The following is a 72,089-nucleotide window of genomic DNA, read 5'->3' as shown; positions in this document are numbered from 1 at the left end:
TTATTCCTATCCCTTCTCCTCTCTGCTTACTGTCAATTTATTCTTTATTTCAGTGTCTCTGGTAATACTCTACTTACTTCTTTGTTTTGTTGATTAGGTTCCACTTAAAAGTGAGATCATGTGGCATTTGTCTTTCACTACCTGGCTTAATTCACTTAGCATAATGCTCTCCAGTTCCATCCTTGCTGCTGGGAAGGGTAGGAGTTCCTTCTTTCTTTCTGCTGCATAAAATTCCATTGTGTAAATGTGCCATATTTTCTTGATCCACTCATTTACTAATGTGCACTTTGGTTGCTTCTAGCACTTGGCTATTATAAATTGTGCTGCTATATTTCTATTGTACTTTCAGATTTGATGAGAATAATTATTTTTAGCTTTATGATATTTTTTCATTTTCATTTTATTCCCTTATACTCCTCTCCCCCAAGCTATCACCACATTGTTGTCCATACCCAAGGGTCCTTTTTCCTTTTAGCTCAATCTGTGCGCCTCCTAACCTTCCCCCAGCTGTCATCATCCTCTCCATCTATGGGTATCTTCCTATTTCCTTGTTAGTTCAGTTTGTTCATTAGACTCCACATCTAAGTGAAATAATTTGATATTTGTCTTCTCTGACTGGCTTATCTCACTTAGCATAATCATTTCCATGTCTGTCCATACTTTTACAAAGGGTAAAATTTTATTCTTTTTTCGTGGCTGAATAGTATTTCATTGTGTAAATGTCACATAGTTGCTTTATCCACTCAATTACTGATGGACACTTGGGCCACTTCCATATCTTGGTGATTGTAAATAATGCTGTAATAAACATAGGGGTGCTTATGTTCTTTTGAATTAGTGTTTGGCGTTCTTTCTGTTATATTCCCAGAAGTGGGATCACTGGGTCAAAACACAGATCCATTTTTCAATTTTTTGAGATATCTCCAACTGCTTTCCACAGTGGCTACATCAATCTATATTTCCATGAACAGTGCAAAAATGTTCCCATTCCTCTATATCCTCTCAAGCATTTGTTTATTGATTTATTGATGATAGCCATTCTGACAGGTGTGAGATGATATCTCATTGTGATTTTTATTTGCATTTCTCTAACGACTGGTGACATTGAGCATCTTTTCATATTTCTATCAGCTACCTATATGTCTTCTTTAGTATATACCTCTTTTGGGGTATCTATTCAGGTCCATTGCCCTTTTTTAATTTGATTGTTTGATTTTTGGCTACCTGTTTTGTAAGCTTTATAAGTTTTGGATACAAACCCCTCATCTGAAGTATCCGAGATTATGTCCTCTCATTCTATGGGTCATCTTTATTTTGCTGAAAAAATTCCTTTTCTGTGAAAAACTTTTTAGTTTGATATAGTCCCATTTATTTAATATTATTACTTTTTGTTCTCCTTGCCCGGGGTAATATATGCAATAAAATCTTGCTATGACAATGTCCAAGATTTTCCTGCCTATAATCTCTTATGGTTTTAGGTGTAACATTTAAGTCTATGACCCATTTTAAATGTATTAATGTCTGTGGTATAATAAGTTGATCTCCTTTGTTTTTCTGTATGTATCTATTCCATTTTCCCAACACCATTTATTTAATAAACTATCTTTAGCCCATTGTATTTGCTTGCTTCCACTGTCAAATATTAACTGACTATAAAGCTATGGGTTTATTTTTGGCTCTATATAGTGTTCCATTGACCCATGTATATGTTTTTATGCCATTACTATGCTGTTTTGATTACTATGGCCTTATAGTATAGTTTGATATTAGCTACTGTGATTTCTCTTAGTCTTCTTTGTCAGGATCATTACTGGTTGGCATGCAGGGCTTTTTGAGGGTCAATAGAAATTTTCGAAATGTTTACTCTAGTTCTGCAATTTATGTCATTGGAATCTGGATAGGAATTGCCTTGACTCTGTAGATTGCTCTGGAAAGTATGGACACTTAGTGATGTTAATTTTTACCTGTCATGAACATAGTGTCTGCTTGTACTTTTTTGTATCTTCTTAAATTTCTTCCTTTGGTGTCTTGTAATTTTACAAGGTCTTTTACATCATTGGTTAGGTGTATTACTAGGTATTTTACTCTATTTGTAGCAATTTTTAATGTGACTGTTTTATTGATTTTTCCTTTTGCGGGGGCAACTTTGTCAGCAATTTCCCCCATCTGCCATGGGTGAAAGTGAAACTACCAAGACATAATCTGCTTGTGGAGGAGAGGTGGCCAGTCTCCCAGAGGAGAAGAGCCAGGAGCTCCTTCCTCAACAGTTTTTATTGGGTTGTAATACACAGGAATACAGGCGGCAAGGATCAAACAGTAGATAACATTTCAAAGAAATCTGAGGGCTTAGTCTGAGTCAGTGTCTGTCAGTAAGGGGGTTGAAGAAACTTTGGAAGACATACTCATTTCTTGCTTGGACCCTTATCATATTAATGAAAGCACTCGTAGCAAAGCAGGATTCACAGGAATTTTAAGAACTCTTTCGACTTCCACAAAGATGGAGACATAGGTGGAGATGCTGTGCTTTCTCACACAACCAAGTTTAGAGACAACTAAATATTAGAAACAGAAAACACAGCCAGAACATAGAAAATTGAACTTTTTGGAAGTCTGATAACAACAAATTCTTCAGCCTGACTGGTAAGAGGGGCGAAACCAGCAGCTGGTGGAGCTGGGTTGCACAGGAAAACTCGATCAGATGGACTCAGGCGCACGGAATCTAGGCGCAGGGTTGGACCTGGTGGGCAACTCAGCAAGCGACCGTGGGGAAACAGTGAGGGAGCAGGGCTGCGGGTTGACTGTGGTCGCGCATTCGTGCGTGGATAGACAAGTGAGGGAGTGGGCGATTGGATGGGAGCCAGCAGGCCCCAGTGGCGAGCAGCAGCAGAGGGCACCGCCATTTCCCTGCTCTGACCCTACCTCCACATACAGTGTCATAACCCAGCGACCTAAGTAGCCCTGCCCTGGTGAACCACCTAAGCCTCTGCTCCTCACCCAGCAGCTCGAAAAAGCAGAGGGGGCCACCGTTTCCCTGCACTAACCACGCCGCCACATATAGCGTCACAACCCAGCAACTTGGGAGTCCAAGGCTCCGCTCCTCACACTTAACAGGTACGAATAGACCAAAAATGACTCAAGAAGATCTCAAAGCCCCAGAGCCTATAAATCTAAGTGATGAAGAAATAGCAAAACTCTCAGACGCACAGTTTAAAACACTGGTGATCAGGATCCTCACAGAACTGGTTGATTATAGCCACAAATTAGAGAAACATACGAAGGCGAAACTAATTGAAATGAATGGAGAAAGGCACAGCCACCAGTGGAAAACTTATTTGAACAAATAATAAAGGAGAATTTCCCCAATCTGGCAAAGGAAATAGACTTCCAGGAAATCCAGGAAGCTCAGAGAGTCCCAAAGAAGTTGGACCCAAGAAGGAATACACCAAGGCACATCATAATTACATTAGCCAGGATTCGAATGAAAGAGAGAATCCTAGAAGCAGCAAGAGCTAAGGGGATAGTCACCTACAAAGGAGTCCCCATCAGACTGTCAGCATATTTCTCAAAAGAGACCTTACAGGCAAGAAGGGGCTGGAAAGAGGTATTCCAAGTCATGAAATCCAAAGACCTACAACCAAGATTGCTCTATCCAGCAAAACTTTCATTTAGAATGGAAGGACAGATAAAGTGCTTCTCAGATAAGATCAAATTCAAGGAGTTCATCATCACCAAGCCCTTATTATATGAAATGCTAAAGGGACTTATCTAAGAAAAAGAAGTTAAAAAAACCTGAATGGTGAAAGGACAGCAAACTCACAGTTATTAACAACCACACCTAAAACAAAAGCAAACTAAAAGGACAGCTAGATCAGGAGTGGAAACATAGAAATGAATATCTCAAGGAGGGTTAGCAACAGGGGAGTGGGAGGAGGAGAAGGGGGGAGAAGGTACAGAAAATAAGTAGCATAGACAGTAGATAAAAAATAGATGGGCGGCAAGAATAGTATGGGGAATAAAGAATCTAAAGGACTTGAGACACATGGTCATAAACTAAAGGGGGGGTAACGATGAGGACGGGGGGTAGGGTGGATGGGAATGAAGGGGGGGAAATAGAACAACTGTAATGGCATAATCAATAAAAGATAAATTTAAAAAAAAACCTCTTTCTTATGCTCAATCACCCCGGATCCTGCTCTAGCTGGCAATGGGCTGCACCACCTCCCCCATCACAGGTTTTCAGGCTTAAGTGGATTAGAGCCAGAAAGTGCTTCTCCAAGATGGAAATGGGGACTTGGGCTATGTCAGAATAGCCAGGGGGTGAGGTTTCACCACTCCCTCTTTGTTGCAGCCCCCTGAGTCCTTCCATGATGGCCTCTCAAGTGATAGTGTCTGAGGGGTTTTACTCATCTCTGACTATCTGAATATGCCCTGGGGGCAGGAGGATGAAGCAGAAGCAGTGTTTGCTACCAGAGACAAGCTTTGTCTCCTAAGTGGCTAGCATTCCGAAGGTCGCTCACTCAGTCTTAGCCAAGGGAGGTGGGGAGAGGGCAGTTACAACTCCTGAAACCAGGCAGAGTGGCTCCCTACACCCTTCAAGGGGAATACTTGTAATTTTGCCCACTGAGCATGATGCTGGCAGTGGTTTTGTCATATATGGCCTTTATTATGTTTAGGTAATGTCCTTCTTTTCCAACTTTGCTGAATTTGTTTTATCATAAATTGAGGCTGTATTGTTTCAAGAGCTTTTTCTGAATTTTTCAATATGATCATGTGTTTTTTATCTTTAATTTTCTTTATGTGGTGAATCACATTTATTGATTTTTGAATGTTGTAGCCCACTTGCATACCTGGAATAAATCCCATTTGGTCATGTTATATGATCTTTTTGATGCATTGCAGTGTTTGGTTTACTAATATTTTGTTGAGTATTTTAGCATCTATGTTATTCAGGCATATTGGATTATAATTATATTTCTTTTTAGTATCTTCATCTGTTTTGGAATTAGGATAATATTGGTCTTGTAAAGTGAGGTTGGGAGTCTTCCTTCCTCTTGGATTTTATGAAATAGTTTGAGAAGGAGAAGTGTTAGTTGTTCTCAAAATGTTTGGTAAAATTTACCTGTGAAACACTGTGGTCCAGGGCTTTTGTTTGTTGGGAGGTTTTTTTTTTAATTAATTAATTTTTTTCATTACTGTTTCAATTTCACTAGGTGTAACCTGTCTATTCAGATTCTCTGATTCTTTATGATTTAGTTTTGGAAGATTGTATGTTTCTAGAAATTTACTCCATTTATCCAAGATGTTCATTTTGTTGTATATGGCTTTCTGAAATATTTCCTTACAATCTTTTGTATTTCTTTTGTGTCAATTGTCTTTCCCCTCTTTCTTGTCTGATTTTATTTATTTGGGTCCTCTCTCTTTTTTTCTTGATGAATCTTGTTAAGTTTTTGTCAATCTTATTTATCTTTTCAAAGAAGCAGCTCTTGGGTTCATTGATTTTTGGTATCTTTAGACTTTGTTTATTTCTGCTCTGATCATCATTATTTCCTTCCTTCTACTCACTATGGCTTTTTTTGTTTTGTTTTTCTTCTTCAAGTTCCTTTAAATGTGAATTTAGTTTGTTTATTTGAAGTTATTCTTGTTTTGTTTTGTTTTGATATAGGCCTGCAATACTACAAATGTCGTTCTTGAGACTAATTTCTCTGTGCCCTGTAGGTTTTGGATTGTTTTGTACTCATTTTTATTTCTTTCAAAATATATTTTGACTTATTTCCTGATTTCATTGTTGACCTATTGATTGTTTAATAACATGTTATTAGCTTCCATGTGTTTGTGTGTTTTTCAGTGTCCCACTTGTGATGGATTTCTAGTTTCATAGCATTGTGGTCAGGGAAAATGCTTGATATTATTTCAATTTTCTTAAATTTATGGAGACTTGTTTTGTGTCCTCACGTGTGGTCTATCCTAGAAAACGTTCCTTGTACACTTGAAAAGTTTTCATATTCTGGTGCTTTGTGGTAAAATACTCTGAAGACATCGATTAAATTCATTTAATCTAGTGTGTCATTTCATGACACTGGCTCCCTGTAGATTTTCTGTCTGGGAGATCTATCTATTGAAGTCAATGGGTCATTAAAACCTGACTATTACTGTATTTCTGTCAGTCTCTCCCTTTATTTCCACCAAGATTTGTTCCACATGTTTAGGTGCTCCTGTGTTCGGTGCATAAGTGTTTACTAGGTTTATATTTTGTTATATTGTTCTCTTTATCATTATGTTTTGTCCTTTGTCTCTTACTTTGTCCCTTTGTCTTTTGGCTTTGGTTTTTAAGTCTATTTTGTGGAATATAAATACTTCTATCCAAGTTTTTTTTTTCTTTCCATTAGCATGAAACATTTTTTTCATCCCTTTACTTTTAGTATGTACCTTTCAATCTATGAGATACACACACACACACACATCTCAGTAGTTAAACTAATCAATGATATGGCCTCAAGCTGTAAATAGCTTTCCAGCTTCCACAGGACGGTGGATACAGTAACTCTTGGAACAGGGATATTGCTTCCTCTCAGGCTAATGCCATTCAGAGAGGAGTGCTTTGCCTGAGAAAGATGACTTCTGGAGTATGGGAACTGATTCAGCATGGAGATCATGGCAGTGCTCCTTCAATTTTTTTTCCCCAGAGCCACCAACCTCAGACTCTCCTCAAGCATCTCTAGTTTACTCTGCCCTCCTGCCAGAGCCCAGGGTAAGTGGATGCAAATGAAATTTTGTGCATTGAGCTTTTAAGAGCCTCTCTGAGTCTCCAGCTGTCTCTCCCTAGCAGAAAGAAAACATGCTGCTTTTCACAGCTGGGTATTCTCTGAGCTCTTTCCAGCTCTCGTGCTACAGGCTGGGAACCTTAGCTTACGGTTTAGAATTCTTCTCAGGAGGAAGCCACAGCCACTGAAATATCCCTCCAGAATTTCTGCTGCTACCCATGGGACCCAAACTCTCTCATGCCTTCTTTGCACTCCCTTCTAGTCTCATTGTGGTGAAGTGATTTCTTCCTATCTCTCTGTGGTTATAAGGCTTCTCTCCACCTAGCATTCAATTGGTTGTTTAGCATGCTTTCTCTACAATTTAGTTGTAATTTCAGCCTGTAAGGAGGTTAGTGTAGCTTCCACTTACACCTTCACCATCTTGGATCATCTACCAAAAAGCAAATTTTTTAAGAAAGAAGAGGGTAAGCATGGGAAGACAGAGAGAGAGAGATAAAAAAATTCATGGAAAAAAGACCTTATTTATTTCATAAAAGTAAAATAACTTGTAAATAAGTATTTGAAATGCTAGGTTAAGGTAAATAATTATAATGTAAACTAATTATTTTTTTACCCTGTAAAGTTAAAAAAAACTTTAGCCAGACTTCTTATAGGTACATCCCTCTCTTTGTGAGGTAATCGTGTTCAAATTCAAGTGAAAGCAATCTCTTAGAGGTGAACTTCCATTTTTGACTGCAAGCATATAATGAGTAACTTGACCAAGCACCTAGACAACAAATTCATGAGACTATCTTTCTCTCCTTTTTTACTCAATAGATCTTCTACTTTCTTGTCTCAGATGGCAAATTTCAAATTTATATAGCTTTCACCTATATAAAGACATAGCATTTACCAATATGTCAGCACTGATTCTATTCCTTTAAGTTTGTCTTCAGTCCCTTGGTCAACTAACAGACTCAATCAATTTCTGTTCAAATTTTTTTTTCCAATTACAGTAATGTTGGTGCTTATTCTAAGGAAGATTAGAATAAGTATCAGAAATGAAAGAGAAGCCATAAAAATGAGCATTCTGCTTTGATCTGTTCATTTCAAATATTTTGTGATGCAAACATTAAAAACAAGAAAAAGAAGTGAGTTTTCTTCAAAGCAGCATTTGAATATTGTATGGCAATCAATTACTGAATGGAGCTTTGAATTCTACACTTTGATGAGAATACTTAAATATTAGAAATGGAAGTGTAAAATTGTAAGAATTACACAATTCTCTACCACTGCTTTTACTGAAGACATTTGATCTAGAGGTTATTAAATATTCAGACTGTGCAATGTATTAAATCACAACTTTAAAAAGTAAAATATAAAAATTATCTATTACATATATTAAATATTTGAAAAGTACCTAAGTGAGTGTCAACACGGGATCATTTACATTGAAGTAGAGATAACATAATGAAATAAAAACTTCACAAAAATCTCTTTATAGTAATTTATAATCACTTTCAGTAGAAGTTAAAACCCTAAAAACAACAACCAAGAGAACACAAAAGATGGATAAGTAGTACCATGTGGGAAAATAAGAATAAAGAGAAAGAATAAGGAGGGATGAGGGAAAGCAAAAGGGAGAGAACCAAGCTGGGACATGTTCAGAAACTGTGGATGTGATGGCATGGGAAAGGCACTTGTAATGGAATGGCCAGTAAACTTTAAAGAACATGTTCTACCAATCATGTTGTAGAATTTTGATTAACCTTTTTTTAATCCCACCTCTTTCCCTCACTCTTCTTTTACTATATCCCTACTCAAAATGGCAAAACATAAATGCCTATGAGTGAAGATGTTTTTTAATATTTTAAAAATATTTTGTTAATATTTTAAAATTCATATCTTATAGAAGATATGAATTTTCTATAAGATATGAATTTCTATAAGATATGAATTTTTATATCTTCTTAGCATTAAACTCAAGCATCACAAGAAAAAGAAAAATAGTGAATTAATTAATTAAAGTTTCCATAAGCCAAATTCTGATCCAAAGCTCACCATAGAGATACAATTCTTCCTTAACTCTACCCCCTATACATACTTCTGTTGTTATTAAAAACCATCAAAAAAAATAAAAGAAAACATAGGAAAATATTATTAAACATTAAACATTAAAATATTTTAATATTGTTCTTAAGGACTGAGAAGCTCCAGAAGTAGTTTGGTTTATGCTGTCTTAGACCTGACCGAAGCAAGTTTAATTTAAAACCTTGCTAAAGGAATTGGATCCAGGCACTTAATGCCCCATATGGACACCTCCCAAAACTTTATAAACTATGATGGGAAAAAACATGCCTTATCTAAAAAGAGTATTAGCCCTTTACATATGCCTGAAATGATTAAATAAATGAGATAACACATACAATCTTGACCTAACTTTGAGAGAATCATTGATAAAGATACAGATTCATATACCTTTAAATACAGACATAGATATAAAATGAACTTTCTCTGGTAGTCACTTATTCTTTAGTTATTGAATTTTATGCACCAAACACTGAGATAGTTAAATGAAGTTACATGTTGAAAATATATATTTTAAATACATGACAGTATACAGAAAAAGTTGCTGTATTTTACAAAATCTTCATTTTGTAAAAAAAGGTCAGATGCCACTTAATGATGGAAATATTTATTCTTATATAAAAATTATAGCATGAAATTACAAAAAAACTTAGGTGGTATAGCCTATTACAGGGCAGTATGTTTGTTTACACCAACATCACCACAGACACGTGAGTAATGTGCTATAACGTTATGATAGCTACAAGGTCACAGGCAATAAAAGTTTTTTTAGCTACATTAAAATCTTAACCACTGTCAAATATGGGAGTTGTCATTGACCAAAATGTTGTAAATGTTTATCTGCCCAAAATTGGAATGGTAAAACTGAAATTTAAAGCTATATTTTCTTTATTTATTGTTGTTCAAATACAGTTATCACTATTCCCCCCACATCTCCCCCACCCTGGCCATTCCCACGTCCCTCCCCTGATCCCATCCTCCCTTGGTTTTGTCCATGTGTCCTTTATAGTTGTTTCTGACAACCCTTCCCCTTTTTCCCCCATTATCCCCTCCCACCTCCCCTCTGGTTACTGTCAGTTTGTTCTTAATTTCAATGTGATCTCACCTATAAGTGAAACCGAATCAACAAAACAAACAAACAAGCAAAATATAACCAGAGACATTGAAATTAAATCTATATTTTAATTCAGCCTAAATAAATAAGTTCAATAAAAAAAAAAATCTAAAGTAGAGCATAGGGAATATTTGCCTTTGAGGAGTATTTGCTTCTGTCTGCTAAAATGACTTGGTGACCTCTTAACTTCCCTTGGCTGCCTCAAGTGTAAATGTTAGTTCCTGCTCCGCCCACCAAAAATGTATAGTCCTCCCTTCTCTGTGTCCCCTCTCCTGCTTGGCTTATCTCTTTGTCTGCAATATCAGCGCAATGCCTTCTGCTATCCTTGATGGTCTGGGTCTCTCTCTATTTTCCCATAGGATATAATTCGTAAGCCAGCCATGGTTTTGTCATCTGGTACTCTTCAAGCTGAACTTTAGCTGCAAATTATACTTACTTGCACTTTATTCCTTACAAATAAAACATTGCCAAAGGATTGGGATTCATGAGTTTGTCTCAGGTCTGTAATGAATTTCCATGAATAAACTTCCTTGTTCTTTAATAAATAGTCAACAACTTTAGCTCATTGATACTTCTATGTATAAAAACTAAAAAAAACAAAACAGTTTGTGATAAAATAAACTTGTTTTTCCACCAGTATGGAAAAATATCCTCCAATAAATTCCTATATTCTTGTGTTTTACTAGTTACTACTAGTCAGATAATAAAAACTTTTAACTAACAGCAAATTCTTTGTGTAGTCTCTAATCACTGGTTAATGTGTCTCTCCAATGAAGTATATTGAAAATGTTATTTCATATATAGTAGCATTTATATATTTATGATTATTTTAATGTTAGACATAAAGATATGTTGGTCTAATAAAGTCTCAAACATCTGGATGAAATTTTAACATTTAAGTAATTTAGCTCTAGATTTTCAATTATCCTCACCTTAGACATCTTATGGAATAAACACCCAAATGTAAAACTGAAAATTTCATTTTTAACAGGATGTTCTATCTACTAAACATATTTCAAATAAAAATATACGTGTATATATTTTTTAACTTTTCTTAATAAACTTCTTCCAACCTTTATAAGTTTCAATTGCTTAATTTTGTTTTCAACAGAAATTCCAATTTCCTTGATGCTATTTTGTTTATATATTTATTTATCTATCTATTTATATAATCCCTTATTCTACTCTCACTGGATCTTTTCCAATTATGATAATGATTCCTGCCAATAGATGTTTGAAAAATTTTCTCTGTTCTGTATTGCAAAGAAATTGACTCAGAAAGGTGGCTGCTACATAAAAGTTAAGCATATATTATTTCAGAACACATTTCTTCTCAGTGTTGAGGGTTCAAATCAAATATTTGCCATCAATATACTTGGTTCAACTTTCTGTGACAAAAATAAAGGAACTTCTGGAATTACATGCCATTTTACCTTGCATCACTGAATTTAAAGACAGCCATATGTTTGACAATAAAAATTGTTTTAGAATTATTAGCCTTGGTAGCGAAGACTAAAACCAATTCAGATTGATTAGAATATTAGGGCTTTATGGGGAGATTTAATAAAATTTAAAAAAACAGACTAAAAAATTCAACTGTGTCTAGTGAGGACTGAAATCTCTCTGTCTCCCCCTCCTTCCAAATCTCTCTTTCTCCTCTAGAAGCCCAAAATTTCTGTTGACTTGTATATTTCTTGTCGAATCTGCTCAAATCTCAGATCTTCAAAATGATTCTTTCCAAGTCTCTAAATTATTTTTCCTATATTGACAGCTTCCATTCATGTTTCTGTCAAATATATTAAATTATTTCTATATAATATTATAATTCAATTAATAGATAAGAATCTATTTCTTTTTATTTTATTTTTTAATTGGTGTTCAACTACAGTTTTCTGTCTTTTATTCCCATCCCAGCCCACCCACTCAGCCCTCCACCCACCCTTCCAGTTCCAGCCCCCCTAGATTTTGTCCATATGTCTTTTATATTTGTTCCTATAAACCCTTCCCCATTTCCCATGAAATTCCACCAACCCTCCAGGACACTGTCAGCCTGTTCTCTATTTCAGTGTCTTGGTTATATTTTGCTTGTTTCTTTGTCTTATTGTTTAGGTTCCTGGTAAAGGTGAGATCATGTGCTATTTGTCTTTCACCACCTGGTTTATTTCACTTAGCATAATGCTTTCCAGTTCCATCCATGCTGCTGCAAAGGGTAGAAGCATTGCTCCTTCTTTCTTTCTGGTGCATAGAATTCCAGAATGTGGTACATTTTGTAAATGTACCACAGTTTTTGATCCACTCATTTACTGGTGGGCACCTAGGTTGCTTCAAGCACTTGGCTATTGTAAGTTGTGCTGCTATGAACATTGGGATGCATAGGTTCTTTTGGATTCATGTTTCAGGGTTCTTAGGATATAATCCTAGCAGTGGAATTGCCAGTTCAAAGGCAGCTCCATTCTTAATTTTATGGGGATATTCCATATTGTTTTCCATAGCGGTTGCACCAGTCTGCAATCCCACCAACAGCGCACTAGAGTTCCCTTTTCTCCACAACGTCTCCAGCACTTGTTGGTTGTTGCTTTGTTTATGATGGCCATTCTGACTGGTGTGAAGTGCTATCCCATTGTGGTTTTAATTTGTATCTCTCTGATAGCTAGTGATATTGAGCATCTTTTCATGTGTCTCTGGATTTTCTCTATATTCTCTTTTGGAGAAGTGTCTGTTCAAGTCCTTTGCCCATTTTTTAATTGGGTTGCTTGTCTTAGATTGGAGTCCTGTAAGTTCTTTATACATTTTGGAGATTAAATCCTTGTCTGGGGTATCATTGACAAATATGTTTTCCAATACAGTTGGTCCTCTTTTTATTTTAATACTGTTTTCTTTAGTCATATAGAAGCTTTTTATTTTGATGAGATCCATTTGTTTATTCTTTCCTTTATGTCCCTTGCTCTAGGGGACATATCAGTAAAAATGTTTCTGCTTGAAATATCTGTGATTTTCCTGCCAATGTTCTCCTCTAGAACTTTAATGGTGTTATGGCTTATATTTAAGTCTTTTATCCACCTTGAATTTATTTTGGTGTATGGTGTAAGTAAGAGGCAGTGATGGAGTGATGGACCCTCACCCCCTGGCTATTCTGACATAGCCCAAGTCCCCATGTTCTCTGGAAGTGCTTCTTGGCTCTAGTCCACTTAAGCTTGAAAACCCATGATGGGGGAGGTGGTGCAGCTCCTTGCCAGCTAAAATGGGATCCAGGGTGATCCGGCATAAGAATTCCTACAAGTCCTGTGAATCCTGCTTTGCTAAGAGTGCTTTCATTCATATAACAAGGGTCCAAGCAGGAAATGAGTATGTCTCCCAAAGTTTCTGCAACCCCCTAACTGACAGACACTGACTCAGACTAAGCCCTCAGATTTCTTTGAAATGTTATCTACTCTTTGATCCTTGCCACTTGTATTCCTGTGTATTACAACCCAATAAAAGCCATTGAGGAAAGGGTTCTTGGCCCTTCTCCTCTGAGAGATTGTCCACCTCTCCTCCCCAAGCACATCATGTCTTGGTAGCATTGTTTTCATCCATGGTGGATGGGGGACTTGGGGGCAGAGTCGCCCCCACATAAGCTGGTGCTCGAGTTTCATTTTACTGCATGTAGCTGTCCAATTCTCCCAATACCATTTGTTGATGAGGCTATCTTTACTCCATTTTAGGTTGCTGCCCCCTTTGCCAAATATTAATTAACTTTAGAGACTTTGATTTATTTGGGGGCTTTCTGTTTTTATTTCACTGATTCATGTGTTTGTTTTTATGCCAGTACTAGGCTGTTTTGATTACATGGTCTTGCAATATGGTTTGGTATCAGGTATTCTGATCCCTCCTACTGTGCTCTTCTTTCTCAAAATTTCAGCAGGTTTTTGGGTCATTTATGGTTCCATGTAAATTTTTAGAGTGTTCTATGTCTGTGAAATATGCCATTGGTACTTTAATAGGTTTTGCATAGAATCTGTAAATTGCTTTGGGTAGCATAAACATTTTGATGATGTTACTTCTTCTGATCCATAAACATGGTATATGTTTCCATTTGTTTTTGTCTTCCTTGATTTCTTTCTTCAGTGTTGTGTAGTTTTCTGCATACAGGTCTTTTACCTCTTTGGTTAGGTATTTTATTTTCTTGTTGCTATAGCAAAAAGGTATTTTATTCTTGATTTCTGCTTCTGCTGATTCATTGTTGGTATACAAAAATGCATTTGATTTCTGGATATTGACCTTATATCCTGCTGTTTTGCTGAATTCATTATTAGGTTGAGCAGTTATTGGGTAGAGTGTATAGAATTTTCTATGTACATTATCATGTCATCTGCAAACAATGACACTTTTGTTTCCTCCTTTCCAATTTGGATGCCTTTTATTTCCTTTTCTTTTCTGATTGCTGTGGCTAGGACTTCCAATACTATATTGAACAGAAGTGGTGAAAGCGGACAACCTTGTCTTGTTCCTAGCTCCCATCTTAGTGGAATATCTTAGTGCTTTGTTCCCATCTTAGTGCAAAAGCTTTTAGTTTTTGCCCATTGAGTATGATTTTGGCTGTAGGTCTTTTGTATATGGCCTTTATTATATTGAGGAATGTTCCCTCTATTCCCACTTTGCTGAGTGTTTTTATCATAAATGGGTGCTGTGTCTTACATAATGCTTTTTCCACATCTCTTGATATCATGTGTTTTTTGTCTTTGCTTTTGTTTGTGTGGTGTATGACATTTACTGATTTGAGAATGTCGACTCATCCTCGCATCCCTGAGATGAATCCCACTTGGTCATGGTGTATGATCTTTTTAATATATTGTTGGATGTGGTTTGCCAATATTTTGTTGAGGATTTTAGTGTCTATGTTCATGAGTGATATTGGCCTGAACTTTTCTTTCTTTGTTGTGTGTTTATCTGTTTTGGGGATTAGGATGATGTTGACTTCATAAAAAAAGAGTTTGGGAGTCTTCCATCATTTTGAATTTTTTCAAATAATCTGTGAAGGATAGGGATTAGCTCTTCTTTAAATGTTTTGTAGAATTCTCCTGCAAAACATCTGGTCCAGGACTTTTGTGTGTGGGAAGTTTTTTGATTACTGCTTCAATTTCTTCTGCTGTTATTGGTCTGTTCAGGCTTTCTGCTTCTTCATTCAGTTTTGGAAGATTATATTTTTCTAGAAATTTGTCCATCTCACCTAGGTTTTAAAATTTCTTGGCATACAGTTCTTCATAGTAACCTCTTACAATCCTTTATATTTCTGTGGTGTCAGTTGTAATTTCTCCTCTTTCATTTCTGATTTTGTTTGTTTGGGTCCTCTCAGATTCTATTTCACAAAAGGATTATTTAAAAGGTTCAGTGCATTTTGTGGGTTAATTCTAGTCTCTGTTAAGTTTCTATTTTGAGTCAATCAGTCATGACCAAAGGATTCTTATTATATAGTATAAATATAATGGGCCTCCAAGCATATGTGTGATGAAAGACATTTCTAAGAAAGGAGCATGATTAGATAATCAATAATAGATTGGGTTCCTCACTCATAGATATAGACACCCCAAATATTTTATTCAAGAGCAACAAACTTAAAAGCAATTTTAGAGACCAAATAGCCCAAATTTCCAATGTACATATAGGAAAAGGATCTGCAGGAGAAAATAGTAACTACAAATCAACTTTATTACTAATTTTGCTTAATATTATGCTACTTAAAGATTAAACAAAATTAACATGATTATTGAACGTCACTAATCACATACTTAGTTTTATTATTCTGTTTTGACTATTTTATTCTGAATATATAGTTGCTGATTTTTACAATGTACAGAGCTAGCTCATACAATTTATCAACATCTAACTATGACAAAGTTTTAATATTTTTAAATTCTCTACTATTTTAACATATAACCTGCATTGATCATGCTTTAGGTCAGGATTTTGAAAAGGCTTATATTTGTTCTATGACGTGAAGAGTCAGGCTTTACCTCTGACCTGTGAGTATATGATTGAACAATACTCTTACTTCTCTAAGTTTTAACTGCATCACACATAAAGGTTAATATTTAATGACTTGCTTATACTAGCTATATTAGCTATACTATATTATACTAGCTATATTAAAATGTTTTTCCTTCAAAATGGCGATGACAAAATATGACATACCCTTTGTGTGTATATAACAATATATTGAAAGTGTGACTCAAGTGATCAATACCATATAAGTTGTTCTAGGGTAACAACTTAGTAGACAACATCTACTGAAGAATAGAAATCATTATGAACCCCATTTGAACAAGAAATTGAGACTCAGGGAGGTTCAAATATATGTCTCAGAAAAACATTCAACTATGATATGATAAAATATGAACTTAAATTCAGAGTTAGTCAACTGCAATTACTGCAATTTTTCATCTTCCTTGATGCCTCTTAGAGCATCCCAAGCATGTTATCTGCCTTCTTCCACACTGAGACAAGAATGAGTCTACCACAAGTTTTGGAACAAAGAAAATTTACTTGATATCTTTGTAGGTTAAAATGTTGTTTGTAAATGTTGATTAGATTTATGCCCATTGATCTGTATGGGAAAGCTCCCTTGTGCCAAAGAAATCATATTTCATTTCTATTAAATATTTAAAAATATATATAGCCCTTGGCTGGTGTAGCTCAGTGGATTGAGTGTGGGCCTGTGAACCAAAAAGATCGTGGATCGATTCCCAGTCAGGGCACATGCCTGGGTTGCAGGCCAGTTCCCAGCAGGGACACACGAGAAGCAACCATACATTGATATTTCTCTCCCTTTCTCCTTCCCTTCCCTTCTAAAGATAAATAAATAAAATTATATAAAACATTTTAGGTAAAAGAGTACAGCAAAATAAATGCAAGCATAATATAAATTTCTCTTCACTAGGTCAAAATGACAAAGAATAATCAAAGTATATACTCAGAATTACAATGTCAAATCACTTTCATTTGGTGTTTCATGCCAGATAAATGAATAATTAGATGATGAATTGCCCAATGAATCCTGAAGCTCATTCAAAAAAAAAAAAAAAACAGAAAACCTATTTTAAAGAAAAGAAAGTGAGATTTTTTAAAAAGACACATATTAAAATAATCAGAGGGTGATCACTCTGTATCTAAGAAATTATAACATTGTATAACAATTGACAAGGAGAAAGAAACTTTTTAGTTGAAGACAATATGCTTCTCTTATGATTTCCTGTTAATTTATTGATGACAAGCATGAATGTCCTTGTTCTTCTTTCTATTAATGTTAGAAAACTGGTGTTGATTTCTTATGTTTACATATTTAGACTCTGTAGGGATGGCTTTCCAACATAATTAAAAGTGGTTAAGAAGTAAAGCTTAATCTCTTTCTTTAGAATGTTAGGACTATAATCTTTTCTCAACAATTTTCAATGAAAATTTGGTAAATATAAATGTATAGAAAAACATTAATGATCAGTTAACTTCCAATGAGCCTGAACAGGCATGGTAGATATGCATTGCTGAATATAACTGAATGATGCCAAGGTAGTCTGAGACTCAGAATACCTGTATGGTAATTGAAGAAAAAACACAGTGTTATGCTGGAAATCAGTGACAAAGATGAAGAAAGACCAAGGGCAGAGATTTGATAGAGTAATTATTTGGGAGGTTTGTGATTATTGGAAATAGAAATAGGAGATAAGAAGCATCAAGGCAAATGGTTCAGAACAAAGAGTGTAAATAGATAGAAGTCCAGTTTCCTTTTAACATCAGACCAAGTGTATGACAATTGTGGGGTAGGCATAGGTTATAAGACTACTACAGGAAAAAACACACCATGAGACAGCACTTATTTAATAAATATGTGCACATTACAAATGCTGAGAGAGACAAAATCTTCATTTTTCACATGTGTCCTTGAAGCTGCCAGGTATGGGGAGTCAGTGTTTTATGATCAGTATTAGTAGCACCTAGCTTTCTGTACTTTTCGGCAATTCTGCAAGGCATTATTATTTCTTTTTGTGAAAAAAAAAACTAGGTTTAAAAATTACTCAATTTAATGACAAAACTCAAATTATCAGACTATAAATACTGTTTTTATTTGCCTCCCTCACCAAATACCTCTAACTGTTTTATGTCAGACTTTTCTGTCATCACTGAGTAGTGGGTTCTTCCAACAAAACTTCATCTTGAGTTTATAAAGGTAAGATGTTTTGATTATTATAAGACTTATTGCTTTTTAAAGCCCACTGTTGTTTACTTATGAACCTCAATCTCATTTCCCATTGAAAATTCCCAGATGTGACTAGCCTTGTAGCTCTAGCAGGTTGGCATAGAAGGAACCAGGATCAGCTTTTTCACACCTCTCACACCCTGTAATGGGGCAGAGGCATGAGGGGAGGCAACATCAGTTCTTACTTCATGGATATGGCTCCAGGTAAGTGCTCTCCTTTTTTGCAATAGCATCGATAGTCTGTTGGGTGCATGGGCTTATGGCTATTATCTACCCCATATCCAATTCATTAGCAAAGATAATCCAGTGTGGGCTGTACCTTGCCCTGTTAACACTTCAGCCCCTTACCCCTGGTTTCATGCAGTAAGTAATGCCATAGATATCAGCAAACAGCACAGTTCTTAAACTCAAATCTTTTCCATAGCATACAAGGACCATTCAGGTAATAGAAACAAAGGTTTCCCAGCCCAACTCTTCACATCTTGCCTCTCAGCCCCAGTTTTTCTCTAAATTCCAAAATCAGGATTTCTGAAGGTCTAGTTAGTTAGAATATTTAAGTTAGTGGTTAATCAGGATCCACTAAAATCACAAACTTGTCACGTTTTTATTCTAGAACATAATTCCAAAAATCACTAGGAAGTAGTACAAAAAAGGAGAAATAATTTGTAAAATGTGAATACTTCTTTTAGAATGCTTGCTTACAAATTATTTTTCAAAGCATACTTCAATATTATATAAATAATTTACATATAAATATCACGTTGGAGTGTATAAGATTAGTGTAGGCTGGAGGTAGGGTCATTGATTTTAGGAAGGAAAATTTATGTTGACCCTTAAAAGACAGGCTGACATATAGATAGCAATAAAAAAAGGGAATTGCTGAATAAGGGTTGGATATTTTGGGATGATACCAGAGGGAGTTCACAGGGAGGAATACAAGAGAATCATAGCCATAAACTCTTTGGGAAATTATTATTAAATCCTGACCCTTGTCCTCTGTCCTTATCCCAGGGAGATAAAAGAGGGATCTGGGTACATTCCACACTAAGATCCTAAATCATTGCTTAACTAATAATAAATACTTCTTGGGAAAGTGTAAAAACATAAAAAAATTAAATTAAAAACAGATTAGAAAGATGAAAGTAAATAATACTTTTCAGGAAGTTGTTCCCAGTGATTTTCATTAAAGACTTCAAAAACATGAGGCACTTAAATACAGAATTTGACCTGATCAAGTACAATCATCAGCTATTAATTCTGAAAAGTTAATTAAAAGTGCAATTGAACTATTTGTGCATTCTTATTTTAATGACATGTTATTTGTTAGAATTAACTTTATAACACAGTTGTCATGAAGTATTTACAGTATCCTCATTTCATGACTTTTAAAAATCAAAGTACAGAAAAAAGTTACTGTAGACAATTTCAGGTGATATGACACTGTGGTTTGGTTAACTAAAATATATAAAAACCTGAATAATTGTTTTGTTTCTGTCATCACACTGTTTTGATAGAAGTATCTAGTTTGAAAGATAAGCAGATTTTCTAAATGTTGTGGCTGATAATGTCCTCCACTTCAATTAGTGGCAACAAACCTTTCCAGTCTCAAGCCAAAAACTTTGGAATCACCCCTAAAACTTCTTTCTCTCAGCTGCAAATACTATCATGTCACCTATCTCTTCATCTTATCACTTTGTACCACTGTGGGCCAAGCTATTTTCACTCCCTGTAGAGATGATCACTGCAGAGACATTTAAATTAGCCTCCTTGCTTTCTCCTTTGTCTCTAAACACTCTTCCTCAGTACAGACATCAAAATTATAATTTTACCTCTTAAATCAAACCACACTTCTTCTTTTCAAATTCCAACAATGGCTTCCCATCTCATTACTCTGAGAGAAGACTGAGACTCTACACAGTTCTCTGTTATTTGTTCCAGCTCTCATCATAGTCCTCTTTGCCCCAGTATATCTTTACTTTTGTCTTTTTCAGCTCTCCTGCTCAGACAGTGTTCCAGCCACACTGGCCTCTCAAAAGCAAACCCCTGCCTCTGGATACTAGCTATTTCCTCTGTTTGGCATATTCTCCCAAGTGTTTACCCAGATTGCTTCCTCTGATGTCATCTATTAAGTAAGGCTTTCCTCGACTATGGTAACAAAATGGCATGCTCCCTCCCCTGAAACTCCTCATTATCCATACTCTACACAGTACATTGACCTGTTGGCTCTACTTGTTTACTCCTTCTCTTAATAAAATAATGCATCCATCCATACTTTTGGCCATATGATGTTGCAATGCCACCTACTGTAGTCTGAATGTACCCCACTTCATCCCCAAGTACCTGGGGACTTGCCCATGTAGTTTGATTTGGCCCATATATTGGGGGCCTGAGCTAGAATGTGGGAGCTCCTTGCTGAGTTTCCATTTATCCTCTCATGTTTCTATCATTCTCCATGAGGAGAGCATGCTCTAGGAGAGAACTAGTACAAGGAGGATGAGACAGATTTTAGATAAAAACCTGAAAATCAGCCTGAAGTGTCTTATTACAGATAATTATAGGCTTATGTGTAAGAGGAATAAATGCTTGTTATGGTAAGCCACTGAAACTTGAAGATACTATGAGGCCCTATTACAATAGTAATAAGTGATTATTTACCCTGGTTGATTTATTTTACACTTAACCTGTCACATGTTATATATAATTACCTGTTTTTCTATTTTTTCTCCATTGTTGGCTTTTCACTTTATTGTTAACACACATAACAGCACTTTGGTCATAACAGGCACTAAACAAATATTTGCTAAATGAAAGATTGAATAATTGAATGTATGAAAGAATGATTAAATGTATAAATGGAGAATAAGAATATTCCCTTTGAGAATAACCAGGGAAATTTCAGCAACACCACCATTTTGGGACTTTTTTTTTAGATCATCTTTTCAAAATTAAAAAAAATTTTTTTATTCATTATGCCATTACAGTTGTTCTATTCCCCCCTTCATTCCCCTTCACCCTACCCCCCCATCCCCACAATTACCCCCCCTTTAGTTTATGTCCATGTGTCTCAAGTTCTTTAGATTCTATATTTCCCATGCTCTTCTTGCCCCCCCATCTATTTTCTATCTACTGTCTATGCTACTTATTTTCTGTACCTTCTCCCCCCTTCTTCTCCTCCCACTCCCCTGTTGCTAACCCTCCTTGAGATATTCATTTCTATGTTTCCACTCCTGATCTAGCTGTCCTTTTAGTTTGCTTTTGTTTTAGGTGTGGTTGTTAATAACTGTGAGTTTGCTGTCCTTTCACTGTTCATGTTTCTTTAACTTCCTTTTCTTAGATAAGTCCCTTTAGCATTTCATATAATAAGGGCTTGGTGATGATGAACTCCTTGAATTTGATCTTATCTGAGAAGCACTTTAACTGTCCTTCCATTCTAAATGAAAGTTTTGCTGCATAGAGCAATCTCGGTTGTAGGTCATTGGATTTCATGACTTGGAATACCTCTTTCCAGCCCCTTCTTGCCTGTAAGGTCTCTTTTGACAAATCTGCTGACAGTCTGATGGGGACTCCTTTGTAGATGACTGTCCCCTTAGCTCTTGCTGCTTCTAGGATTCTCTCCTTCATTTTAATCTTAGCTAATGTAATGATGATGTGCCTTGGTGTGTTCCTTCTTGGGTCCAACTTCTTTGGTACTCTCTGAGCTTCCTGGATTTCCTGGAAGTCTATTTCCCTTTGCCAGATTGGGGAAATTCTCCTTTATTATTTGTTCAAATAAGTTTTCCACTGGTGGCTGTGCCTTTCCCCCTTCTGGTACCCCTATAATTCAGATGTTGGAGCGTTTAAAGATGTCCTGGAGGTTCCTAAGACTCTGCTCATTTCTTTGAATTCTTGCTTCTTGACTCTTTTCTGTTTGGCCATTATTTGCTTTCTTCTGGTCCACTCCATTGATTTGAGTCCCAGTTTCCTTTTCATTGCTATTGGTTTCCTGTGCAATTCCATTCATTTCAATTAGTTTTGCCTTCATATATTTGTCTAATTTGTGGCTATAATCAACCAGTTCTGTGAGGATCCTGATCACCAATGTTTTAAACTGTGCATCTGAGAGTTTTGCTATTTCTTCATCACTTAGATTTATAGGCTCTGGGGCTTTGAGATCTTCTTGAGGCATTTTTGGTCTGTCCGTGCCCTTTAAGTGTGAGGAGTGGAGCCTTGGACTACCAGGTCATTGGGTTGTGATGCTGTATGTGGGGGCATGGTCAGAGCTGGGAAATGGCAGCACCCTCTGCTGTTTCTTGCTGCTGGGTGAGGAGCAGAGGCTCAGGTGGTTCACCAGGGCAGGGCTACTTAGGTCGCTGGGTTATGACGCTGTATGTGAAGGTGGGGTCAGAGCAGGGAAATGGCTGTGCCCTCCCTGCTGCTTGCTGCAGGGACCAGCTGGGTCCCTGTCCAATCACCCACTCCCTCTCTTGTCTATCAGCGGACCAATGCGCGACCACAGTCAACCCACAGCCCTGGTCCCTTGCTGTTTCCCCGCGGTTGCTTGCTTGGTCGCTTGCTTGGTTGCTCACTAGGTCCAACCCTGTGCCTGGATTCTGCGTGCATGAGTCCATCTGACTGAGTCCTCCTGTGCAACCCCGCTTCATCAGCCGCTGGTTTCGCCCCTTACAGGTCAGGCTGAAGAATTTGTTGTTAACAGACTTCTGAAAAGTTCAATTTTCTGTGTTCTGGCTGTGTTTCTTGTTGCTAATATTTCATTATCCCTAAACTTGGTTGTGTGAGAAGGCACGGCTTATCCACCTATGCCTCCATCTTGGCGGAAGTCCCAAAAATTTTTTTAAATTGTTGGTCAATTACAGTTGTTCCCATTTTTCCCCCATTACTCTCCCTTGCCCTACCTACCTCCACATCCCACATTCAATCCTCCCTGCCTGCTGTTGTCTTTGTCTGTGGATACTCTCTCTATATATTCCTTGACAACCCTTTTCCATCTTTCTCCCATTACCCCTTCCCCCTCTCCTCTGGTTACTGTTAGTTTGTCCTTTATTTCCATGTTTCTGGTTCTATTTTGCTCTTGTTTGTTTGTTGATTAGGTTCCACTTATAGGTAAGATCATATATTACTAAATAATATGAACAGTGAACATCCTAGCAGTACCTGCTAGCAGAAAGCAATACCCCCTGAGCTTTCTCCATCCCTGAAGACCACCTGTCCAGAGGAAGTCCACTTCCCAAGCCTAAAGAAATACAGTCTAGAGAATTAATTTTGTTTCTTATTACTAACTATTTTGTTCCAAAGACAGTTCCACACAATTTTTGAAACCCACCTGAATAGAGGGATGAGAGTGCAGTGAAGCTGTGGAGTAGGATGGGAATGAGGTTAGTGTGGGGTCAGATGTGGTAAGGGTTGAAGACATGATTCAGATACATAAAAACTTTAAAAAGTGTGTGTTTAGTATCACAGTTTAAAAAGGGGAACAAATATCACTTAAATTAGCTGAATCATAATATTCCTTGTGATAAAGTGGCTGGTTCAAGATGGCCCAGTGACCAAGACCTTGCTTTAGAGAAAATTTGAGGTCCAAAGAAGAGGTGTAGGTTACCCAGAATCACACTGCCAGCCAGTGGAAGACTGAAATTTGTTGTGACTTAAGTTACGGTTGTTCAGCATGAAAGATAGATCACTAAGAGTCCACTATGTATGTCTTTCAACTTGTCTCAGCTCTGTAATCATGGCATTGTGATTCTTCTGTCAGTTTTTGTTCTGGCCCTCCATGCTAATTTTTATTCTTTATACAACTGGATAGGTAATATTATCTGAATACACTCAATGTGGTAGGTGGTTTGCATATATTATTGTCATGTTTGTGACAATTCAAGAACATTAGATATAATTATTTTGCAGATGAATAAAGACTCTGGTGATCAGAAAGGTTATGTAAACTGATCAAGGTGGTATAGCTAAGAGATGAGAAAGCTGAATTCGGGCCCAACTCTTCTTGGTAGTTTGTTTTATGATACCTTCTGCCACTCTGCTGGCAGGCTTCAGAATGTCTTGTTTTATGTATCTGCCTGACTTCCCCCAGTGAATATGCTTGTGATATCCATGTCCTGTGCTTCCTTAGGAAAGACTTTCCAAACCTCAACTCTGATCATTTTGCTTGATTAAACTTAGAGTACCTATGCAGAGGGAGGAATTTTAATTATCTCTGCTGTTCTGCTCATCTATGCATAACCTTATTTCAAAATGGCACTGCATCTTCTTACAGAACCAGGAGCTCCACCAGATGCTATGAGCCCTACAGCATCTGGTGGAGCTCTTGGTTCTTTAAAGCAATCTAAAGAATCCTTTGGTAGTATATTCTTCATCTTCCTCGATATATTTCTGCTTAACCTTGTCATGTGCTGTGTAAACTTCGTATCTTTGCTTGATTTCTTTGAAGATTTTCTGTAGGGAAATGTCTTTTTTCCAAGATCTCCAGGATTAAGGAACAGCTATGGAACAAAATGTGATTGGCAAAGGTAGGCCAAGGAGTAAGTGACCTGACCCAAATGCAGGCATTAAGGCGTTGTTTGTAGGTAATTTTTCAAAATGATAATGCTGACAAATCCTGATTTTTATTATTACCATGCTTTACCAATTATAAATAATTTCAAAAATAAAATAGTCATTCTTTCAAAAATTTGTCCTTGATATAAGTTCTAAACATTTGTTAAAGTTTTGATATTATGTATGGGTGATCAATGAGCAAATTTTTATTACTTATCTTTTAACAAACATTGAATTCTACATGGATGTTGATTTAAGAATGCCAGTTACACTGTCAGATGCTGATATATACAGGCTCAGTTAAAAGTGTTGTTTTCAGAGTAAATTTAGAAGAATTTGGAGTCATATGTGTTCACTCTGCACACAGTTCACTCAGAGTGAGGTTCATGCCTCTAATGCCTATAACTGCTGCATATTCTTGTGTTTAAATAGTGGAATAAAAATAAATGAGATAGCCCAGGAACTGTAAAGAGAACAAAATAGAACTTAATTTTGAAGGACTTTCATTCTGTCACTCATATTGATTATTTTACATTTCTATTTTTGTTTATTATGTTTGATTGTTTGTTTTTATTTCCCTTCACATTTTTCACTTGTACCCTACCCTCTGGCAACCATCATTTCCTTCTCTGTTCTATAAATCTATTTTTCTTTAGTTTGTTCATTTGTTTTGTTCTGTTTAGAGTCCACATATAAGTAAAATTATACAGTGTGTTTTTTTATTTATTTCATTTAGCATAATAGCACATCTTTATCTATTTAACTATTAATGGACACCTAGGTTACTTCTGTATATTGATCATTGAAAATTATTTCAAAATAAACAGGGCTAAATGTACCTTTTTAATTTTTTTGTTTTATTTAGATAGATAAATGGAGTTGTAGGTCAGATGGTAATTGCAATGATTTGAGGAAACTCTATACTGTTTTACACAGTGGCTGCACCAATCTGCATTCCTACCAACAGTGCACATTCTTGCCAGGACTCACTTGTTGACTTTTTGATACCAGTCATTCCACCAGGTTGAAGTGATATCACATTATAGTTTTGATTTGTACTTCTCTGATGATTAATGATGTTGACTATCTTTTCATGTGTCAGTTAGCCATCTTCATGTTGTCTGCAGAAAAATATTCTATTCATGTTGTCTGCCAAATTTTTAATCAGATTGTGTATGTGTGTGTGTGTGTTTGTGTTGAGTTCTGAGAGTTCCTTATGTATTTTGGATATTATCTCCTCATCCATTATGTCATTTGTAAATAATAATATCTTCTCTCAGTCAGTAGATTATCTTTGTGTTTTGTTGATGGTTTCTTTTAATAAGCAGGGTTTTTTAAATTTTAATTTGATATAGTCCCACGTTCTTTTGTTTACCTTGTTCAAGGAGGCACATCCATAAAGATAGTTTCATTTATTTGCATGTATCTGTCCAGTTTTTTTAATGCAATTTATTGTCATGTCTCCATTTATAAATCTTGCTTTCTTTTCCCTATTTCTGTTTAAAGCAAAACAAAGAAGTAGAATGAAAACTACTAAGTGTAATATTTGTGTAGTAAATGGAAACTTTAATTTTGTGTGCAATATTTTCCATAAATATTATCTTTAAATATTATATAAAATATAAAAATATTTTTTCTTTAAAAATATAAAGAAAATATATTAAAATATAAAGAAAATATTATATTTTCTTTAGTTGTTAGTTGCTTTTAAAATAAATAACAAATCAAAAAGTGATCTTTACTGGTAACAAAATGATTGTTGCTGAAAATCACATTGTTGTGTAGTAGGTGAAGGTTGATGAAAATGACCCTTTTCAGGTGTTGAATATATGGAAAGGTGCAATTCTAATCAGTGCTCATACACTTGCCAGCCAAGTCTGTTCTCGTTAACTGTGCCACCATTCTCTGGTTCATTGAGTCCACATTGTTTCTACCACAAAGAGCCAAACCTTTTTTACATGAACACAGTTTCCTGTGTAGGTGTTCTGTACAAGCAGAAAGAGAAGAACTCAAGGTGTGTTTGTAAATCTGAGTACCATTAAGACACCAGCTTGGAAGATAAAAGGCAAAAAGCCCAAAGACATTGGTGAACATAAGTACCAGTTAGAGTTTACAGTGATTCACCCATAAAATCTTTACAACTGTTAACTAAGCTACAACATTTTAAGGAAGAGAATAGAAATAATTAGTATCTGTTCCAAAGAGTAGTTAGGTGGTTTTCTAAGCTCTCAGATATCTTTCTGTCCCTCTCACCTTCATCAAGTTCCCTTCAATAATATGCATGAGTGGTGGAAAGAATGTTGTGTGAAGACCACACACTAAGCCTTAACCAAGAATAAAACTGCTCCTACTTTCTCAGTGAATTTAAATTTATGTTTAAGTTCACTGATTTCAATATCTTTTATTTTTAAAATAGACATAGGTGCTTAAAGCATATTCTACTGAAAGGTTTAAATATTAAATGATAACATGCCCATCATGTGATACACAAACCCAGCAAATATTACTGTAAAAGTACCTTTTAGAAAGTTTCTCATACTGATACATTTGAAGAGAAAAATGAAAGGACATAAGGTTTTTAATCCATATTTGAGAATGTATATGGTTAACAAATATGTTGCCTTATTGCTTCACTAATTTAATCTGGAATTTTTTGTTTGTTTAGTAAGAACAGACACATACCTAGGAAACTGTTCACCAAGGACTGAATTTATTTGTGAGGATTACTTCACAGGTACACACACACACACACACACACACACACAAAATCAAGCCTAAACTGCCATATTCACATCAATCCATTTTCATAGGTTGGCAGAATGTTATGATGGTATACAAAGATTTGGGCAGACACATTCATGATTCATTTGGAAATTAATTAACCAAATACAAGTCTCAGTGTATAATGCCAGGCTAGAGAAGATGCTGTTACAGGAACAGTTATAAAGGACATATAGACAACAACCAGAGGGTGTTGGAAATGGGAGAGGGAGGTGGGGAGGGCTGAGGTGGTAGGGAAGGGTGGGGGGAAAAGGCATAAAATTTAAAGAAGACCTGTCTTTATATAACATATTAAACCATCAATATTCAACTCAGACTATTCTATTGGAAATATCCGTATAGGTTATAATAATGTTGATAGCTGAGTCAAATCTCAGACCTACATAAATTAAAATCTCTATGTCTTGAATCAAAAATTACTTCTGCATATTGGACAATGACATGCATTTTAGTATTATTTACCTAATCACACAAACATAGATGGTACCCAAGATAGACCACAAAGTTTTCTTCTAGTTTTGAGTATATGCCTTACTTCACTTTAAACACAATTTCTTGTGCAGAGCCTTTATTATGTAGAGATATGCTCCCTCTACTCCAACTTTGCAGAGTATTTTTATCATAAGTGAGGACCGTACCTTCTCAAATGGTTTTTTTCCGCATCTATTAATAGGAGCATGTGATTTTTGCCTTTCCTTTTGTTTATGTAATATATCACATTTTTTGATTTGTGAATAATATACCATTCTTGTGTTCCGGGTATAAAACACACTTGATCATGGTGTATGATGTTTTTAATGTATTGCTGGATCCAGTTTGCCAATATTTTGTTGAGGATTTTAGTGTCTACACTCATCGGTGATACTGGTTTGTAGTTTTCTTTCTTTGTTGTGTCTGTCTGGTTTTTGGAATAGGATGGTGCTGGACTAATACAAAAAGTTTAAAATTCTTCTGTCTTCTTGGATTTTTTGGAATAGTCTGTTAAGAATAGGAGTTAGCTCTTCATTAAATGTTTTGTAAAATTCTCCAGTGAAACAACCTGGTTCAGGGCTTTTGTACACCAGGAGTTGTGGTTTTTTTTTTAATTACTGCTACATTTTCATTATTACTGCTGCAATTTCACTAATTGTTATTGGTCTGTTCAGGCTTTCTGCTTCTTCTAAACTCAGTTGTGGAAGATTATATTTTTCTAGAAATTAGTACATTTCACCCAGTTTTCAAATTTCTTGGCATATCATTCTTTGAAGTAATTTCATACAATCTTTTGTATTTCTGTGCTATCAGTTGTAATTTTTCTTCTTTCATTTCTGATTTTATATATTTGTGTTCTCTCTCAAATTTTCTTGACAAGTCTGTTCAAAGGCTTATTAATTTTGTTTATCTTTTCAAAGAATCAGCTCCTAGATTTATTGATCCTTTGAATTGTTTTTTGTTGCTGTTGTTGTTGTTTTATAGTATCTATCTCATTTAATTCTGCTCTGAGCTTGGTATTTCCTTCTTTCTACTTGCACTAGGCTTTGTTTGTTGTTGTTCCTAAGGCCATATATGAGAAAGCAACAGCCTGTATCATCATGCTCAACATGCAAAAACTAAAAGCTTTCTCACTAAAATAAGAAAGAAGATAAGATGTCTGCTTTCACCACTTCTATTTAACATAGTATTGGAAGTTCTAGCCAAAGTGATCAGAGAAGAAAAAGAAATAAAAGGCATGTAAATTGTAAAGCAGGAAAAAAAATGGTCATTGTATGCAGATGACATGATAGTACACATAGAAACCCATATAGAAGATGGTAGGAGAAGTGAACTTCCTCCCAGGACCAATCTGGAATTACAACTCAATTGTAGAGAAACCACCCAGAACAAACAACTGAACAATAGCCAGAGAGAAGCACATAACTTTGGGCAGAGTGAAAAACCAGCTTCAGCACACCTGTCTGGTAAGGAATCATTAGAGACTAGAGAGGGCTGGCTGGATGCCCACAGGCAGAAGTGCTGATGGGACACTTAAGCAGATGTTTGGACCCCCTGAAGAAGATTGGGATCTAAACCCTAAGCGGAGGTTCCATCTTAGAAACCAAAGTCCAAAAAGTACACAGATAACAACCAGAGGTTAAAGTGGTAGGGTTAGTGTTTCACTCTGCCAGAGACAGACAGATGTAGATGCAAGGGCTATGTTAAGGGCCAACACAAATATTTCAGCCACTCACCTTAGGCTCTGGCAAAGGTGGGGGCAGAGCCTGAGGAGAGATGGGGGATGGAAACCTTAGGGAGAGAACTGAAAGAGTAACTGCCAGGATGCTGGTGTTGTGTCATCCCCAAAATGGCAGCAGCCTTTGTGCTCAGGCAGACCACTCCCCTCTGAGTGGTAGTAGCCTGAGTGGAAACAATAACCCTGACTCCAGGAGGGTCTCCGCCCTGGCCCTTTGGTGCTTAAGCCTGACTGCTGAGTCCTAGTGACCAGATGAAAAACTTAAGGAGATAGCCAGAGATGGTAGATCACTGGCAAAGGGGGGACAGAGTGGTCTAGAAAGACTTGAGAAGAGACTGGGCATGGGAGCTTTGTGGAGAGCACTGAAAGAGTAGCTGCCAGGATCCAGTGCTGAGCCAACATCAATACTCAGCAATGCTCCTGCTCAGGCAGACCACTCCCTTCCAAGCAGCAGCAGCCTGAGGGGAAACAACAGCCCCCACCCAGGAGGGATTCATCCCCACAATGCAGTGCTTAAACCTGACTGCTGAGTGTGGACTGACCAGACTAACAATTGAAGGAGACAGCCAGTGACAGCAGATCATTGCAAGCATCAAATAGGCTGCCTAAGTTCACATGGGGTCATCTGACATCACGAGAGGCAGATCCAGAAACAAAAAAAAACTGTTAAATACATGAGGCTACCAAGACAAAAGCCACTATGGTCTTCTTCTTGATTTGCACTATTTTCTTTCCTGTATAGCTCTATAAAATTTATTTCTTGTCCTGTGAACTTGTCTGTCACTAATTTTTTTACTATCGTGTGTTTAAATTGACATTTTTGTCCATTCTTTCTTTCAGCCTACTTTACCTTCCTCTTTCCTTGAAATATTTTCATTTCAAATGTGGTTTTCTTTCTAGCTGCAACTTGTTTCCACTCCACCTTCTTACAATTTCTCCCCCATCTAGACACTAAAAATAAATTTTCTTGTCGAAGGTCATTTCACATCCTTTTGCACAGCTCTTAACATACACACATTCTATCTACATCTTAAACTAATTTTGCTAGTTGGCTGTGTGTAGGGGGTTGTTGTTGCATTGTTTTTTCAAGGTTATCTCTAGAGCTTCACTAATTCTGTATTTCAAATATCAAATTTTACTGGACCTTCTCCTACTCTTTTTCTTGTATCAAATATTATTTTTCCATCTTAGCCTGCTTTTTTTCTTTCTCTTTGTTGTCTTCTCTTTCTCTTTCAACCTGTCCTTTCATTTTTCTTTATTCTCCTTTTTTCTTCTTTTCCTTTAGGTCCCAAATTTTTTTCCTTATTTAGTTTGTTTGTTCCTCATTTCTAGTATTTGCTCTCCATCTATTATTTCAAAATCATTTCCCATTTCTCTAAAAATCTCTTAGACTTTTCTTTGTTTCTATTTTTCTTCTGATTCCCGTACCACTTATATTAATTTTAGCTCATTTATCATTGGTAGTACTCTGAAAGATATTTCTCTCCGGCTTGGCTCTTTTATTTTTTTATTAATTATTTAATATGCTTCCTTCATTTTTTTCTCTCTCTCACTTTATTTTATTATATATAATTTTAATTTCTGTTTAAACCTAATATTATATGCTTTCCTTCACATACTTTCTTCCACACTCTTCATTCCCTTTTTGATTCATAAGGTAAAATTTACATTCTCACTTTCCATTGTTTCAATTCCCAACTCTTACTAGTTAGCTCCTTCCTCTACCCTCCCAAAATAATTTCTTTTTCAGTAGATCATTTTATATCCACTCTCCTTTCTTATAATAGTCTTAATCTCATTAAGCCCTCATAAATACTTGTTCATTTGCTATTGATATTGGGGTTGTGGGGGGGAGATATATTTGTGAGTGTCGGTTTGTTTTTTGGGCTCTGTGGTTTTGTTCAGGCAGCACACAAGACTGGTGGGCAAAGTGACATTCAGTCAACCAGTGGCAGGAAAGGACCCACGAAAGAATAACCCAACAAAAATCAAAAGCCAATTACATTGAGAAAACCAGCATAAAACTTACAAAAGACATCTGAAGAACATCAAGTTCAGGTTATCAAAGAGACTACACCACTGAATCTCACAGGCCTCCCATCATAGATGTTCATACAACCAAGTCAGAAAGTAAAAACAAATCAATTTAAGAAACAGAAGCAAACAAGAACAGTCCCACAAACAGGAATAGTCCTACAAAGAAAGGAAGACAGAGAAGCAACCTGCAATCAAAATGAAAGGAGGAATCCTCAGAAAGAATGCTAAACAAAGTACAGGAAAATCAACCAATAGCTACTGAGTTCAAAATAATGATTATAAGGAAACTCAATAAACTCAGTGTAGTTACCAAAAGCTACAGGTAAATTATAAGAAACTTACTGAAAATTATATTAGCCTTAAATAAGAATATAGAAACAATCAACAGGGCCAAGAAAAAAATGAAGAATACAATTTCTGAATTGAACAACAAAGTAGAAAGACAAAAGCTGACTATATGAAGCAGAGGATCAAATCAGTGACCTGGATGACAAAGTAGAAAAAAAGGCTCCCAAAAAGAGCAAGAAAATAAAAAAGACAGAAAAATAATGAAGAGGGGTTAAGGGAAATTCAGAACAGCATGAAATATAAAAATATCCTTATAATAGAAATATCAGAAGGAAAAGAAGAAGACTAAGGCATAGAAAACCTGTTTGAAATGTTAATAATGAAAAACTTCCCTAATTTATTGATAGAAGTAGCCATACAAGTCCAGGAAACACAGAGAGTCACAATTAAGAGGAACCCAAAGGGGTCCACTTCAAGACACATCATAATTAAAATAGTAAAATTCCCCAAAAGGGAATCTCAAAGGCAGCAAGGGAGAAACAGAAAATAATATACAAGGGAGCCCTGATAAGACTAGCATCTAACTTCTCAAAAGAAACACTACAAGCCAGAAGGGAATGGCAAGAAATATTCCCAGTAATGAAAAACAAAGGTCTGCAAGTGAGACTGCTCCACTCAGCAATGCTCTCAATTAAAGTGGAAGGCCAAATAAGAAGCTTCCTAAACAAAAGAAGATTAAAACAATATACCTCCATCAAACTAGCATTGCAAGATATGCTAAAGAGGCTGCTTTAAGAAGAGAAAGGAAAACACTGAGAGACAAAGGAACAAAGGTACAAAGCCAGCAAAATGGCAATGAATAAGTAGATATAAATAATAATATTAAATGCAAATCTATTACATGCTCCAATCAAAAGACATACAATAGCTGAATGGATAAGAAAACATGACCCACACATATGCTGCCCATCTCAGAACAAAAGACCTACACAGGCTAAAAGTGAAGGGCTGTAAACAAATATTCCAAGAAAATGATCAAGAAAAAAAGTTGGGGTAGCAATACTCACATTACAGAAAATAGACTTCACAAAAAGAGCTGTCAAAAGAGTCCCAGAAGGTTACTTTATAATATTCAAGGGAAAGGTCCATCAAGAAGACATAAATATTGTAAATATATATGCACCCAACATAGGAGCACCCAAATACATAAGGAAAATTTTGGAGGACTTCAAGATTGATATAGAGAACAACAAACTTACATAGGGGTTTTTAGTACCTCACTGTCAAAAAAAAAAAAAAAGATAGATCTTCCAAACAAAATATCAACAAAGATATTGCAGCTTTGAACAAAGCCCTAGATAAAATGGACTTAACTGCATATATATATATATATATATATATATATCTCAGTTTCTTAACAAGCAAATATATTTGCTTCTTAAACACCAAGAAGTGAAACACACATTCTTTTCACATGCACATTCAAATTTTTTAAGATAGACCACATGATAGGGCACAAAACAAGCCTCAACAAATTCAAGAAAATTGAAAATACATCAAGCATCTTCTCAAACCACAAGGGTCTGGAACTAGAAACCAACCTCAAAAAAATTCAAAAACACACCAAATTCATGGAGATTGAATAGCATGCTATTAAACAATGAATGAATTAAGAATGAGATCAAGAAAGTAAAATTTTTCTGGAAACAAATGGAAATGAAATCACAATAGTCAAAACTTAAGGGACACAAAGAAGGCTGTCCTGAGAGGGAAGTTCATAGCAATAGAAGCTTAAATTAAAAAAAAAAAAAAGCAACATTTCAAATAAGCAACCCAACCCTATATCTACAAGAACTAGAGGAAAAGCAACAAACAAAGCCCAGAGCAAGTAGAAAGAAGGAAATAATCAAGTTCAGAGCAGAATTAAATGGCATAGAGAATGAAGGCACAATTCTAAGGATCGATAAGTTCAGGAGCTAGTTCTTTGAAAAAATAAACAAATATGACAAGCATTTAAGCAGACTCATCAAGAAAAAGAGAGAGGACCCAAATAAGCACAATGAGAAATGAAAGAGGAGAGATTACAGCTGATACTACAGAAATGCAAAGGATTCTAAGAAGTTACCATGAAGAACTGTATGTCAAGAGATTTGAAAACCTAGATGAAATGAAACAATTCCTAGAAAAATTAAGTCTTAATAAAGTGAATCCAGAAGAAGCAGAAAGCCTGAACAGACCAATAACAGTTGACGATATCAAAGCAGTAATTAAAAAAATCCCAACACATAAAAGCCCTTGACTAGGCAGTTTCACAGGACAATTTTAAAAAACATTTAAGGAAGAGCTAACTCCTTATACTTCACAGACCATCCCCAAAAATTCAAGAATAGGATAGACTGCCAAACTCTTTTTATGACGCCATAATCATCCTAATGCCAAAACCAGACAAAGACATAACAAAAAAGAAAACTTCAGGCCAAAATTGCTGATGAATCCTCAACTAAATATTGGCAAACCACATCCAAAAACACATTAAAAACATTATACACCATGATCAAGTGGGATTCATCCCAGTGATGCAAAGATGGTACAATATTCAGAAATCAATAAACATAATACATTACAAAAACAAAAGAAAATACAAAAATCATATCATTATCTCAATAGATGCAGAATAAACATTTGATAAGGTACCGCGCCCACTTATGTTAAAAACACTCAACAAAGTGGAAATAAAGGGAGGATTCCTCAACATAATAAAGATCATATACAACAGACCCACAGGCAAGTATCATACTCAATGGGCAAAAACTACAAGCTTTCTCACTAAGATCAGGAACAATACAAGGTTGTCCACTTTCAGCACTTCTGTGCAACAAAGTGTTGAATATCCTAGCCTCAGCAATCAGACAAGAAGAAGAAATAAATGCCATCCAAATTGGAAAGAAACTGTCATTGTTTGTACATAAGATGACATTGTACAAACAAAACCCCTACAGACTCCATGAAAAAATAATCAAATAAGTGAATTTGGCAAAACAGTGGGATACAAAGTCAATATTCAGAAATTGAAGGCATTTTTGTACACCAACAGTGACATATCAGAAACAAAAATAGAAAGACAATCCCATTTGCTCTGACAACAAAAAAAGTACTTAGGAATATACCTAATCAAGGATGTAAAATATCTGTACTCAGAAAACTACACAACACTGAAGAAAGAAATGAAGAAAGACACAATTAAATGGAAGGATATACCATGTTTAAGGAATAAAAAAAAATAACATCATCAAAATGACCATACTACTCAAAATAACTTATAGATTAAATTAAATCCCTATTAAAATACTGATGGCATATTTCACTGATATAGAATAAACATTTCAAAAATTTATATGGAAACATTAATGACCCTGAAAAGATTAAGCAATTTTAAGAAAGAAGAATAAAGTACATGGGATAACCATAAGTACTAGGTCACAAGGCCACGATAAGTAAAAGAGTGTGGTACTAGCATAAAAAAACAGACACATAGATCAATGAAACAGAATAGAGAGCCCAGAAGTAAACCCAAGTCCCTATGGACAATTAATATTCAACAAAAGAGACAGAAGCATAAATTGGGATAAAAATAGTCTCTTCAACAAATGATGTTGGGATATCTGGACAGGTACATGCAAAAAAGTGAAACTCAATCACCAAATTACACCATACATAAAAATAAAGTCAAGATGGATAAAACACTTCAATCATTTCTGGTACCAGAAAAGTTCTAGAGAAAATAAGTGATAAAAAGGAAAATCTCAAATATTCCACGCAGCAATGTTTTCAATAATATGTCACCTTAGCAATAGACATAAATGAATAAATAAATGGGATCTCATCAAAATAAAAAGCTTCTGCATGGCTAAAGAAAACACCATTAAAATAATAAGGTGCCAACTATATGGGAAATCATATTTGCCAATTGTATCTTGGACAAGGGTTTGATCTCCAAAATATACAAAGAACTCACACAACTCCACAAAAGGAAGACACACAACCCAATTAAAAAATGGGCAAAGTACCAAAATGACAATTCTCCAAGGAGGACATACAGAAATCCAAGAAACATATAAAAAGATACTCAGCATCACTGGACATCAGAGAGATGCAAACTAAAAGCACAATACACCACTCAGAATGACCATCATAACAAAATCAACAAACAAGAATTACTTGAGGTTGTGGATAAATGGGAACTCTCATGCACTGTTGCTGGGAATGCACATTGGTGCAGCCATGGTGGAAAACAATATGGAATTTCATCAGAAAACTAAAAATGGAACTGCCTCTTGACCCAAAAATTCCACTACTGGGACTATATCCTAGGAACCCTGAAATACCAATCAAAAAGAACCCATGCACCCTAATGTTCATAGCAGCACAATTTACAATAACCAAGTGCTGGAAGCAACCTAAGTGCCCGTCAGTAAATGAATGAATCAAAAAAACAATGGAACATTTATTTCATTTTTTGTTATTTTTAATTTAATAGTTGTTCAAGTACAGTTTTCCTTTTTTTACTCCCATCCAGCCCACCCCCTAACCCTCACCACCTCCCTCCTATTTCCATCCCCTTGTTTTTGTCCATGTGTCCTTTATACTTGTTCCTGTAGTCCCATCCACATTTCCCCCTGAAGTGCCCTCCCCACTCCCCTCTGGTCCCTTTCAGCCTGTTCTCAATTTCCGTGTCTTTGGTTACATTTTGCTTGTTTCTTTGCTTCGTTAATTAGGTTCCTGTTAAAGGTGAGATCATATGGTATTTTTCTTTCACCACCTGGCTTATTTCACTCAGCATAATGCTTTCTAGTTCCACACATGTTGTTGCAAAGGGTAGAAGCTCCTTCTTTCTTTCTGCTGCATAGAATACCACTGCTTTTTTTGATACATTCATTTACTAATGAGCACCTAGGTTGCTTCCAGCACTTGGCTATTGTAAATTGTGCTGCTATGAACATTGGGGTACACAGGTTCTTTTGGAATGGTGTTTCAGGGTTCTTAGGATACAATCCTAGCAATGGAATTGCCAGTTCAAAGGCAGCTCCATTTTTAATTTTATGGGGATATTCCATATTGTTTTCCATAGTGGTTGCATCAGTCTGAAATCCCACCAACAGTGCATTAGGATTCCCTTTTCTCCACAACCTCTCCAACACTTGTTGTTTGTTGCTTTGTTTATGATGGCCATTCTGACTGGTGTGAAGTGATATCTCATTGTGGTTTTAATTTGCATTTCTCTGATAGCTAGTGATATTGAGCATCTTTTCATGTGTTTCTGGATCCTCTGTTTGTCCTCTTGGGGAAGTGTCTGTTACAGTCCTCTGCCCATTTTTTAAGTGGGTTGCTTGTCTTCTTACAGTGGAGTCATGTCAGTTCTTTATATATTTTGGAGATTAAACCCTTGTCCGAGGTATCATTGGCAAATATGTTTTCCCATATGATTGGTTCTCTTTTTATCTTAATAATGTTCTTTTTTAACTGTGCAGAATCCTTTTATTTTGATGAGATCCCATTTGTTTATTCCTTACTTTATGTCCCTTGCTCTAGGGGACATATCAGTGAAAATGTTGCTGCATGTAATATCTGAGATTTTCTTGCCTATATTCTACTCCAGGACTATAATGGTGTTACAGCTTATATTTAAATCTTTTACCCACCTTGAATTTATTTTTGAGTAAGGTGTAAGTTGGTGCTTGAGTTTCATTTTATTGCATGTAGCTGTCCAGTTCTCCCAACATAATTTCTTGAAGAGGCTATTTTTACTCCATTTCATGTTGCTCCCCCTTTGCCAAGTGTTAATAAACTGTACAGACTTGGGTTTATTTCTGGGCTCTCTATTCTGTTCCATTGGTCTATGTGCCTGTTGTTATGGTAGTGCCGGTCTGTTTTGATTACAGTGGCCTTGTAATACAGTTTGGTATCAGGTATTCTGATTCCTCCTACTGTGCTCTTCTCAAAATTTCAGCAGCTATTTGGGATTGTTTATGGTTTTATGTAAATTTTGAAGTGTTTGTTCTATATCTGTGAAATATGCCATTGGTATTTTAATAGGTTTTGCATTGAATCTGTAAATTGCTTTGGGTAGTATGGATATTTTGAGGATGTGTCTACTTCGGATCCATCAACACTGTATGTGTTTCCATTTGTTTGTGCCTGCCTTGATTTCTTTCTTCAGTGTTGTGTAGTTTTCTGCATACAGGTCTTTTACCTCCTTGGTTAGGTTTATTCCCAGGTACTTTTTTTCTATTATTTGCTATAGTGAAAAGGGATTTTTTTATTAATTTCTGCTTCTGCTGTTTCACTGTTGGTATACAAAAATGGCTTTGATTTCTGGATATTGACTTTGCATCCCACTGTTTCACCAAATTCATTTATTTCACCAAATTCATGTATCAAGCAGTTTTTGGTGGAGTCTATAGAATTTTCTGTGTACACTATCATGTCATCTGCAAACAGTTGCAGTTTTGTTTTCTCCTTTCCAATTTTGATGCCTTTTATTTCCTTTTTTTGTCTGATTTCTGTGGCTAAAACTTCCAATACTGTTGAATAGCAGTGGTGAAAGTGGACAACCTTATCTTCTTCCTGATCTCACTGACAAGATTTTAGTTTTTACCCATTGAGTATAATGTTGGCTGTAGGTCTCTCAAATGTGGCCTTTATTATGTTGAGGAATGCTCCCTCTATTCCCACTTTTCTGAGTGTTTTTATTATAAATGGGTGCTGTATCTTATATAATGATTCTTCTGCATCAATTGATATGATCATGTGATTTTTGTCTTTGTTTATGTTTATGTGATGTACAACATTTATTCATTTGTGAATATTTTACTATCCTTGCATGCTTGAGATTAATCCCACTTGGTCATGGTGTATGATCTCTTTAATGTATTATTGGATGCGGTTTGCCAATATTTTGTTGAGGATTTTTTTTTAAATATTTTATTATTTATTTATCTTTAGAGGGGAAGGGGGGGAAGGAGAGAGGGAGAGAAACATCAATGTATGGTTGCCTTTCGTGCGTCCCCTGCTGGGAACTGGCCTGCAGGGAACCGGCCTGCAACCCAGGCATGTGCCCTGACTGGGAATCGAACCGCATTGTTGAGGATTTTAGCATCTATGTTCATGAGTGATATTGGCCTGAAGTTCTCTTTCTTTGTTGTGTCTTTATCTGGTTTGGGGGTTAGTTTGATGCATACAAAGTTTCTGGGAGTCTTCCATCATTTTGGATTTTTTGGAATAGTCTGTGAAGAATAGGAGTAAGCTCTTCCTTAAATGCTCTTCATTTGTAGAATTTTCCTGTGAAACTTTCTGGTCCAGGGCTTTTATGTCTCAGGAGACTTTTTATTACTGGTTCATTTTCATCTGCTGTTATCGGTCTGTTCAGGCTTTCTGCTTCTTCTATATTGAACTTTGGAAGATTATTTTTTGTGTGTGTCTATTTCACCTAAGTTTTCAAATTTCTTGGCATATAATTTTTCATAGTAATTTCTTACAATCCTTCTTATTTCTGTAGTGTCAATTTTAATCTCTCTTCTTTCATTTCTGATTATGTTTATTGGGTCTTCTCCTTTTTTCTTGATGACTCTGATTAAAGGCTTGTCGATTTTGTTTATCTTTTCAAAGAAACAGCTCTTGGATTTTTTGATCCTTAGAATTGTGCTTTTAGTCTCTATGTCATTTAATTCTGTTCTGTTCTTAGTGATTTCCCTCCTTTTACTTGCTCTGGGCTGTCTTTGTTGTTTTTCCTCAAGTTCTTGTAGGCATAGGCTTAGGTTGTTTGTTTAAAATATTTCTATCTTTTTTTTTTTTGGTAGGCCTGTATCACTATGAACATCCCTCCCAGGACTGCATTTGCTGTGTCCCATAAATCTTGGGTTGTTGTGTGTTCACTTTCATTTGTTTCCAGAAACTTTTTGATTTCTTCCCTAATTTCATTCTTGATGCATTCATTGTTTAATAGCATGCTATTCAATCTCCATGATTTTGCATGCTTTGGGTTTTTTCCTTTGGGTTGTCATGGTACATTGAAATGATAGAACACTATAGAGAAGAAAGAAAGAAGGAGCACCTACCCTTCTGACAGAATGGATGGAACTGGAGAGCACTGTGCTGAGAGAAATAAGCCAGGTGGTGAATAAAAAATACCATATAATCTCACCTTTAAGTGGAACCTAATCAGCAAATGAGCAAGCAAAATATAAGTATGGACGCTGAAATTAAGACCAATCTGACAATAACCAGAGGGGAGGTGAGAGAGGATAATGGGGGAAAGAGGAAAGCGTTTTCAGGAAAAACTATATAGGACATTTGGGCAAAACCAAAGTGGGGTAGAATGGGGGGGTGATGTGGTGATGGCTGGGATAGGAGACAAATGGGAGCGAATGCAGACAGCTGTACTTGAACAATAAAATTTTTAAAATAATTTTTAAAACTTTATTTATAAGAACAAATAGTGCACTGGTTTTGACCCATAGGTCATAATTTGCCCTGGTATATATTATAGCAGTTAAAGCAAATTATAGCTATGCATATAAACAAAAGGAGCTCCAAACTAGCTTTTGAATGCTGGCAACATGTTATCTCCTCATATGGTTGATACTTAATCTGCTGTTTACATTGTAATAGCTTCCTATTTGTATATTTATTTGATGTGCTTTTATATCATATTATACTTAATGTTGATAAACTTTGCACAAATTTCTTTTTAAATCCTGTTGGGAACCACTCTGTCTGGTTTCAGGAGTTGTAACTGCCCCCCATGGCTACAGGTGAGCGAGTGACCTCCAGAATGCAAGCCACTAAGGAGACAAAGCTTGTCTCTGGCAACAATGCTGCTTCTGCTTCATCCCCTACTCTCAATATTTGGTTGGTTAGTCCATGACGGGTATGACCCCTCAGAGGAGGGGCAACCTAAGCCAGACATGATCACTTGGGAGGCCACCATGGAAGGACTTGGGGGAGTCTGTGAGGGAGTGGTGGACACGCACCCCCCAGCTATTCTGACATAGCTTGAGTCCTTATTCCCATCTGGGAGAAGCACTTCCTGGCTCTAATTCACTAAAGCCTAAAAACCTATGACAGGGAATGTGGCGAATCCCTTTGTCAGCTAGAGTGGGTTTCAGGGTGATAAGGCATAAGAAAGAACTTGTAAAGTCTTGTGAAACCTGCTTTGCTAAGAGTGCTTTCATTCATATGATAAGGTTCCAAGCAGGAAATGAGTATGTCTCCCAAAGTTTTTGCAACCCTTTTACCTGACAGACACTGACTCAGACGACACTCAGATTTCTTTGAAATAATATCTACTGTTTGATCCTTGCCACCTGTATTCCTGTGTATTACAACCCAATAAAAGCCATTAAGGAAAGGGTTCTTGGCTCTTCTCCTCTGAGATATTGGTCACCTCTCCTCCCCAAGCAGATCATGTCTTAGTAGTGTTACTTTCATCCATGGCAGACAGGGGGACTTGAGGGCAAAGTTGTCCCCACATCTAGTGCCTGAACAGGGACCTGATGGATTCAGGACCTTCTTTGGACCAGAGGCTAGGATCCACATTGCCACAGATGGCATGCCTAAGTGGACAGAAAATAGTGCTTCATGCCCAGAGGAACCAGGAGCAACTCTCAGTAAGGCCACCAGGCACGTTACAGATAAGAGGAAAGGTTACTATTACCACCCCTTGAGTGGTTTTCTTCTCATTTCTCTCCCCTGTACTCTCCTTCATAATAAGTCTTTCTTCCTTCTTTCCCAGTATTCAATGCACCCCGCTGGCAGGTTTTTAGGCTTGGGGGGTGAAAACAAAGACATCCCCTTATATCAGCTTTAGTAGCACAGTATTTTATGAGCGTTTCAGCTCCTTGCTGAAATGCCACAGAAAAGAGGCACTTCCTCCCTCCAGCTGGAGAAATTGGGTGTTTCTATATGAGTACGAGACCTAGCAGAGGTGTCTGGGGTCCAATCCCTAAGATGTGCAGGGGCCTCCTAGGAAATTTCATCTCATGTAATCCTTTGGGCTCGATGGGGAAGTGCAAGATAAGGACTGGTCATCCAGCCCTCCGAACCCTCCCAGCCCTCCCAACCCTCCCAGCTGTTTAGGCAACTGGGAAGTGAACCTGAAACCCATAAGCAGGACTTGGGGTACCTGCAATATTTTTTAGCAGGAAACCTGCTTAGACAAGCCCAGACAAGTCAGAAGGATGTGGTCCATTTGCTGAGCCACTAAGATAAGGAAGAGTGAGCAACTAAGTAACTAAGAAGAACAAAAGAACATCATATAACCCTATCAGAAGCCCTGCTTTCTTACTTCTGTAAACCTGCTTCTGCCACGTCAGCTTAGTAACATCACTTCCGAATGCCACACTATACAAACAAGTACCTGCTGGAGCTCAGGGCCCAGAATTTGAAGACTGTCTCCTCTGGGTCTGCATGCATAAATAAAGTTCCACTCCATACACCTGAAAGCAGCTGAGTTGTTTTCTGTAACATTTGGTGCCCCTTTTCCTGACAGTTCTCTCACCAACAGAACATTTCTGACCTACTATACTCTGCTCCCTAGGAAGAGATAGGATTTAAAGAGTGCAGGTGGAGAGAGTGGCTGAATTCGCCACCTCTTGTAGCAGAAGGGATTTTAGAAAAAAGATTTCTCTGTTTGCTGCTGTGCATCTCCCTTCTCCCTCCCACCAGCAGTTCCCTCTCTTGTCTCCCCACTCTTCCTGGCGGGGGGAGGTTTGCAGCTGGCAGCCAGGGGAGAGGCTCCAGAGGTGGCGGAGTGCAGGGCGCACCGATGGCAGTGGGCTGGCCAAGGGGTTCACCCCGCAAATTGGGGGCCTGGACAGCCAGCACACGCCAGCAGTGACAGCAGGCCTGCAGGCAGTCAGCAGAGGTGCGTGACTGTAGTGCCACACAGTGCTGTTTTTAACTCACTAGCAAGAGATAAAATTTAAGAGAGCAGGCAGGGATAGAAAACTGAAACTAGTTTTCTAATTGCTGTGTTTGTGGAGGGGTGGGATTTCAGAAAAGGCTTATTTATTTGTTAAGGAATCTAAGAGCCATGGGCAACAGACTTTCTAAAGATCAGAAACAATATCTTAAGCAAATCCAGCAACTTCTCAAAGCTTCGGGCAGTCATGTTAAAAAAGCGGAACTTAGTTAACCTAATTAATATTGTTAAAAGATATTGCCCCTGCTTTCCTGATAAAGAGACTTTAGACTTAGAAATATGGGAAAGAGTGGGGCAGACATTAAAGTTGTTCCAGGAAAGTGGCTCCATCAGAATCTTTTTACTTGGGGGATGGTGAGAACTGCTTTAACACTCCTTCATATTCACAACTCATATACAAAGGCTGAAGGGGCAGGAAAAGATCCCTGTCAGATGAGGGTGGAGGAAGCCACTTTTAATGCCTCTTGTTTGGAAGGCTTAAGTTCACTCCTTAGTAAAAAGGAGATACCCTTCCCACCTCTGCTCCCTCCCTCTGCTCCTGATTGAGAAGAAAACTTCAGGGCTCAGGATCCCCTTATAGATTTTTCCACCCCAGCGGTAGCACCTACTGAGGCTCGTTTGCCAGTAACCAATACCATGTCTCAGTGTCTTCAAGATACAATTAGGGATGGGTACTGGCAGTCATTTACCGCCTACCCTGTCATTAACTGACAAGGCAGGCAAAATCTGGTGTATGAACCTCTACCTTATGGGACATTCAAAGATTTAAAGACAAGTGTAAGAGATAACAGGCTCCTCATACTTTTAAAAATCCTTAAAAAAGGGGGGGGGAGTTATGAGTCCTCCCCACCAAAATTTGATTTTGTTGTCCATGTTTACCTATAATTTTCTAAATTATGCTGTATTGCTTTATATTCCAATTGAAAAACATTTTCATATGGAAGAGTCAAAACCACCTTACCCTCAGGTTTTATATACACATCCACTAGGACATGACACTTGGCAGGGCCTTGTAGAACTTTTAACTTGGGGAAAAGGGTATGCTTATGTTTGCTTTCCAGAATGACCTTTGGAACTGTCAGTGAAGAGGGTGAAGCCATATCATGGAAAAGGCTTCCCTGGCCATGACCCACCTCCACCCATTAGACTCCCTTGATCCAGACTTCTCCAAGACATGTGTCATCTGCCTGAAGTGAAACTCCATCCAGCACTCCTGGAGCAGTATTCAACATCACCTAAGAGAGACTTTTTCTACCACCTTAAAGGGACAAATTGATAAATTGCAGCTAGAGCTATATCAACAGCTATAGAACATTCTGAGAATGTGGGTCTTTGGAGCCACTGGTCATTTACGCATTCTAATAATGCTTTGGGACTTGCTCTTGCTAAAACTCTCTTACCCTGGGTTCAGGCATGAGCCCTTATTTCATATCTTTAAAATAAATTCCTGAAGTCTGTGTTAATTCACTCGAAGACTGAGGTGTAACCAGACCTATTACTCTTGTCATTCCCTTGCATTTGTAACATTTTTCAACCGACTGAAATTACAAGTTTGGGTTATGACAGCCCTTGGGTGCCTCTTTGTTTTAATCCTTATTTGTGCTTTGTGATGTATATGGAAGTTATTTTCCCGTGATCATATTCGAGAACAGCAAACAGTTGGTTTCACAGTCCTAACAGCTACAATTGATTTTAAAAAACAAAAAAGAAGGAGATGTTGGGAACTGCTTTGCCTGGTTTTAGGAGTTGTAACTGACCCCCATGGCTAAGGCTGAGTGAGCAACATCCGGAATGTGAGCCACTTAAGAAACGAAGCTTGTTTCTGGCTGCAATGCTGCTTCTACTTCATCCCCTACCCCCAATGCTTGGTTGGCTAGTCAATGATGGGTATGATCCCTCAGAGTGGGGGCAACCTAAGCCAGACATGATCACTTGGGAGGCCACCATGGAAGGACTTGGGGGAGTCTGTGAGGGAGTGGTGGACACTCACCCCCCAGCTATTCTGACATAGCCTGAGTTTCCATGTCCTCCAGGAGAAGTGCTTCCTGGCTCTAATCCACTTAAGCCTGAAAACCTGTGATGGGGGAGGTTGTGCAGCCTCTTGCTGGCTAGAGTGGGATCCTGGCATAAGAAAGACTTCCTAAAAGTCCTGTGAAACCTGCTTTGCCAAGAGTGCTTTCATTCATATGATAAGGTTCCGAGCAGACAATGAGTATGTCTCCCAAAGTTTTTACAACCCCCTTACCTGACAGACACTGACTCAGACTACGCCCTCAGATTTTTTTGAAATGCTATCTACCATTTGATCCTTGCCACCTGTATTCCTGTGTATTACAACCCAATAAAAGCCATTGAGGAAAGAGTTCTTGGCCCTTCTCCTCTGAGAGATTGACCACCTCTCCTCCCCAAGCAGATCATGTCTTAGTAGTATTACTTTCATCCATGGTGGATGGGGTACTTACAGGCAAAGTCACCCCCACAAAATCTCCTTCTGTTTCTCCTCAGAGAACATAAATGTTGGGAACTGCTCTGCATGGTTTCAGAAGCTGTAATCCTGTGTGGCTAAGGCTAAGTAAAGGACCTTGGGACCATAAGCCACCTAAGAGACAAAGCTTTCTTTCTTCTTGCAACACCATCTCTGCCCCCTTTGTCTTCATTCTGCTTTACCCTGGGCAGATGACTGGTTAGCCAATGATGGGTAAAATTTCTCGAAAGACTGATAACCTAAGACAGGCATGGTTGAAAAGAGACCCTCAGGGAAGGACTTGGGGGTCTATGGAAAATGAGGGTGATGGACCCTCGCCTCTCGGCTTTGACATAGCCTGAGTCCTTATTCTGTCTGTGGGAAGTCTGCTAATCTCTCGGCTGCCTTACTTCTCCTGCCTGACTTAAGCCTGAAACAATGCTGAAGGTGGGTGCAGCCCTGTGCTGGAAAAGGCAGGCTCTCTAGGGTGATCAGGCCCAAGAAAGAATGCATAAAATTCTATGAAACCTGGGACTTCCGCCAAATGGAGGCATAGGTGGATAAACCGTACCTTCTCTCACAACCAAGTTTAGGGACAACGAAATATTAGCAACAGAAAACAGAAAACTGAACTTTTCGGAAGTCTGTTAACAACAAATTCTTCAGCCTGACCTGTAAGGGGCGAAACCAGCGGCTGGTGAAGCGGGGTTGCACAGGAGGACTCGGTCAGACGGACTCAGGCACGCGGAATCCAGGTACAGAGTTGGACCTAGTGAGCGACCAAGCAAGTGACCAAGCAAGCAACCGCGGGGAAACAGCAAGGGACCAGGGCTGTGGGTTGACTGTGGTCGCGCATTGGTCCGTGGATAGACAAGAGAGGGAGTGGGCGATTGGACCGGGACCCAGCCGGTCCCTGCAGCAAGCAGCAGGGAGGGCACAGCCATTTCCCTGCTCTGACCCCACCTCCACATACAGTGTCATAACCCAGCGACCTAAGTAGCCCTGCCCTGGTGAACCACCTGAGCCTCTGCTCCTCACCCAGCAGCAAGAAACAGCAGAGGGTGCTGCCATTTCCCAGCTCTGACCATGCCCCCACATACAGCATCACAACCCAATGACCTGGTAGTCCAAGGCTCCACTCCTCACACTTAAAGGGCACGGACAGACCAAAAATACCTCAAGAAGATCTCAAAGCCCCAGAGCCTATAAATCTAAGTGATGAAGAAATAGCAAAACTCTCAGATGCACAGTTTAAAACATTGGTGATCAGGATCCTCACAGAACTGGTTGATTATAGCCACAAATTAGACAAATATATGAAGGCAAAACTAATTGAAATGAATGGAATTGCACAGGAAACCAATAGCAATGAAAAGGAAACTGGGACTCAAATCAATGGAGTGGACCAGAAGAAAGCAAATAATGGCCAAACAGAAAAAAGTCAAGAAGCAAGAATTCAAAGAAATGAGCAGAGTCTTAGGAACCTCCAGGACATCTTTAAACGCTCCAACATCTGAATTATAGGGGTACCAGAAGGGGGAAAGGCACAGCCACCAGTGGAAAACTTATTTGAACAAATAATAAAGGAGAATATCCCCAATCTGGCAAAGGAAATAGACTTCCAGGAAATCCAGGAAGCTCAAAGAGTCCCAAAGAAGTTGGACCCAAGAAGGAACACACCAAGGCACATCATCATTACATTAGCTAAGATTAAAATGAAGGAGAGAATCCTAGAAGCAGCAAGAGCTAAGGGGACAGTCATCTACAAAGGAGTCCCCATCAGACTGTCAGCAGATTTCTCAAAAGAGACCTTATAGGCAAGAAGGGGCTGCAAAGAGGTATTCCAAGTCATGAAATCCAAAGACCTACATCCAAGATTGCTCTATGCAGCAAAACTTTCATTTAGAATGGAAGGACAGTTAAAGTGCTTCTCAGATAAGATCAAATTCAAGGAGTTCATCATCACCAAGCCCTTATTATATGAAATGCTAAAGGGACTTATCTAAGAAAAAGAAGTTAAAGAAACATGAACAGTGAAAGGACAGCAAACTCAGAGTTATTAACAACCACACCTAAAACAAAAGCAAACTAAAAGGACAGCTAGATCAGGAGTGGAAACAGAAATGAATATCTCAAGGAGGGTTAGCAACAGGGGAGTGGGAGGAGAAGAAGGGGGGAGAAGGTACAGAAAATAAGTAGCATAGACAGTAGATAGAAAATAGATGGGGGGGCAAGAATAGCATGGGAAATATAGAATCTAAAGAACTTGAGACACATGGTCATAAACTAAAGGGGGGTAATGGTGGGGATGGGGGGTAGGGTGGAGGGGAATGAAAGGGGGAATAGAACAACTGTAACAGCATAATCAATAAAAATTTTTTTTTAAATTCTATGAAACCTACTTTGCTAATACCCTAAATTTAAATGAAAAGGGTCCAAGCAGGAAGTGAATTTGTTCCCCAAAGTTTTATGGCCCTTTAACTACCTGACCCTGACTCAGAATAAGCCCTCAGAGTTCTTTGAATGTTATCTATTGTTTAATCATTTCCATCTGACAATGATTGATAAGCTTTACATATACACCCTGTATTCCTGTGAATACTAAACTCAATAAAAGCCTGACAAGGCAAGAGTCAAGGCACTCTCCTCTTGAGAGAGTGGCCAAGGTGCTCTGAGGTGCTCCAAGGTGCTCCAAGGTGCTTGAGAGAGTGGCTGTGCCATCCCTTTTCCTCCACAGGGCTAGGTAGTTTATGTAAATTTGCCTCCTTTCATCCATAACACCATGGACCCCTGGAACCAGGATCCAAGTCACATAAATGTGATAGGCAGTCATTTTATTTATTTAATTAATTTTACCTACTCTTAAAATGCTGTGTAGTAGATGGGCTGAATTAACAAACTGATATTCTGACTTCCGAATTCCCAAAAATGTAGACAGGACAATTTTTCATCTTATAACAGTGGGAAAAACAATCTTCTTATACACAAGGAAAAGTAAATCTAAAATCACTGCCTAAAGAAGAGCTAGAGCAGAGCTCCTTTCCATGAAAATGTGGAAAGGGAAGGCAGTTACCATTGTGAAGGTTGCTTCATGTCAACCTGCACAATTAGTATAGTGAGTGAGACAGAATCTTGACAATCAGGAGGATCTCACCAAATCACCCTCAGGATTAGTGAATGAACTGTGCATGCTAGCACTGAGACTAAATGCTTAAAATGATACTCTAAAACCTAATTTTTAAATGTGTTTTGAATCATTAAACCTCTAGACAGAGAAAAAGAGAGCACAAAGGGAGCAGAGAGCAAAGGAGAAAAGAACAACTTCTTATAGGAAAGATACAAATAGAGATTCTGAGTTATCTCAATAAAATTAGGCTAAATAAGGCAATCCAGTATTTTAGTTGGTAAATTAATTTCAACTGGCCAAAAAATAATCCTTGAAGAGTAATTATATCTTTAAAATCCTCGAAGATAAAAATATAAATAATATTATTTAAATAAAAAATAAATTAAAAAATCAAATAACAAATTTGATTCAACAGAAGGGAAAATTAATGAGAGCAATCACTAAATCAAAGATTTACTGAGCATCTATTGTACTGTCAGGGTACCACTGTAGGTGCTAGAAATATAACCATGAAATAAAAGAGAGAAGTCTGCTACTACTGACTTGTAGTGAGGAAGAAAGTCTAGAGAGAGAGGAAAAAGAAAATAATGAGGTCAGGGGGAAAGCAAGAAAGAAGGAAATCAAATTTCACATGGTAGGAAAAATGGTGAAAATAAATAAAGCAAGAAAAAATCTAATAGAGATGATGAAGCAAATCATTATATATAAGGTAGTATAAAGTCTCTCTGAGACAGATACATGAAAATGACCTGACTAAATAAAGAAAGATAGCCAAATAGAAATCTATTTTTACAATTACCAGAATAACACTCTTGAAAGTATGCTGTAAAATTTAGAGTATATAAAGTGATTTGGAGTCAGTGAGAACACAACCAAAAGGGTAGAAAGATGAAATATATATAACAGAAAGGTAAAACACCAAAAAGTATAGATTATGTGACCTGAAGAAAGCAGAAACCCAGCTCCCAATTGTCTCTCTTGAACATTAGGAGTAGAGTAGACTTTTTTAATATTTAAACCTGTCTAGGAAATGCCTGGATGACTGATCTCTGTTGCAGAAGATTCCAAGCTCAGATGGGGGAAAATAGCACAGCTGTTATCAGGCTGGGTAAAGCTACAGAAATCAGCAGTTAGAACATTTCATGAAAGTTGCTAAGGTATTACATAACCACAGACCCCAGGATAAAAGATTATAGGTAGAGACATACACTAGATTATCAGAGGCCCTACTGAAAAGTTGAAATATAACTTTTTTGGAAATTAAGATATTTAAAAGCAGCTGTATATATGAAAGTAATGTAAAAAGTCCATGCATGGTTAATAAAAAAACTGGTCAAAAGATACCCTGACAATCAGTGAAGGTCTACTTTAGCACATAGCCAAGTTGTAGACTGGAAATCAAGTAACTTTTTCTTTAAATGTGCAGTTTTTAATAACAACAAAAATCTCAAGGCCTACAATGAAACAGGAAAACAAGACTCATGAAAAAATGAAAGTTGCAAACATTTTCTGAAAACAAAACAAAACATGTATCTGATGTACTAGAAAGAGAGTTAAAACAACTTTCTTAAATACATTTTAAGAATTAAAGTTTTTAAAAAATCAAGAAAATTAGGAAACCGATACATGAACAAGATAGAATACCAACAGAGATAAAATAATTCTGGAGCTGAAAGATAATTAAATTATAATATTTACCAGAAGTTTCCAACAGTAGATTAATGTGGGCAAAGAGAAGAATCTGCAAGCCTGAAGGGATATCATTTGACACTAACATTATCGAATTTGGGAGTAAAAAATATAAATAAAACCATAGAGTCTACAAACTCTTTGGAACTAAAGAGTTCCTAGACTCTTCCGAAGAGTTCCTAGACTCTTCCTAGACTTTCAGAAAGCCAAATGTATGCATTCCAGGGTACCAGAAGAAAAAAAGAGAGGGAAATAAGTGGTAGAGAGATTATTTGAAGAGTTGAAAGGAAAATCCCCACATTTGATTAAATGTGTAGGTCTACAAATTCAAGAAGCCAACCAAGCCAAGTAATATAAGTCCAAAGATAACACAGAAATGCATACTAATCCAATTGTCAAAATAAGGAATCTTGAAAATAAAAAAAAGTGAATCTCATTATAGTAGGAATCTCTTAATAAGAGTATGAGTAGATTTCTCAGCATAAATGTTGCAAGCAAGAAAGAAGTAAGATAATGTATTAAAACTATCAACTGAGAATTTTACGTGAAAAGTATCCTTCAAAAATAAAGAATAAATTAATAAATCCCCAGATAAAGAATCAGAACTAAGAGAGATTATTACTACTAAAACATCCATTAAAAATGCTATAAAAGACACATGGACAAAGCTAAAGAAGGGTAGGATTGAGGGTGAGAGATTGGGATGGCTGGGGTGGGGGGAGTGATGGTGAAAAATGCAGACAACTGTATTTGCACAACAATAAAAAATAAATAAAGAATTGGCTAGAATTAGTTTTATTCATCTTCTCAATCAGATTTTGATTCCCTCTACTTTGTCTAGTGTTATTTTCTGTTTTCTCCATTTTCTGTTTTCTTCAGTTTTTATGATTTTTCTTCTGCTTACTGTGGGCTTAAGTAAGCCCACAACTTCTATTTGTAGTTTCTTGAGGTGGAAACTGAGAACATGGATTTGAAAGCTTTATTTTCTGTAATAGACACATAAATTTAACTTCCCCTCTGTATACCACTTTAGAAGCATTCTACATAATCTAATATGCTGGGTTCTCACTTCTATTCAGTAAAAAATACTTCCTGATTTCCCTCTTGATTTCTTAGAAATATATTACATTTTACTACTTGAAAAAAATTGCAGCAATCATTCTGTTATTGATTTGCAATCTAATTTCATGGTAGTAAGAGAATTCGAGGTATAATATTTATGTATAAATATTCAAAAATTTATTGAGACTTGTTTATGGCCCAAAACATATTTTATGGTATAGGAGGGTAAAGCCAGGGGGCCCACAAAAGAATTTGCAATGGGGTCCAGAACTCAGGGTGTCCAGGAAATATTAAAAAATATGAGATATCCTCACCCCCACAAGTGTGAGCATGGAGCAGGGTCATTGAGTTGTTTTGCATAGCAACAGTTTCGAAGATAACCTCTAGAATGGTCATTTAACATATCTATAACCTTTAACTGGTTCCATAGATATGTTAAATAGCTGTGGCCATGCTTTGAGCCAGAAAGAAGAGAGTGACTTCCACCCAAGATGTAACTGGGAGGCAACTCCCCAGCCCCCATTACAGCACCTGCGTGAGAGCTTGGAGACGATTGGTTCCACATCATGGGGCCACACTTGCCCAGACTCACTATGGCAGCCCAATAAAGCTAGGAGAATATGGAAGTCCTGGTGGGTGTGGCCAATTGTGGGAGGAGTCAGAAATGGGACTGCAGAGGAAGATTGGCCAGGGGGTTTCAATGCAGACATGGCAGCCATTGAGGAGAGAACCATGCAGTTTGGGCCAGAATGGGGATTCTCACAGCCATGTGAGAGAGAATCACCATGCAGCTTTAGCAGAGAGAATGATGTGGCTTTGGCCAGAGTGGGGGGACCACCCCTCTGCCTGCAGCCATGAGAAGAATCATTCATGCAGCTTTAGCAGAGAACCACCATGCAGCTTTCTATTTCTTTTCCTGAGATATAGTACCTTGGACTGGGCAAAGGGGGAAAGAAGGACTGTGTATGTTTGTGGGTGTTTTAAGGGACTTTGGTATTTTGATGAAGACATTAAGTCATTACTCTTGTTGTGGAAAGAAACTCACACCGAGAGGAGATAGTGGAAAACATGAGAACTTTATTATGTGCACAGGCCCAGAAGAGTCAGTCTCCAAATTCTGGGCCCCGAACAAAGGATTCTTGGGGTTTATATAGTATACAGGGTCTTCCTGTCCATGTAGCAAAGCGGGATACAGAAGCGGAATGCAGAAGTTAGTTCTAGCTATAGGGCTCCCTATACCTACATGGCAGAAGCAGAGTACAAAGGCTAAATGCAGAAATTAGTTCTGACTGCAGGGGGGCTAATCTTAGCCCTTGTGAACATCCTGCTGTTTGCTTTCCCAAATGGCCCTATTGCTCTTCCCAGGGTGCTTGGGGTTTGGGTAGACAAAGGTTCTTCAAAGCTTTGAACATCACTCTTAAGTCTGAATAACTTGAATAAATAATTCCTTTTTACCAGTCTCTAACATAGAAAGCTATAATTCTCTGGTGAAGGGAAAAGTGAACCTGTTACCGAACAAGAAGTCCGAGGGGGGAGCAATATTTGGCTCACCTACGGATGCCAAAAACTGCTACAGAACAAGGGTTCCTCCCAAGGACAGAATACTAGTATCTACTGGGCTCTTCTGTTCGCCGCCAATTGGAAAGACGTCTCTCAATGCCAGAGATTTGTGAAAAGGAAACAAAATATTTATTTAATGCTATTCAGCCCTAACACCTCCACTAAAATATCAAAGTCTTTTTGGGTATACACCTACACACAGACACAGCTCTCCCTTCTCCCACTGTCCCAACTCCGGGTACCATAAGTCAGGAAAAGAGCACACGTCTGTGTTTCAGGCTGCTGGCACCATCAGCTGTGTAACTGTGCAGGCTCTTGAGTTAATCCAGTTATGTGGCACTGTCTCATGGTCCACTGGCAAGAGTTCTTTCGTACCAAGTTCCAGTCAAAGTCTCTCTTGCTTTCCAGGGCATATGGCCAAAGGGGCACCCCAAAGCCACAGCCACGTGGGTCTCTTCTACCAAAGCTGCAGGGGTCTGCACTCCACCAAAAGCAGGTGGCTTTCTTCTTCATCTGGCTGCAAGGATCTCCATTCTGGCAAAGCTGCATGGTTTTCCCTTTCACCTGGGAAAGAGGGGGTCTGCACTCTGCCAAAAGTACATGGCTCCCTCTTTCACCTGGCCAAGAGGGGACCCTCACTGTGCCCCCAAACCACATGGCTCTCCCTTCAATGGCTGCCACATCTGGGTTACTCCCTTCTCCCTGGCTCAAAGCATGGCCACAGCTATTTAACATATCTGTGAAGCCAGTTAAAGGTTATAAATATGTTAAATGACCATTCTAGAGGTTATCTTCGAAACTTGCTATGCAAAACAGCTCTCAATGGCCCTGACTGTATTTGTCTCTTCCTCCTGGGGGGTGGGTGAGGATATCTTATATGTCTCTCCAATATTCCTATACACTTTGAATTCTGGACACTATTCCAAATCTTTTTTTGAGCCCCCCCCCCCGGCTGCACCCTGTATCAAACCTAGTACAGGGGGACCCCAGGAGTAGGGGGTTCAACTAGGTAACATTATGGGACCCACTTCCCTAGTGGCCAATCCAGGAAAATCGTGGGAGACCACATGTGCAGTAGCTTTACACCTACTTGTCACAGTAAAAGCCTGACAAAACTAGCAGGAAGGGACTTCCACCAAGATGGAGGCGTAAGTGGAAACACCTTTTGTCCCTGCACAACCAAATCTAAAAACAACAAAGTTTTTAACAACAATAAACGCAACCAAACCACACAGAAAATCGACAATATGGAGTCCAAAAACAACGAAATGCTCAGCTAAACTGGTAAGAGGGGTGAAGCCAGCAGTGGAGCAGGTTGGCCAAAAAGATCCCCAACCAGGGTGGTGTGCAGGTAGCCGAAGCACGGATACCAGGTGCGGGCTAGCTGCAGGCGGACACAGGGAAGAGGTGCGGCTGGATGTCTGCGATCATTGAGCATTTGCATGCAGATAAACCAGTAAAGAGGCAAGCATTGAGACCGCAAGGTGCAGGGTGGCAGGGTCGCTCATTTCCGCTCAGATAAACAGGCAGGGGAGAGTGGTGGGATGGACTGGGTGAGCCAAAAAGACCGCCATTGCTCCCTCTATGACCCCACCCCTGCATACAGCCTCACAAACCAGCTATCTGGGTGTCCCCACCCTGGTAAACAACTAAGGCTCCGCTCCTCATACATAACAGGCACAAACAGATAAAAACATGGCTCAAGAACAACTCAGAGCCCCAGCACCGATAAATCTAAGTGATGAAGACATAGCCAAACTTTCAGATGCACAGTTCAAAACACTGATGATCAGGATCCTCACAGAACTGGTTGATTTCAGTCACAAATTAGAGGAACATATGAAGACTAAACTCATTGAAATGAATGGTAATGCACAGGGAACCAATAGTAATGGAAAGGAAACTGGGACTCAAATCAAGGGAGTGGACCAGAAGGAAGGAAAAAATGACCAAACAGAAAAGAATGAAGAAACAAGAATTCAAAAAAATGAGGATAGACTTAGGAACCTCCAGGACATCTTTAAACATTCCAATATCCGAATTATAGGGGTACCAGAAGGGGAAGAGGAACAGTCACAAGAGGAAACCTTATTTGAACAAATAATAAAGGAGAATTTCCCCAATCTGGCAAAGGAAATAGACTTCCAGGAAATCCAGGAAGCTCAGAGAGTCCCAAAGAAGTTGGACCCAAGAAGGAACACACCAAGGAGCATCATCATTATATTAGCCAAGATTAAAATGGAGAGAATCCTAGAAGCAGCAAGAGATAAGGGGACAGTCACCTACAAAGGAGTTCCCATCAGACTGTCAGCAGATTTCTCAAAAGAGACCTTACAGGCAAGAAGGGGCTGAAAAGAGGTATTCCAAGTCACGAAAACCAAAGACCTACAACCAAGATTGCTCTATCCAGCAGTTTTCATTTAGAATGGAAGGACAGATAAAGTGCTTCTCAGATAAGATCAAATTCAAGGAGTTCATCATCACCAAGCCCTTATTATATGAAAAGGGCTTAAATTATATTAAAGGGACTTATCTAAGAAAAAGCAGATTAAAAAGATGAACAGTGAAAGGACAGCAAAGTCACAGTTATCAACAACCACACCTAAAACAAAAGCAAACTAAGAGGACAGCTAGATCAGGAGCAGAACCATAGAAATGAAGATCACGTGGAGGGTTAGCAACAGGGGAGTGGGAGAAGGAGAAGGGGGGAGAAAGTACAGAAAATAAGTAGCATATACAGTAGATAGAAAATAGATAGGGGGAGGGTAAGAATAGTATGGGAAATACAGAATCTAAAGAACTTGAGACACGTGTTCATGAACTAAAGGGGGGGAATGGTGGGTGAGGGGAGGGGGGAATAGAACAAATGTAATGGCATAATAAATTAAAAAAAAACTAGCTAGGAAGGATCCACTGTATAAGAATAGAGTCCCTCCAGCCCATGATGTCAATATCTGCTTGGAGTTGGCCTGCTCCCATGTTCTCTGCCATGAATTCTGGGTGTTTGGTTCAAATCTTTGCCTCGATCACCAAGAACCTGCTTACCTGTGCCCACCTGTGACAATGGGAACTCTAAATATATATTTGTGATATACAAAAACGATGACATAGAAAGATCTTGAATTTCTCTTCCCTTGCAAATGCATTGAATATACAGCTGAACATGGAGTTAACTCCTCTGGGAGAAACAGAGAAGGTAGTTGAGTGACTTCTAAACATCAAGTGATTGAGATAATACACACATCAAAATGGGCAAGAGAAGCTGAGACATACCCTTGCCATAAACCCCACACATGCCACAGCATCATTAAATCAAGAGAGAACCCCAAAATCCCAGCTTCTCTCTGATATGTAAAGAATTTGAACTCAACAACAAGTACCCTTGCTTCTAACATGCTTACCCAAGGAATGAGCCCTCAAATTACCTAGCTCTGAAAGCCATCAGGGTTTCTGTTTTGAGTTCCACAGGACTGTAGAAAACAAAGATGCAGTTCTTAATAGATGCGCAAGCATTTGCCAGTTATCTTTTCAGAGTTCAGAGTGGAGGGAGCATTCAAAACATTTTAATCTTTTCATCATTGCTTGAATAAGTTTTGAATGCTCACTTTACAATCTGCTCCTGAGGGTCCAGCTTCCAATTAGCATGCTGGCTGAAATCATTCCAGGAGCCCCAAAGAGCTAGTGGGCACTTTTCCCACCTTTTCTCTTTGGCTTATTTCAACAATGAAGCAATTTTGTTTTAAATCATCAGCGTGTACCTGAAAGGATCTCATCTATACACCTCAATGTGGACATCGGCCCGCAGTGTCTGTGTCATTATTAATGAGATGAGACATTCACACAGACTACTGAGTCCAATAGAGAAAAAGGGACAGAATGGCTTTTCTCTCAAGGGGAGCAAAAACCACAGCCTCCAAAATGACAGGCCTGTACTGGGTTTTCTCTACATTACATTACATTACATTACATTACATTACATTACATTACATTACATTACATTACATTACATTATGGTCCTCATTTACTATGCACAGGTTGCTTTAGGTGGTTGCCTTTTAGAGAAAACAAAGGAGCCAATGCTGCTAATCACATCACAGAAGAGGAATATTTGCAAATGAAAAGCACAACAATGTTTGGACCAGTTTCACTGGTCCTAGGAAGGTTTAGCAAGGATTTTAGGAAGTTATTTTGCAGCAAATGTTTGCCACAAATCTGGGTGAGGGAGTTCCCTGCAGAAAGCAAGACTCAAAGTGGCCTAGGCATATAGCAGGCCTGCTTACCCACAGGAGAACTCATCCCTGGGCATGGGTCCAGTGCATCTCCGAGTGGAAACTGGGCCCATGCCACACAGAACAGTCTCCTACACACCTAGTGACTTTACTTCTAATGCTGTCATTTGAGAAATTTGGCCCCAAATTACATACCTGAGATGGCCGAATACAAACCCACAAATCCATAGGATTATAGCAATCAGAAAAGCAGTTTCATATCACAGCAGTACCTCTTTGGTCTGTATACCTGGGTCCAGCATAGAGGAAATAGGCAAAAAATCTTATCTCACACTTTCTCCATAGAGGAGGTTTGAGTGTATATTTTCACAGCTGCTGCCTGAGGTTTAGCTTCTAATTCGGCTGCATCTAGGTGCTCACATCAATCCACCCCATTGGGAGATGTATGTAAATTATAACATCATCAATATAAAGTACAGTTGTCCCATTCAATAAAATATCTTTTAAAAAAACTAATAAATTTCATTTGTAATCTCAAACAATTAAAGACATTCTTGAGTTTAGCAAATTTAATTAAATAAATTAAAATCTGTCAAGTCTTTGAAAAAATCTAAACTAGAGGTCTAGTGTAAATATGTAGCGCTTTCATATGTGTTTTAACTTGTTATCAACATAGATTGTTATAAGATGTTTTATGTAAACATCATGGTAACCATAAGGCAAAATACATAATAAATTCACAAGAAGGAGGAAGAAAGGAAGATGGCAACAAAGTAGGACAGAGCAGATTCTAGCTCCTGTACTTGTGGGTGAAAATCCTGGCAGATCTATAGAGAAGCAGCACCCTAATCCATCGGTTATCCAGCATTTGTGAAATTAAAAGAACAGAGACTGTGACGGATGCCATTGCTCCCTCTCTGAACCCATTCCCACATATAGTGTCACAACCCAGCAACTGGGTTGTCCTGCCCTAGTGAACACTGAAGTCTCCTCCATGGGTACATAACAGGTACTACCTGACCAAAAATGGCTCAATCAGAAGAACAAATCAAAGCCCCAGAGCCAGTACTTTTAAGTGACCAAGAGATAGCCAACCTGTCAGATGCACAGTTAAAAACACTGGTGATCAGGATGCTCACAGAAATGGTTGATTTTGGTTGCAAATTACATTAAAAAATGAAGGCTACACTAGGTGAAATGTAGGAAAATGCACAGGGAACCAATAGTGATGGCAAGAAAGCTGGGACTCAAATCAATGGAGTAGACTAGAAGGAAGAAAGAAACAACCAGATGAAAAAGAATGAAGAAACAAGAATTTTTAAAAATGAGAAAAGGCTTAGGACCCTCCAAGACATCTTTAAACATTTCAACATCTCAATTATAGGGGTACCAGAAAGGGAAGAGGAAGAGAAACAAGTGGAAAACTTATTTGAACAAATAATAAAGGAGAACTTCCCCAAGCTGTCAAAGGAACTAGATTTCCAGGGAGTCCAGGAAGCTCAGAGAGTCCCAAAGAAGGTGAACCCAAAGAGAAACACACGAAGGCACATCATAATTACATTAGTCAAGATAAAAATGAGGGAGAGAATTCTAGAAGCAGCAAGAGATAAGGGTACATTCACCTAGGAGTTCCCATCAGACTGGCAGCTGATTTCTCAAAAAAACACCTTGCAGGCAAGAAGGGGATGAAAACAAATATTCTATGTCATGAAATCCAAAGAAGACCTACATCCGAGATTGCTCTATCCAGGAAAGCTTTCATTTAGAATGGAAGGGCAGATAAAGCACTTCTCAGATAAGGTCAAGTTCAAAGAGTTCATCATCATGAAGTCCTTACTATATGAAATGTTAAAGATACTTATCTAAGAAAAAGAAGATAAAAAATATGAACAGTGAAAGGACAGCAAACTCTCAGTTATTAATAACTACATCTAAAATAAAAGCAAACTAAGTAGATGGCTAAAACAGGAGTGGAGCCACAGAAATGGAGATCACATGGAGGGTTAGCAACAGTGGAGTGGGAGGAGGAGAATGGGGAAGAAGATACAGAGAATAAGTAGCATAGATGGTGGGGAGAAAATAGGGGGAGGGCAAGAGTAGTGTGGGAAATGTAGAAGCTAAAGAACTTATGACACATGGACATGCACTAAAGGGGGGATATGGGTGGGCGGGAGTGTATAGGGGGGAATAGGATGACTATAATGGCATAATCAATTAATTATATTAAAAATAAATAAAAAAGAAAAATTTAAAATTAAAAAAAATGAGGATATTATAAGAGACAAATGGGATAACATTAAATTACCTAACATTTGCATTTTTAAAAATTTCAGAAGGAGAAGTATCAAGGAGCAGAAATAATATTTGTAGAAATAATGTCTGAAAACTTTTCTAATCCGGGGAAGGAACAGATATTCAAGTCATTCAAGAACCCCGGATATTTCCAAATATGATAAGCCCAAAGAGACTCACAGAAAAGCTTACTGTAATTAAAGTGGCAAACTTAAAGTAAAAGAAATAATTTTAAAGGCAGCAAGAATAAAATATCAAGTGAAATACAAGGAAAACACCATAAGGCTATTAGCTGATTTTAAGGAAGTGATTTCACAGTCCAGAATAGAGTGGTAGAAAATATTTAAAACGTTGAAATAAAGAGATCTATTACTTATAATACTAACTCTACCAAGGTTAATTTTCAGATATAAATAAGGCATATAGTGCTTCTGAGACAACAAACAATAAGAAAATTGACAACAACTGAATCAGGGTTAGCAGAAGTGTTAAACATTCTTTTGTATATGGAAAAGAAAGTGGCACAATTTGGAATATTACAGTACAGAAAAATGTTCTCTCCGGTAAATGCAAATATATAATAATCATAGTTAATCAACAAATTCAAAAGCTAATATAAGGGTGAAAAGACAATAGTAGCAAAATTAATTACAATTAAAATAAATAATCAAGGATGCATAATACAAAACATATATAATATGACCTGAAAACATTAAAATATCAGGTGCAGAGAAAAATTGTAGTGTTTTAGAATGTGATTGGAGATGCTGGGAAGATGGTGACAGAGTAGGACAGTGTGGATTCCAGCTCCCATACTCCTGGGTGAAAATCCTGGCAGATCTATACAGAAGCAGCACACTAAACCATTGGTTATCCAGCATTTATGAAATTAAAAGACCAGAGATTGTGACGGACGCTGAAACACCAGAAAGCGGCAGGTCAGTGGGGTCTCGGGGACCAGACTAAAGGCAAAGCTGTGGTGGGGGCCTGCATCCCCTGCCAGGCGCCCGGGTGCTGCTTCTACAGTCAGGGTCTAGAGGCATCGGTCTGAGACCAGCAGCAGAGGTGTCTGCCACAGGAGCCTAGGCACCCAGCGGCCCCAGTGGCCACCAGCGTGGGCCAGCAGCTCCCCCTGCTCCCTGTATAAGCAAACTGGACAACGCTGGGTAGAGACCTGTCTGCTTGCCTGCTTGCATTATCAGGGAGGGTTACAAAGACAGAGGGCAGTGTTCAACTGCAGACTCTGTGGTCGCCAGCCTGGGAGAATTGAGAGGCACATTGTCCTCACTGGTATGGCTGGGGACTGGGCTGGACTGAGAGGCAGGCTGTCTAGAGAGTTTTTGTTTTTTTGAAAGTGGACTGAGGTGTTCTCCTGCCAGGGCAGCTTGGCTTGCTTCCCACTCAGCCTTGCGGGTAGCCTGGGGGAAAGTGGAGGCATCTGAGTCCCTGCTACAGGACTGGGAAGCACCTTGCTGGTTTCTTGGGTCCCAGACCGCCCGGCAGGCACCCGCGGGCATGGAGGCTTCCAGGTCCCTGCCAGAGGGCTGTCCGATCCCAGACAGCTTGGCGGGTACACACAGGCGCAGAAGCCTCTGAGTCCCCCACACAGGACTGGGAAGCACCTTGTCGGTTTCACCTGGCCGGTGTGCACAGGCGCAGAAACGGTTGAATCCCTCCACAGGACTAGGAAGAACTGTACCAGAATCCATGGGTCCCAAGCAGCTTGGCAGGTGTGCGGGTACCCACACCCCAATCTGGTAGCCTGGCTGGTGCATGCACTTGCGCTGACATCCCAGCCCACAGAGAGATCCTGCTGCAAACATAAAAACCAGTCTGGACAGATCGAAACCAACAAGGGAAGGGTTTCTCTGTTGTTGTTGTTGTTGTCGTTGTTATTGGTTTTTTGTTGTTTGTTTGTTCGTTTGTTTGTTTTGGGGGGTTCCCCCCTTTTCTTTAGTAACTTTTTTGTGCATTTGTTTAGTAATCTTATATATTTTTTAAATTTTATTACAGCTTTATCTTTCTATACTTTGTTCCTCTCCTCTCTTTTTCTCTGTTTTAGTCCTTCTTCCTTTCCTCTTAAACTCATCCCTTTCGCCTCCATTCCCTGCCTTTTGTTTGTTTGTTTGTTTGTTTGCTGCTTCATTTCCTTTTACCCACAAGAGACACAAACAACTAGGAACTGTGAAAGGACCAGAATGGGACCCAAAGAGGGGGCATCTCAACAGTAGAGACAGAGAGACAAATTTCACTTTCCTATAGCAGGGAAGCCATGAAGTGTTGCATTTTTTTTATTATTCTCACTTCTTTTATATTCTAATAGTATTTCTGTATTCCTTCTCTTTTTGTATAGGCTTCTCAGTCTTGAGTAGTTATATTGAATTATTAGACAGGCTCCCCCTGTTCTTATCTCCACAATGCTTTCCTAATCCTCTATACTCCACGCCACTTGTTTTCCTTTAGCACACTACCTAAAGCTCTATACCCCCTACTCAGACAGATCACAAAGGAGTGCTGTTCTAATATTAATGTAAATAATAGCTGATCTATACAATAGTAAATACTTTACAACAGTAAATACTTCACAACACAACTCCCGAATCTTAGCCCACTGTACAGGTCCCTGAATTCTATTACTGTAGTGATTAACTCTATTTACTCACACACTACACCTATTTACTGTTCCTTTCACCCACCTGACCTCAAAATATGACCTTCTGCAACCTCACTGCTTTCTAATTCCAACTAACAGCCTTCCCTCCCCAATAAGAGGCTTATCTTTTCTCCGTCCTTTCATAAAAGTGGCAAGTTGGGCTGAAGAATACAGATAACACTATATATAGCCTAATGATCACCTAGCTCCTCTTTATGGGATGTGAATGTAAATATAATAAAAAACTTTTCTGCTGTCATAAACCATTTTGCCTCCCCCTCCAACTGATTACACATATACAATAAAAGGAGTAGGAGGAAATGGAGAACATCAAGATACCTGAAGGAGGCTGCACCACTGAAATTTATAGGTATTATACCACAGAGTTTCACAACATAAACCAGGGAGTCAGAACAGATCAATTTTAGGAGCTGAGGCTAACAAGAAGAGTCTCACAAACAATGGGAAGACAAAAAAAAAAAAAACAATCCCCAAATGAAAGAAAAGGAGGAGCCCTCAGAAAAAATGTTAGATGAAATAGAGGCTAATCAACAATCAGATAGTGAATTCAAAGCACTGGTTATCACAAAGTTCAAAGAGCTCACAATGAGCTACCAGAAACTACAGGGGAACTGCAATGATCTCACCACAAACTATATCAACATGAAAAAGGAAATAGAAGCTATCAGCATAGGGCAAGAGGAAATGAAGAAAACAATTTCCTAATTAAAGAACACAGTAGAAAGTTTCAAAAGTAGAATTGATGAGGCAGTGAATTGGATTACCGAGTCGGAGGACAAAATAGAAAGCATCTCACAGAAAGAGCAAGAAAATGAAAAGAAACTCAGAAAGAATGAAGAGGGATTAAGAGAAATACAACACAGTATGAAATGTAATAATATCTGAATAATAGGGATACCAGTAGGAGAAGAAGAACAAGTGATAGAAAACATATTTTAAAGAGTAATGAGAGAAAATTTCTCTAATTTGATAAGAGAAAAAGTCACACAAATCCAGGAATCACAGACAGTCCGAATCAAGAGGAACCCAAGGAGGCCCACTTCAAGACACATCATCATCAAAATGGCAAAATTCCAAGACAAACAGAGAATCTTAAAGGCAGCAAGGGAGAAAAAAGAAGTACCACACAAGGGAGCCCCAATAAGGTTAGCTACTGACTTCTCAATGGAAACACTCCAAACAACGAGAGAATGGCAAGAAATATTCCAAGTAATGAGAACCAGAGGCCTACAACCAAGGCTACTTTACCCAGCAAGGCTCTCAATCAAGATACGAGGTCAAATAAAGAGCTTCCAAGACAAAAGAAGTCTAAAAGAATATGCCTCCACCAAACCAGCTCTACAAGAAATACTAAAAGGACTGCTTTAAGGAAAGGATGGAAAAGAGGGAAACAAAGAGGAACACAGGTACAAAAATGGCAACAAATAAGTACCTATGAATAATAACCTTAAATGTAAATGGATTAAAAGCTCCAATCAAAAGCCAAAGAATACCTGAATGGATAAGAAAGCATGACCCACACATATGCTGCCTACAGGAGACCCACCTCAGGACAAAAGACCATCACAGACTAAAAGTGAAAGGCTGGAAACAAGTTTTCCAAGCAAACAGACAAGAAAAAAGAGTTGGGGTAGCAATTTTCATATTGGACAAAATAGACTTCAAAAAAGGGGCCATAAAGAGATACCCAGAATGTCATTTCAAAATACTTGAGGGAAGAATTCACCAAGAAGACATAAACATTGTAAATATATATGTACCCAACATAGGAGCACCCACGTATATAAAGAAAATCATAGAGGAATTCAAGAAAGATGTTGACATCAACACAATTATAGTAGGGGATTTTAACACCCCACTGTCAAAAATGGACAGATCTTCAAGACAAAATATCAACGAAGATATTTTGGCATTGAATAACACCCTAGATGAAATGGACTTAACTGATTTATATATAGTCATTCATCTACAAGAAGCTAAATGGAAGCTAATGGGATATTTTCAAAGATAGACCACATTATAGGACACAAAACAAGCCTCAACAAATTTTAGAAAATTGAAGTCATACCAAGCACTGTTTCTGACCGCAGGGAATTGAAACTGGAAACCAACCATAAAGGAAGAAACCCCAAATGCCCAAAATCATGGAGATTGAATAGCATGCTATTAAACAGCAAATGGGTCAAGAATGAAATTAGGAAAGAAATCAAAAAGTTCCTGGAGAAAAATGAAAATGAATTCACAACAACCCAAAACTTATGGGACACAGCAAAGGCAGTCCTGAGAGGGAAGTGCATAGCAATACAAGCCTACCTAAAAAAAGATAGAAACATTTCAAATAAACAACCTAACCCTACACCTACCAAAACTTTAAGAACAACAACAAAGACAGCATAGAACAAGTAGAAGGAAGGAAATAACCAAGATCAGAGCTGAACTCATGGGCATGGAGACTAAAAGCACAATTATAAGGATCAATGAATCCAGCAGCTGATTTTTTGAAAAGATGAAAAAAAAATCAACAAGCCTATAAGCAAACTCATCAAGAAGAGAGAGGACAAAAATAAAAACAATCAGAAATCAAAGAGGAGAGATTACAAGTGATACCATAGAAATAGAACAGATTGTAAGAAATTACTAAGAAGATATGTACGCTAAAAAACTTGAAAACCTAGGAGAAATGGACACATTTCTAGAAAAATATAATCTTCTAAACGTGAATGAAAAAAAAACAGAACATCTGAACACACCAATAACAGCAAAAGAAATTGAAGCAGTAATCAAAAAACTCCCATCACACAAAAGCCCTGGACCAGATGGTTTCACAGGAGATTTCTACACAACATTTAAGGAAGAGCTAACCTCTATTCTTCACAGACTATTCCAAAAAATCCAGAAGGATGGAAAACTCCCAAATTCTTTTTATGAAGGCAGCATTATCCTAATCCCAAAACCAGATAGAGACACAACAAAGAAAGGGAACTTCAGGCCAATATCGCTGATGAACATAGATGCTAAAATCCTCAACAAAAGATTGGCAAATCGCATCCAACAATACTTTAAAAAGATCATACACCATGACCAAGTGGGATTCACCCCAGGGATGCAAGGATGGTTCAATATTCACAAATCAGTAAATGTAATTCATCACATAAACAAAAGCAAAGACAAAAACCACATGATCATATCAATAGACGTGGAAAAAGCTTTTGATAAGGTACAACACCCATTTATGATAAAAACACTCAGCATAGTAGGAATAGAGGGAGCATTCCTCAATATAATAAAGGCCATGTATGAGAGACCTACAGCCAATATCATACTCAATGGACAAAAACTAAAAGCTTTTCCACTAAGATCGGGTACAAGACAAGGTTGTCCACTTTCACCACTTCTATTCAATATAGTATTGGAAGTTTTGGCCACAGCAATCAGTCAAGAAAAGGAAATGAAAGACATCAAACTTGGAAGGAAGGAAACAAACTGGCACTGTTGCAGATGACATGATAATGTACATGGAAAATTCTATAGACTCTACCCCAAAACTGCTTAAACTAATAAATGAATTTGGCAAAACAGCGGGATACAAAATCAATATCCAGAAATCAAAGGCATTTTAGAATACCAATAATAAAACAGCAGAAGCAGAAATCAAGAAAAAAATGCCATTTGGTATAGTAAAAAGAAAAATAAAATATCTGGGAATAAACCTAAACAAGGAGGTAAAAGACCTGTATGCAGAAACCTACACAGCACTGAAGAAAGAAACCAGGGAAGACAGAAACAAATGAAAACATATACTGTTTTCATGGACTGGAAGAATTAACATCATCAAAATGTCCATACTACCCAAAAAGCAATTTACAGATTTAATGCAATACCCCTTAAAGTACCAATGACATATTTCACAGACATAGAACAAACACTTCAAAAATTTATATGGAACCATAAACGAGCCCGAATAGCAGCTCCAATTTTGAGAAAGAAGAACAAAATAGGAGGGATCACAATACCTGATATCAAACTGTATTACAAGGCCACTGTAATCAAAACAGCCTGGTCCTGGCATAAAATGAGGCACATAAACCAATGGAACAGAACAGAGAGCCCAGAAATAAACCCAACTCTCTACTGGCAATTAATATTCAACGTAGGGGGCAGTAACATAATATGTAGTATAGATAGCCTCTTGAACAAATGGTGTTGGGAGAACTGGAAAGCACATGCAAAAAAATGAAACTCAAGCACCAACTTAAACCATACACCAAAATAAATTCAAGGTGGATAAATGACTTCAATATAAGCCATGACACCATTAAAGTCCTCAAGGAGAACATTGGCAGGAATATCTCATATATTTCATGCAGCAACATTTTTACTGATATGTCCCCTAAGCAAGGGACATAAAGGAAAGATTAAACAAATGGGATCTCATGAAAATAAAAAGCTTCTTCATAGCTAAAGAAAACAGTATTAAGATGAAAAGAGAACCAAGTGTATGGGAAAACATATTTGCCAATGATAACTCAGACAAGGGTTTAAACTCCAACATATTCAAAGAACTTAAATGACTCCACTGTAAGAAGACAAGCAACCCAATTAACAAGTGGCCAAAGGACTTAAACAGATACCTCTCCAAAGAGGACATACAGAGGATCCAGAGACACATGAAAAGATGCTCAATATCACTAGCTATCAGAGAGATCCAAATTAAAACCACAATGATGTACCACTTTACACCAGTCAGACTGGCCATCATAAACAAAACCACAGACATCAAATGTTGGAAAGTTGTGGAGAAAAGGGGACCCTAGTTCATTGTTGGTTGGATTGGAGACTGGTACAACCATTATGGAAAACAGTATGGAATTTCCTCAGAAAAATAAAAATCAATCTGCCTTTTGACCCAGCAATTCCACTACTAGAATTATATCCTAAGAATCCTAAAACATCAATTTCAAAGAACCTATGCACCCCAATGTTCATAGCAGCACAATTTACAATAGCCAAGAGTTGGAAGCTACCTGGGTACCCATCAGTAAATGAATGCATCAAAAAAGTATGGTATATTTACACAATGAAATTCTATGCAACAGAAAGAAAGAAGGAGCTTTTACCCTTTGCAACAGCATGCATGGAACTGGAAAGCATTATGCTGAGTGAAATAAGACAGGTGGTGAAAGACAAATACTATATGATCTCACCTCTAAAAGGAAGCAAAACAACAAAACAAACTAGCAAGCAAAATATAACCAAAGACACTGAAATAGAGAACAGGCTTACAGTGACCAGAGGGGAGGTAATTTCAGGGGAAAAGAGGAAGGATTTACAGGAACTAGTATAAAGGACACATGGACAAAAACTAAGGGGGCTGGAAATGATAGGGAGGTGGGGAGCACTGGGGGAGTGAGCTGGGATGGGAGTAAAAGACAGAAAACTGTACTTGAACAACAATTAAATAAATAAATTTTAATAAGATTGAAAAAATAAAAATCAATAATACTTTCAATATTCCAACTTTCAACTGCCAACTTTGTTGTGATTAATAAATGAGAAAGCAAGTAAAAACACATTGTACTTATAGGAGGAAAAAAAGCAATTTTACTCTTCCCTTTTAGATCTTTTTTCCTGAGCCAACAATTAAATTGACATAACATAGTAATAGAAGAAAAAGTATATTTAATGTTTATGGAACCCCAAAGATATAGGGCTGAAAAAAGATAACAAATCAAGAATATTTTACATGGATGGAACTGGAGAGCATTATGCTAAGTGAATAATCCAGGTGGTAAAAGACAAATAGTATATGATCTCACTTTTAAGTGGAACATAATCAACAAAATAAATAAGCAAGCAAAATATAATCAGATACATTGAAATTAAGAACAATCTGATAGTAACCAGAAGGGAGGTGGGAGGAAATAATGGGGGTAAAGGGAGGAAGGTTTTTCAGGAACAGCTGTAAAGGATACATGTACAAACCAAGGGCGGGTAGAAGCAAGGGAGGGAGATGGGGATGGCTTGGGGGTGAGTGGCGGGGGGTAAATGCAGACAACTATAACTGAACAACAATAAAATAAAAATAAATTAAAAAGCTAATAAAAATTTATAGAATGAAAAATAAAGAAGTAAGATCACCCCAAATATCTTTATATCCTGGCACCTTGTTTCACTTCATATTTACCAGTTCTAAAATATTCGGTTTTTTGTATTATGTGTGTATCTTTACTTCTGACATCTTCATCTTCTTTCTTCCTCCTCTTCACTGTATCCTGGAAGTTAGGGAAAAAAATCTTCTATTTTCACCTTCCAATACCAGAATAGTTGTTGTTATGCCACAATACTTACTACCTCTGGACTGAGTTCTGACTGAGTCATGAGCTATTTATTGTAGCTGAGAACTAAACATGAATTTATATTTAAAACCTTCTCTAAATCAAAGACTTTAAGCTCTAATTTTATAATAATCCTTTCTCCATATTCTTTAAGATATATTTATTTTAAAATATTTGGGAGATTTCCAAATAAAAGTTTATTAAACAGTAAAAGAAAAAATGATAACTAAAATTTATTTTTTAATTTAGAATATGTGTTTTCACAGAGATGAATACCCAAAGTAAATACCAGGAATGTATCTACATGGCCTTGCTGATCCCTAGCAGGTATTGCAAACACACACAAACATTCCTGGACTTGCACAAGGCCCCATGGTTCCCTGTGATCCAACATACTGGTTTTTCACATGTATGTCTGTGTTCTGGACTGTCAGAAAGGATTAAAGAAAATCTCACTTTGTAATAAATTTATTTTGTAGTCAGAAACCCATTAAAAATATACTTAATCCTACTACCAATGAGAAAAAATTTTAACTTTAATAAAATAAAATGTCATTTTTACTTGTCAGAATGACAATTGAAAAAATACCCAGGCCTGATAAGAATGAGAAGACATGGAGAGTTTTATATTCTAGTGATAAAAATCCATTTTGGGGAGGCAATCTGTGTATATTCTTTCTTTCTTTCTTTCTTTCTTTCTTTCTTTCTTTCTTTCTTTCTTTCTTTCTTTCTTCCTTCCTTCCTTCCTTCCTTCCTTCCTTTCTTTCTTTCTTTCTTTCTTTCTTTCTTTCTTTCTTTCTTTCTTTCTTTCTTTCTTTCTTTCTTTCTCCCTTAGTATTTCTATGTTAATTTTAATGTTGAATTTAATATCCTACTTCTTTTTTTAAATTGTTGTGCAAGCCAAACAGTAAAAGACAAATACCATGTGTATACCCTTTAAACCAGAGGTGGCAAACACAAAGCCCATGGGCTGAATCTGGCCCTCCACCTTGTTTTTTCTGGCCTAGCACCTTGTTTCTACCCAGCAGCAGTGCTGAGATCCTTGCCCCTAGTTAAGGAGTAGTTACATTTACACAGTCCTAAAATTACATTCAGCCCTTTGAAGTAATCTTGAAAGCAATCTTAATATGAAGGCAACCACAAGGCTGATGTGGCCCCCAGTGAAAATGAGTTTGACATCCCTGCTTTAAAAACAATAGCTACTCCAAGAGATTTTTCAGCATAGTTGAATGTAGCCAAAACACAAACACAAATGAGACTGGATGCATATCACTGAAAGAATTTTTAAATAAACTAATAATATATCCATGTGAACACTATGCATCCAACAAAAAAAGGGAAAAAATTTACATATTAATTTCCCTGCATATTAATTTGTCCACATATATTATCAAGTATGATGCTAGTGATGGAATAATATGTCTACAATGATATCTTTCTTATATGCGTGTGCATATATATTTCTCCACATACATTTCTGAAAAGGTATCCATTCATGTTTTTATAGTTATTAATTTTTGGTATTATTACAGTGAAGGTTTCAAGTAGAGGGAAGAAATTTGGGCACTTTTATTTATTTCTTTATATGCTTAAAACAATAAAAACATGAGGGAAAAGCTTTGGGAGATTTCTTAATATATATACATGTATGTATTGTCTTCTGAATGATAAACCAATCCATTAATTGGTTAAAAATTAGAGGTTTTTCAGTAAAAACATTAGAATAATATAATGTGCTTAGGGAATTGGAAAATTATATCTTCTCTTCTCAGACCAAATGTGATTCAAAGAAATATGCCAGTGCCTCTCATGATCCAGAGGAGGAAACCTTGGGTACAGCATTCTGGGCTACTGGCAGCTGTCCCCAGTTTTCCTGTTTCTGCAGCTGTGATCTAGACTTAGCTATAACCCTAGAGATGAAAGGAATTCAATTTTATTAACAGTTCTTTGCGTTGGCTTTATTTGCTGGTTCCAGGAACCACAAACTGGAGATATATACTTTTTTTTGTTTCCCAGTGCTACCAATTACCACAGATGATGCAGAGTACAAATCTTTAGAACATGGATGTTTATTTCAAACAATTTATATTTAGTTTAATGTAAATATCTGTTGACAATAATCTCAAATGATTATTCTGTAAATTGAACCAAGAATTAAGAGTTAAGACAGATTGTGTATACAAAAAACAGTTTAGAGACAAAACACCTACATCTAATAACTTCATACATATTATTTTCATTCCTTATTCTTACTGGAGAAATTATCTTGGTGTTCCTAATTTATAGAAAAAGAAGTTGAGGCTGAGGGAGATCAAGTGACTGTCCCAAAGTCACACAATTCATTAGTATTAGGATTGGAATCACATTTTTTAGACCCCAAAATCTGTAGCTTCACCTGGAACATGTTCCTTCCAAAGCATTAGGATTTAGTGAAGGTTAGTGAACTTATATTTTCACTCTCTTGGTATTTCTTGCAGAACAGCCATTTTAATTCCCATCATCTGTGTGTTTCAAATTGCGTATACCCACACTTGTTTCATTTGTATTAGGCAAGGCTGATTCCCACATTGATATTACCCTCTAAACCTTAGAGAAGGGGTGTCAAACTCATTTTCACTGGTGGCCACTTCAGCCTTGCAGTTACCTTCAAAAGGCCGAATGTAATTTTAGGACTGTATAAATATAACTACTCCTTAACTAGGGGCAAGGAGCTCAATGATGCTGCTGGGTAGAAACAAAGTGTCAGGCAGGATAAAACAAGGTGGAGGGCTGGATTCAGCCAGTGGGCCTTGTGTTTGCCACCTGTGCCTAAGAGTTTCAAATTTGGTTTAAAGAATGTCAAATATTAGGCATTGTTGTTGTGAGGAAATCACCAATTAATGATACCAGAACTAATCACAGCTCAACTAATCAAAAGTATTTCCTAAAAGACAAATTAGAAGCAGACAGAAGATTATCTTAATGTATAAACAGGTGCGCATCTTTCAGAGGTTGACACAAACCCATAAAATATCTTGTATATGCTTGAGTTTTGTATTACCCAGGCCAGTGCACCTGTTCTGACAAATGGGGCTGTAGTCATGTTTAAAGCACTAGAAACAACTCAGATTGAATTTTGAAAATCCAGATTGGAAATCAATCACATTTTTTCTCAGTGTTCCAATGGCTAAAACACTAATATTCCTCTAGTCTTAGTTGCTTGTCCATAAAAATGAGGTAATAATTAATGCTGCCACAAAGAGTTTGCAGAGGATTAGAGCTGCTTGGTTTAAAATACTCACATAAATGTATTTATGTAAGTATGTTACATAACATAGCTATTCACAAATGAGTTCACAAAATTATTCACACAGTTCTTAGTGCCTCCTGGGTGCCTGACATCACTTGGGAAGTTCAACTCTAGGTTACTCTTTGGGGGCAGTTGGTTAGGAGGGGTGGAAGGTCAACACCAGGGAATAAGAAACTGCAAATATTTTGGCCTGTAATGAAGGATCATAAGGTCACAGCTATCATGGCTTCCTTCACGTCACACAAAGTCCTAAGTGAACAAATAAGACCATATTCACATCTATTATTCAGGCAGAGGCAGAGAGCAATGGGAGCTTAATTTAAACATTTTAACAAGACTTTAAAAAAGAGATTATTTTTT

This window comes from Artibeus jamaicensis, unplaced genomic scaffold, assembly GCF_021234435.1.
Source record: "Artibeus jamaicensis isolate MK-2021 breed Jamaican fruit bat unplaced genomic scaffold, CSHL_Jam_final contig_61, whole genome shotgun sequence".
In the NCBI taxonomy this organism is placed as follows: domain Eukaryota; kingdom Metazoa; phylum Chordata; class Mammalia; order Chiroptera; family Phyllostomidae; genus Artibeus; species Artibeus jamaicensis.
This window is presented reverse-complemented; position numbering follows the sequence as displayed.